Source organism: Salvia splendens, chromosome 9, assembly GCF_004379255.2.
Source record: "Salvia splendens isolate huo1 chromosome 9, SspV2, whole genome shotgun sequence".
NCBI lineage: Eukaryota > Viridiplantae > Streptophyta > Magnoliopsida > Lamiales > Lamiaceae > Salvia > Salvia splendens.
In genome coordinates this window covers 17,046,046-17,100,178 of record NC_056040.1, presented here as the reverse complement: position 1 = coordinate 17,100,178, position 54,133 = coordinate 17,046,046, and the positions used below count along the sequence as shown (strand labels likewise).

General features: G+C 40.7%; 6 protein-coding genes and 1 pseudogene across 12 annotated transcripts; 6 read left to right on the top strand and 1 right to left on the bottom strand.

Annotated features, from left to right (window-relative positions):
* Positions 1–220: 220 nt before the first annotated feature.
* Positions 221–16,597, top strand: LOC121749235 (annotated as a pseudogene).
* Positions 16,598–18,291: 1,694 nt separating this feature from the next.
* LOC121747318 (alpha-1,3-mannosyl-glycoprotein 2-beta-N-acetylglucosaminyltransferase-like) lies at positions 18,292–24,968 on the top strand. 3 transcript variants are annotated; one of them, XM_042141336.1, is made up of 19 exons: positions 18,292–18,726; positions 19,180–19,230; positions 19,549–19,636; positions 19,795–19,857; positions 20,622–20,656; positions 20,739–20,815; positions 20,892–20,937; positions 21,062–21,124; positions 21,377–21,443; positions 21,532–21,600; positions 21,674–21,743; positions 21,828–21,889; positions 22,362–22,452; positions 22,575–22,668; positions 22,789–22,851; positions 24,056–24,094; positions 24,182–24,352; positions 24,439–24,482; positions 24,716–24,968. In XM_042141336.1, exons 1-19 carry the CDS (start codon positions 18,661–18,663, stop codon positions 24,819–24,821), a joined length of 1,365 nt encoding a protein of 454 aa, XP_041997270.1. In that variant the 5' UTR covers positions 18,292–18,660; the 3' UTR covers positions 24,822–24,968. The 3 variants fall into 3 exon arrangements, 2 of the variants coding, with proteins under 2 accessions (XP_041997270.1, XP_041997271.1); XR_006039180.1 differs by having other exon boundaries at positions 18,295–18,726; positions 24,439–24,611; XM_042141337.1 differs by lacking the exon at positions 24,716–24,968 and having other exon boundaries at positions 18,295–18,726; positions 24,439–24,693.
* Positions 24,969–25,189: 221 nt separating this feature from the next.
* Positions 25,190–27,921, top strand: LOC121747320 (probable serine/threonine-protein kinase PIX13). Its single transcript, XM_042141338.1, has 6 exons — positions 25,190–26,017; positions 26,107–26,423; positions 26,543–26,678; positions 26,766–26,908; positions 26,997–27,120; positions 27,203–27,921. Exons 1-6 carry the CDS (start codon positions 25,948–25,950, stop codon positions 27,646–27,648), a joined length of 1,236 nt encoding a protein of 411 aa, XP_041997272.1. The 5' UTR covers positions 25,190–25,947; the 3' UTR covers positions 27,649–27,921.
* A 959-nt stretch (positions 27,922–28,880) lies between these two features.
* Positions 28,881–32,944, top strand: LOC121749655 (probable galacturonosyltransferase 3). 2 transcript variants are annotated; one of them, XM_042144240.1, is made up of 9 exons: positions 28,881–29,073; positions 29,573–29,619; positions 29,720–29,780; positions 30,074–30,112; positions 30,186–30,308; positions 30,441–30,566; positions 30,645–30,979; positions 31,072–32,017; positions 32,610–32,944. In XM_042144240.1, the coding sequence occupies exons 1-9, from the start codon at positions 29,023–29,025 to the stop codon at positions 32,883–32,885; spliced, it is 2,004 nt and encodes a 667-aa protein (XP_042000174.1). In that variant the 5' UTR covers positions 28,881–29,022; the 3' UTR covers positions 32,886–32,944. The 2 variants fall into 2 exon arrangements, with proteins under 2 accessions (XP_042000174.1, XP_042000173.1); XM_042144239.1 differs by having other exon boundaries at positions 30,432–30,566.
* Positions 32,945–38,123: 5,179 nt separating this feature from the next.
* Positions 38,124–41,386, top strand: LOC121749733 (U11/U12 small nuclear ribonucleoprotein 65 kDa protein-like). Of its 2 annotated transcripts, none has more exons than XM_042144347.1 (11): positions 38,124–38,418; positions 38,573–38,644; positions 38,775–38,972; positions 39,219–39,300; positions 39,460–39,627; positions 39,706–39,870; positions 39,966–40,136; positions 40,547–40,634; positions 40,824–40,882; positions 40,961–41,026; positions 41,106–41,386. In XM_042144347.1, the coding sequence occupies exons 1-11, from the start codon at positions 38,237–38,239 to the stop codon at positions 41,190–41,192; spliced, it is 1,338 nt and encodes a 445-aa protein (XP_042000281.1). In that variant the 5' UTR covers positions 38,124–38,236; the 3' UTR covers positions 41,193–41,386. The 2 variants fall into 2 exon arrangements, with proteins under 2 accessions (XP_042000281.1, XP_042000282.1); XM_042144348.1 differs by having other exon boundaries at positions 41,101–41,386.
* A 4,063-nt stretch (positions 41,387–45,449) lies between these two features.
* On the top strand, positions 45,450–49,172 carry LOC121749049 (pentatricopeptide repeat-containing protein At2g17140-like). 3 transcript variants are annotated; one of them, XR_006039622.1, is made up of 3 exons: positions 45,450–47,946; positions 48,197–48,432; positions 48,774–49,172. XR_006039622.1 is itself a non-coding variant. In XM_042143668.1 (2 exons), the coding sequence occupies exons 1-2, from the start codon at positions 45,476–45,478 to the stop codon at positions 48,315–48,317; spliced, it is 2,592 nt and encodes an 863-aa protein (XP_041999602.1). In that variant the 5' UTR covers positions 45,450–45,475; the 3' UTR covers positions 48,318–49,172. The 3 variants fall into 3 exon arrangements, 1 of the variants encoding a protein (XP_041999602.1); XR_006039623.1 differs by having other exon boundaries at positions 48,739–49,172; XM_042143668.1 differs by having other exon boundaries at positions 48,197–49,172.
* Positions 49,173–49,301: 129 nt separating this feature from the next.
* Positions 49,302–53,535, bottom strand: LOC121749048 (protein NLP2-like). Its single transcript, XM_042143667.1, has 4 exons — positions 51,814–53,535; positions 51,618–51,671; positions 50,550–51,525; positions 49,302–50,456 (listed from the first exon to the last, which is right to left on the bottom strand). Exons 1-4 carry the CDS (start codon positions 52,693–52,695, stop codon positions 49,591–49,593), a joined length of 2,778 nt encoding a protein of 925 aa, XP_041999601.1. The 5' UTR covers positions 52,696–53,535; the 3' UTR covers positions 49,302–49,590.
* Positions 53,536–54,133: the final 598 nt, after the last annotated feature.

Below are 54,133 nucleotides of genomic sequence, written 5' to 3'. Positions count from 1 at the left end.
GGGGCGGGCCAAAATAGAAAACTAGGACGGGAGGGAGTACTATTTTCATCTTTCCTTCTGCTTTCCTACCTACTCCTCACAAACCGACAACACACATTTGGCACCACGGCCGCTACTTCATTTAAAATTGAGCACACAAGCTTTCAATTTAGTAGCGGTCCACAAATGGCCTCTGCGTATATACATTATTGAATAAGTTGGATGAATTTGCAAGTTACCAATGGAGGAAACAATGAAGGATTTGGAGGGGAAGAAAGTATGCGTGACTGGCACTTCAGGCTTTGTAGCTTCGTGGCTGGTGAAGCGCCTTCTTCTTTCAGGTTATCGAGTGATCGGCACCGTCAGAGATCCAGGTATACCTATTGATGAATCCGCGAATTTCTGATGTTTGTAAATGCTGGTAGAAGATAAAGACTACGACACAAAGAATTTACGTGGTTCGATTTACTGAAGTAAATCTACGTCCACGGGAAGAAGGGAGGGCAAGATTGTATTGCTTGATCTGGGATTACAGCTTACAACACAGACTTGCTATATGCTATTTTATCTCTAGAGAGCTTAACCTTTTTCTATCTGATCTAAGTTCTATTTATACATTGAACTAAGATCGTGGCTTGCCTCACCACTAAGTCGTGGATGTCGTGTAGGTCATGGCCTAAGATCGTGGATGTAGCGTAGGTCATGGCCTACGATCATGGCCTGAGTTGACACCACGTGGTAGTGGGTGTGTTGGAAGTTGTGGAAATCCTGTATGGGTCCACTAACTCCTTGTTCGGTCGAATACTGAGACCGAACTGCTTTGGTTGCCGATCTGAGAGTAGAGCTTGATGCCGACCTGAGAGCAGAGCTTGATTAGTTGGCTTTTACCGAGCTGTAGGCTGAGGCCGAACTCTTTGTTCGGTCGAATACTGAGACCGAACTGCTTTGGTTGCCGATCTGAGAGTAGAGCTTGATGCGTTGGCTTTTACCGAGCTGTAGGCTGAGGCCGAACTCTTTGGTAATGCCGAACTCATACTCTTCCTTGGGCTTTGGGCTGATGGGCCGTCATTGCTGTTGGGCTTGTTTAGTACGCACCCCATCACTACCCCCCCCGAAGGGCGAAGTGAATCACTTCGGCGAAGTGAGTCACTTCGGCATTCTGGATAAAGGCAAGGGGGAGGCTGATGTCAGGGGACGTGCCTTGCATTAAATGCGACAGTAAAATCCGGCCGTTGAATCCTGAAAAGGTGGGATTCGAAACGGTGCGACGATTTTGAAATATTCGCCGAATCTGATAAATACCTCCTTTCTTCATCATTGAAGCACTTTTGCGATTGCTTCTTCTGCACTCTCTCTTTTTTGCGAAAATTCTCTCTCCGCTTTCAAGAATTTCTTCAGACTTTCTTCACCTTCAAAAAGTAAGAAAAATGTCTTCTTCTTCTTCTTCGGAGTCGGGTAGCGGTAGGATAGGCGGTAAGGGGTCTTCTGGCCGGAAAGAGTCCGGGGAGAAGACCGTAGAGTATTTCCATAGTATTTTGAGTAAGGATACTGTGATATCCCTACCCGAAAAATACTTTTTTCCTGGGGGGAAGGCGGTGGTACCTGACGGTGATCATAGGGCTGACTCCCCGCCGGAGGGTTACGCCACCGTGTACGAGGCCTGCTTAGAATGCGGGCTTCGTTTCCCCCTCCCTTCTGCCTTTATAGATTTACTAGATTTTTTTCAGCTTCCTTTAGGCCAGGTGACTCCGAACTCTTGGAGGCACTTGTCGGCCTTCGCTGCCGAACTCCGTAAGTTAGGAAGGGATTTGTCTTTGAAGGCGATCCTTAAATTCTTTCAATTTAAGAGGAAGGGGTCTTGGTTTTACTTGATCCCTGTACAGCCCTTTAGGGCCTTTTGTAAAACGAAGTGGCCGAAGTGGCAAAACCGCTTCTTCTACTATGATAGGACCGCGGCTCCTAGTTTTCCCTGGAGAGGGCCGAAGTCCGTTATCCGTCATCCTCGGCCTGAACCGTTGGACGAGCTCGATGACGAGCTCAACAAGATTCCCATAGTTAGGAAACAATACACGGAGTCTGAGCTCGTCAAGGGCGACGTCGTGTTCGACATCTCGTCTTCGGACGAAGAGGCCGAGGGTGAGGATTTCTCTTTATCTTTATGCTCTACTGCTTTAACGAAGAAAACTAACCTGGCTTTCTTGCTTTTTGGCAGTGTACATGTTGAATAAGGCTATCCGAAAGTCCTCCGAGCTTGTGGAGCCGGAGAGGCAGAGAGCCCCTCGCTCGGCGTCTGAAGCCGAGAAGAATCCGAAGAGGCAAAAGACCTCTTCTTCGGATCCGAAAGAGCCGGAGCCGTGTTCGGCTAAAGGGAAGGGGAAATTTCATGAGTCCCCAAGAGTGCCGGGGAAAGACCTGGTCATCTCCGAGGTGGTTGCAGACATCCCGGAACACGTCCCTGAGCCTTTTCAATGGCCGACGAATTTTGTGGAGGTAAGCTTTTTGACTTGGCTTCTTTTCCACATTTTTTGATGGCCATTCTGTTGAGTTTTTTCCTTGTTCATCTTCAGAGAGCCAAGCTCGTCTCCGTGGAGCTCTCCAAAGCATCCCACGACTACGAGGAGATGCAGAAGAAGTTGCATCTTGCTCGTAGTCTGGCCGAACAGGCTGAGGCCAAATTTGAGAGGGCCCGAGCTGCTAGGATCTCGGCTCAGGATGAAGCCCGGTCAGCCAAAAACCAGCTCATCATCCTGCAAGAGCAGACGAAGCACCGGGAGGCTCAGAAGGAGGCTGCCGCCGTGGCTGCCCAGGGGGAGGCTCTCCGTGTTTACACGGAGAAACTCTTTTTGAGCAGCCAGTTCTCGGCCTTTGTCGGTAGTCTGGTAAGGCTAATTACCGATAAGGGCGAGCAGGGGGCCGACGTCGTGCTGCCTCTGTACAGCCGAGAGATAGCTGCTCGGCTTCAGAATCTGCCGCTCCTTGAGGAGCTCGCTTCATCCTCGGTCCTGCTTTCTGCAGACCGAGTCCGGAGTTGTCGAGCTGATCGGGACGAGAACCTGGAGGCTATCTTTGCCTCCGTGGGACCCGTTTCACCCGCTTCGACTTACAACGGAGAGGGTGAGGCCGAGCCGCTGGAGCTGGAGGCCGAAGTCGAGCGGGCCGGGCATCCGGAGAAGGAAGCCGATCAGGAGGCGGAGGCGAGGCCGGCAGGATGCGATGCCGAGGCTGAGGTAGCTCAGGAGAAAGAAGCTGAACCAGACCGAGGATCCGGAGACGAAGCTGGCGGAGTATGATTTCGTCTCCCTTCTCTTAGTCTAGTTTCTTCCTTGTAAAATGGCCTTGAAGCCCTCCTAGTGTAAAAAATTTTCCTTGTGAATGAAAAATTCTCTACACTTGTCTTCGTATAGCTTTTCGTACTCGCCTTTATTTGTATTTTACTATCTGCTCGGTACAGCTGCCGAACTAATATAGCTGCTTTGTACTCAAGGAGATGGAGATACTTCACTGGAAACGGCTGTACTCTTCGGCTTTAGACGAAGCTGAGAAAAGAGCTATAGCCGATCAGACGAAGAATGACGAGCTTCTGGCTCGTTTAGTGAAGCTGGAGGCCGATAATAAGGACTTAGAGTCCGATAAGAAGGATCTGGAGGCCGAGCTGAATACGACCATTGCTGAGAGGACTGCGTACGAGGATTACATCCGTGTGCGCGGGGGAGTGACCATATCAGATGTTCAGAGTCGAGTTGACGAACTGTGGGAGGAATATCATGTACTCCGGAGGAACAATGCGCTGGAGAGCTCGGCTTGCCAACAAGTTGTGAAATCATTACGGCGCTGGGCTTCTCGGTACGACATCATTCTTTCCCGGCGTCCCGCAATCGAGAGATTCCTTAGGCATTTCCCGCCAACAGATGCTCGCACTCCAGATCAAGCCTCTGGTTCCCTTGTTCAAAATCCTACTCCAAGTCAACAACGAACTCCGGAACAGCCGGAAACGTCAAGACGAGAACGGGCTCAGGAGCAACCGGAATCGTCAAGACAGGGACGGACTGAAATTCGCCGAGGAGTTGTGACTATGAGCGAGCAAGATCAGCAGATGCTTATTGCAGAGACTCTTCATCGCCGAGGGGTTAGAGCTTCTGGGGCTCGCGGAAGAGGTGTTGGGTCGAGGATAGCATCTCGTCGACCTGCTTATTCTTCATCTGCTCGGAACAACCGAACTCGGCTTCCAGAGGATTTTGCAGATAGGTGGCTTAACTTCAGCAACCCTGGACAGTAGAATAGTCCTTTGTAATAGCGTAACGCCATTTTGTAGGGTAGCTGAGTTGTATGCCGAACAAGATTTGAAAAATGAAATTTTGTTTTCGCTTCTAACACTGTATTTACAGCTTAGCGAAAAAATTTCATCGTACTTGTCCTCGGTCTTATGAAGTAAACTTCTTTGACCGGACTTGGTCCTTGGTCTTGTGAAGTAAACTTCTTTGACCGGACTCGTCTTTGGTCTGATGAAATAAACATCTTTGACCGGACTCGTCTTTGGTCTGATGAAATAAACATCTTTGACCGGACTTGGTTTGTGTTCTAATTTGGCGATTTTTGTCGCCGGGATCGAACTTTCCCTTGTCCTAATTCGGCGAGTTTTATCGCGTGGATCGGACTTTCCCAGTTAACCGAAGTGGTCTTATGCAGTAAACCTCTTTGACCAGACATGGTCGTCCCCGGTCTTATGAGGTAAACTTCTTTGACCGAACTTGGTCGTCCTAATTCGGCGAGGTTTATCGCGTGGATCGGACTTTCCCTTATTGCAGTTCGTTTCAGACGAAGTGCTTATTTCTTAAGCCGAATTGTGGTCTTGTATCTTCCTGAGAAGCTTGGACTCACAATCGTTGGCTTATTGCAGTTCGTTTCAGACGAAGTGCTTGTTAAGCTGAATTGTGGTCTTGTATCCTCCTTAGAAGCTTGGACTCACAATCGTTGGCTTATTGCAGTTCGTTTCAGACGGACTGCTTGTTAAGCTGAATTGTGGTCTTATATCCTCCTTAGAAGCTTGGACTCACAATAGTCTTTAATAATCAATCTAAAAAGGGGATCAGTCTTTAAAGAACGATATACCTTGGTACCATTTGTAAGAGACGACAAGCACATAGAGACAAAACACATAGAGAAAAAAATGAAAAAGATGAAGGAAAAAAACTTTAAACTTTTTATAAAACGACAAGTAAATGCTGGTAGAAGATAAAGACTACGACACAAAGAATTTACGTGGTTCGATTTACTGAAGTAAATCTACGTCCACGGGAAGAAGGGAGGGCAAGATTGTATTGCTTGATCTGGGATTACAGCTTACAACACAGACTTGCTATATGCTATTTTATCTCTAGAGAGCTTAACCTTTTTCTATCTGATCTAAGTTCTATTTATACATTGAACTAAGATCGTGGCTTGCCTCACCACTAAGTCGTGGATGTCGTGTAGGTCATGGCCTAAGATCGTGGATGTAGCGTAGGTCATGGCCTACGATCGTGGCCTGAGTTGACACCACGTGGTAGTGGGTGTGTTGGAAGTTGTGGAAATCCTGTATGGGTCCACTAACTCCTTGTTCGGTCGAATACTGAGACCGAACTGCTTTGGTTGCCGATCTGAGAGTAGAGCTTGATGCCGACCTGAGAGCAGAGCTTGATTAGTTGGCTTTTACCGAGCTGTAGGCTGAGGCCGAACTCTTTGTTCGGTCGAATACTGAGACCGAACTGCTTTGGTTGCCGATCTGAGAGTAGAGCTTGATGCGTTGGCTTTTACCGAGCTGTAGGCTGAGGCCGAACTCTTTGGTAATGCCGAACTCATACTCTTCCTTGGGCTTTGGGCTGATGGGCCGTCATTGCTGTTGGGCTTGTTTAGTACGCACCCCATCACCTATACATTTATATATGCGTAAAATTAATCAAATCAAATCATTAATGACCTGATGAATCGCAATTCGCAGATGACGAGAACAGAGTAGGCCATCTCCGAAGGCTGGAGGGAGCGCGAGAGAGACTGGAGCTAGTTCAGGCCGATCTGCTCAAGGAGGGAAGCTTCGACGACGCCGTTTTCGGATGCCAGGGCGTTTTCCATCTCGCCTCGCCCGTGCTCGGCACCCCTAAGTCCGATGTCAAGGCAAGGCCGCAGTAGCTAATCATAATTGAGCCTGTTAATTGAATTGAATTGAATCGAATTGAATTTAATCAGGTTGAGATACTGTGATACGTTTATTATTTATATATATTTCATATCTTCCATTATTATTTAGTTGCATTATTTAGTTAGATATTTAGGGAGTGCATATTTTTTCATATCTTTTGTCTTGCTCGTTAAGTTAGTATCCGTTATTATAAATAGTGGACATTGTTATTCATTTCATTCCTTCAAGAAATATCAAATTATCTTATTTTCCCAATTTTATCGTCTTCTTTAATTTTCTGCAAACCCTAGTTTTGGAGCTGATCCCAGGGAAGGCCCGTGACGTCCACCTTTATCCTTCCATCATCGATCTCTCGTCGACGTCGAAACTTAGGGGAGAACACCCTTAACAATTGGTGCTTTCATTGTCGTACTCATGGCTCGTTACACCACCGAGGATATCGTTTCCCTATGTGACCGGATGACGACTTTCTGCAATAGATTAAACATGAGATTGGACGCGATGGACGAACTTGAGCAGCCCGTATATCAACCCCCGCACCATCCGATCAGAGAGTTAGATCACCGGCCATCATATTCATATCCACAGGATAGGCGACTCCACCCACAACACCATCCCTACCAAGCCCGTCAGCCCACTTCCTGGGACCCGCCATGGCTGCGCCGGGAAACTATTATTTATATATCTTTCATATCTTGCATTATTATTTAGTTGCATTATTTAGTTAGATATTTAGGGAGTGCATATCTTTTTCATATCTTTTGTCTTGCTCGTTAAGTTAGTATCCACTATTATAAATAGTGGACTTTGTTATTCATTTCATTCATTCATTCAAGAAATATCAAATTATCTTATTTTCCTTTTATCGTGTTTTACTTTCTTTTGCAATCCTAAATCTTGGTTTGATCGATGGGCAAAGCTCCCACGACTACCGTTTATCGTGTTAAGGGAACTTCACCCTTAACAATTGGTGCTTTCATTGAGAGATCTCACCCCCAATTCCTATAGTCATGTCCTACAACTACGCCGCCCACCACCGTACACAACCACCGCCCAATGCGGAGTTTCCCTACTGGCTAGTGCAGCCACACAGCTTCCACAGCGCCGTCCAGCCATGGCAGCAGACGTACCAATTCGGTGTGCCCTTGTGGGAGGAACCAATGCTGCACAACCAGCCCCCACGCCCGAACACCCAACCTTGGCAGCAACCACCCGATCCACCGGCTTGGCAACTCAACCCACAGCCGCAACAGTCAGCTTCACAAGAGCAGGATTGTCAGTTGTTCGGAGGTCGTACGGAACCCGTGTGTTCCCTGCCGGCGGTAACGGACCCGGTGCTGTCGTCGGTCGTCGAATCAATGCCCCTGGACCAAATTAAAGTAATGTTCGAACATATGATGGCAGGTATGGCGAGATTGGAGTCGCGTATGGACGAGATTGACGGACAGCGGCACGCATACCACGAACAGCCATCCTACTGGCCGGTTACAGCTGCTGCCCTGCAGCCACCCTTCACCTACACCGATCCATATAGTCAGCCGCCGTCCTACACTGATCCCTATAGTCAGCCGCAGTACTACACCGATCCCCACACGCAGCTGAGTCCAACACCGCCCTCAACCGGCGGGCCGCCAACACCCCCACAACACTCACCGTCCAGCTGGTGTCCACCGACAGCCACGCCGCTGCCCACTGCTGTTATCCCGATCTCAACCCCTGCCAATGGGTTTGCTGAAATCCAACATTTGCCGCGTCCGCCGCAGCATGCCCAATTTCAGATTTTCGCTGAATCTATCTCTATTTCCAGTGACGTAGAGATGCCGATCATGGAAGAGGTTCGGACAGAAGATTTGCCTCCGATTGAGGTGATAGACGAGGAGGATGGCTCCATTGAGGATGGATTTGATTATTCCACCGAGAAGATTCTTGATTCTTCTACTGGTTTTTGTGGAGTTGAAAAGGCTGCGAAGGAGACGAAACCCAGTGATTTGGGTAATTCCATGAGGTACACCGCGTCAATGGAATTATTGAGTGATTCATCACATGTTAAGAATGTTGCAAATATGAATCATCGATTAACATCACTCGATGTCGATGCCCGTTTGATTCATCCGCAAAATGACACTCTATGCTTGAGCATTCATGGACGCATTCACAAGATTTTAGAACTGAATTATCATGTCCATAAGGGTCTTCCCTTTGTGATTTTTGATGGATATGATGCAGGGAGACGCTCAACTATTCGGTGTATGTTTGACCCAGGAGGATTCCTCGATGCTCATCGTTGCTTCATGGTTCCCACCTTGAGGACAAGGTGGATTTTAACCGCGGGGGAGTTGATACGTTTATTATTTATATATCTTTCATATCTTGCATTATTATTTAATTGCATTATTTAGTTAGATATTTATGGAGTGCATATTTTTTCATATCTTTAGTCTTGCTCGTTAAGTTAGTATCCACTATTATAAATAGTGGACATTGTTATTCATTTCATTCATTCAAGAAAAATATCAAATTATCTTATTTTTCCAATTTTATCGTCTTTTTTAATTTTCTGCAAACCCTAGTTTTGGAGCTGATCCCGAGGAAAGCCCGTGACGTCCACCTTTATCCTTCCGTCGTTGATCTCTCGTCGACGTTGAAACCTTGTTAGGGGAGAACACCCTTAACATACTGCAACCGGGATACTGCAACCGGCAATCGACGGGACGCTGAACGTGTTGCGCTTGTGCAAGCGGAATCCATCGCTGCGGCGCATGGTTCTGACGTCGTCGTCGTCGATGGTGCGGATCCGACCGGATCTCGACGGCGCGGCGCCTCTGGATGAGTCGTCGTGGAGCATCGAGGAGCTGTGCGAGAAGCTGCAGATCTGGTACACGTTGTCGAAAACGCTGGCAGAGAAGGCGGCATGGAGATTCTGCGAGTAGAACGACATCGATCTGGTGACGGTGATGCCATCGTTTGTGATCGGGCCGAGATTTCCCACTGCGTTGAGCTCCATGGCGAGTGATGTGGTTGGATTGCTGAAGGGGGTGAGGGAGAGATTCGAGTGGCATGGAAGGATGAGATATGTTCACATCGATGATGTTGCGTTGAGTCAAATTTTGGTCTATGAGAATCAAAGCGCACGAGACCGTTATCTCTGCAGCTCCACTGTCATCGGTTGATGAACTGGTCGCGATTCTCTCGTCGCGTTATCCGTCCCTACCAATTCCCAAACCGTATCTCTCAAATTTATGAGAACCTGCATTAAATTAATGGTTATTCATTGATTTCAGATTGCACAAACATGAGAGCATCCTTAACCCTGGCCCTAAACCCTAAGCCCGGATTCAGGCACAAGTCCCATCCACGTCATCATTCCCCTAAATTTGACTCCCAGGCCACAACTGCTCTAACCCTGCAGGCCCCAACCCGGGCCACAACTAATAAATGACACTATTCACAACTTTAATCTATTTTACTCGTAAAATTAAAAAAATGCTGGAAATTTAAAACACGGAAAAGTTGTTCTTCGATCGGAAATTGAAAATTACAACATAAAAATTTAAAAATACAAAAAAAACATTAAAACATAACGTCAATGTTGGAAAACGTTGGTGCGTGTCCAAATCTCTTCAATTAGATCGGCTTGGAGGCGAGTGTGTAGTTCGTCTTGGCGCATCGCAGCTGAACGGGCCATGACATTGCGTATGTCGGGAGGAAGGCCCTGCACGGGCGGGGCGGTGACAGTGTAGTCACTCCCGGTGCTGGAGAGCGGATCGTCGCTCCACAAAGTGACATTTTGTTCCTCGTCCTCAACGATCATGTTATGCATTATGATACATGCATACATGATGTCGGCGATTAGTGGACGCTGCCAACCACGGGCCGCCAACCACTGGCCGCTCCCTTCACAATAGCTCACCGTGCTTGGAGGACTCTGAATGCACGTTCCACATCTTTCCGAGCCACCTCTTGACTTTCAGCAAACAATGCCCTTCGACATGTGATAGTCTTCACGAACACGGGCCATCGAGGGTAGATCCCATCTGCCAGATAGTACCCCATACTATACCGACGGTGGTTGGCCGTGAACTTTAAGTTCGGCGCTCGCCCGGCACACAAGTCATTGAACAATGGAGACTCGTTCAACACATTGAGGTCGTTGTTCAACCCCACGACACCAAAGTAGGCATGTCAGATCCACAATTGTTGGTTGGCAACGGCCTCCAACATAATCGTGGGATGTGTGCCTTGTGCCCGCTAGTGTATTGTCCTTGTAATTGATGCATACTGATTGCTGAGAAATGTTGAAGAAACGAAGTGAAACAAGCTTACTGCTCCAAAGCTTCAGGAGCCGTAGGATCGGGCGTTCCATATTTGAGATTAAATCTCAGCCGTCGATTCAACTAGCCGTTGGATTGCAACAGAGTTTGAATAGTTTGTTTAGCTTTATGCAGTTATGTTTGTTGAGCTCTTTCTTTCGGTTTTCATATAAAATGTAAAAGGATTAGAGTCAGTTGTGGTTAATAGCTTGTTTTGATAGTTTCTCAAGAAAGCAATACAATTCTTTTCGCCTCAAAACGTGTTCATCTTTTCGATTGTGTTTCTCGACTAATTCCAACAAGTGGTGCCGTCCGTGGGAACTCCGGTAAGAGTATCGATCGAAATAGGATTAAGGCGAAGCAGAGATGGCTTCAAGATTCGAAGCAGAAAAGTTCACTGGCAAGAACGACTTCAGCCTATGGAGAATGAAGATGAACGCGATGTTGATCCAGCAAGGTTTGTCGGAGGCTTTGACGCCGGCGAGCAAGGCAGATGAAGACCAAGTGCTCGATGAAAAGGCCAAGGTGAAGCATGCAGAGATCTTTGCAAAGGCGCATAGCACGGTTGTGTTATGCCTCGGCGACAAAGTGTTGCGAGAAGTTGCAAAGGAGACAACTGCGGCTGGGATTCTTGAGAAGCTCGAGAACTTATACATGACTAAGTCCCTCGCGAATTGACTCTTTATGAAGCAGAGACTATACTCATATCGTTTCTCGGAAGAGAAGAACATAATTGAGCAGTTGGAGGACTTTGATAAGGCGGTAGATGATCTGGAAAACATTGATGTTTCAATCGGTGATGAAGACAAGGCTATATTGTTGTTAAATGCCCTACCAAAGTCCTATGACCAATTGAGGGATGCCATACTTTTTGGAAGGGAAGGTACGATCACATTTCTTGAAGTTCAGACCGCACTTAGAGCCAAAGAATTACACGAGAAAGGCAACAAGGTGGCAGAAATCATTCCAGAGAGCTTGAACATTAAGAAGTTCAAAACCAAAAGGAACTTCAAGAAAGGTGGTGAAGGCTCCAAGGCATCTTCAAGTGATCAAAAGGAGACACGATCTTGTCATTGGTGCAAGAAACCGGGTCACCTAAAGAAAGACTGTTTTGTTTGGAAGAAGAGGCAGGCTGCTGAGGCTGGACAGGGGAAAACACTACTGACTTCGTGGAAGAAAGGCAAAGAATTACACGAGAAAGGCAACACTACTGACTTCGTGGAAAAACACTACTGACTTCGTGGAAGGTACGATCACCTTTCTTGAAGTTCAGACCGCACTTAGAGCCAAAGAATTACACGAGAAAGGCAACAAGGTGGCAGAAATCATTCCAGAGAGCTTGAACGTTAAGAAGTTCAAAACCAAAAGGAACTTCAAGAAAGGTAGTGAAGGCTCCAAGGCATCTTCAAGTGATCAAAAGGAGACACGATCTTGTCATTGGTGCAAGAAACCGGGTCACCTAAAGAAAGACTGTTTTGCTTGGAAGAAGAGGCAGGCTGCTGAGGCTGGACAGGGGAAAAACACTACTGACTTCGTGGAAGAAAATGATGATTCTCCCGAGGTCTTGAATGTAATGGCGTATGAGGATGGTAGTTCTTGGATTCTTGATTCAGGATGTAGCTTTCACACATGCCCATGTGTGAAGTTCTTCACTGAGCTAAGAGAATCAACTGGCACGGTGGTGCTTGGAAACAATCAAGTGTGGCAAGTTGAGGGCATTGGAAATGTGAGACTCAGATTAGATGATGGCTCTGAAAAGGTATTAAGTGATGTTAGATTGATTCCAACAGTGAAAAGGAATCAGATATCACTAGGAATGCTTGATAAAAAAGGATGCAATTTTGAGTCTTCAGGGGGAGTGATGAAGATCAAAAGGGGCACTGCTGTGGTCATGCATGGGGAAAGAAAAAGGGAGTCTTTATTATCTTTGTGGAGCTGCAGTTAGAATCAATGAAGGCCAATTGAACAATGTTATATCAGACTCTGTAAAAACATGACACTTGAGAATGGGACATACAGCAGATGGAAGCATCAAGGAGTTGATCAAGAAAGGGGTGATCCATGGAGTGGACATCAAGACCAGCGAGCCATGTGAAGAGTGCATTCTTGGCAAATCTAAGAAACTCCCATATCCAAAAGGTAAACACTCTTCACAAGCACCCCTTGAATATGCTCATAGTGACTTATGGCGGCCTGCTCCTGTGAATTCAATTGGAGGAGGGAGATATTATATGACCATAATAGATTACTATTCCAGAAAGATGTGGCTGTATATTTTGAAAGAAAAATCAGAGGCTTTTGCTAGGTTCAAGGAATGGTGCATTATGGTTGAGAGAGAGAAGGGCAGTACATTGAAATGTCTAAGAACAGATAATGGACTTGAGTTCTTGTCCAATGAATTTGATAGATCTGCCAATAGAGAGGGATTAAAAGGCATAGAACGGTTCCCTTAAACCCCCAACAAAATGGGGTGGCAGAGAGAGCCAACCGAACTATTTTGGAAAGGGTCGGATGCATTTTACTCAGTTTTGGGATGGAGAAAAGGTTCTGGGCTGAGGCTGCTACCACTGCTGTCAAATTGATGAACAAGTGTCTTCTTCAGCAATTAAAGGTGATACTCCTGACTTCAAATGGTATGGCAGATATGGAGATTACTCAGACCTTAAGATTTTTGGCTGCCAAGCCTATGCTCATCTCAAGCAAAGTAAGCTGGATGCTAGAGCTTTGAAATGTGTGCTTCTGGGATACCAATCTGGTGTAAAGGGGTACAGACTTTGGTGCATTGAACCTAGAAATCACAAGATCCTTGTGAGCAGAGATGTAGTTTTCAATGAATCTGTGATGCCTCTCAACAAAGGACAAGATGGTGAAAAGTCTGTCATATCTAGGGAATATGCTGCCAGTTCTGAGGTGGAGCCAGATGTGTTAGTTCCAGGTGAAGCTGATGGAAGTGATGATGAGATCATACAGGGAAAATCAGATACAGACCCTGAAGATCTCAGCCAATATCAGTTGGCTCGAGATAGAGCCAGAAGGAAAAATGTCAAGGTTCCTGCCAGATATGCAGATTTAGAGATGGAGTTTGGGGAACCAGCTACCTACAAGGCTGCTATGGAATGCAAAAAGAGAAGTGAATGGATGAAATCTATGATAGATGAGATAGATTCTCTACTAAAGAATGGTACATGGGTGATGGTTGACAGAGTTGAGGGAAGAAGAGTTGTGAGCTGCAAGTGGATCTTCAAAAAGAAATTAGAATATGTTGATAATGTGAAGATCAGATACAAGGCTATGCTTGTAGCAAGGGGCTTCACACAGGAATATGGAGTTGATTACAGTGAAGTCTTCTCATCTGTGGTGAAGCACACCTCTATAAGAACTCTCTTGGTTGTGGTTGCAAAGCTAGACTGGGAACTGGAGCAGCTCGATGTTAAAACAACTTTTCTGCATGCGGATTTGGTAGAAACAATCTACATGCAGCAACCAGAGGGTTTTGCTAAAGCTGGAGATGAGAATAAGGCCTGTCTATTGAAGAAAAACATCTATGGCCTAAAGCAAGCTAGTAGGCAATGGCACATCAAGTTTGATGATCATATTCTGAGGAATGGCTTCACTAGATCAAAGTATGATGAATGCGTTTATATCAAAAAGAAAGAAGGTCTTGTGGTAGCTTACTTACTCATATATGTTGATGATATGCTAGTTGCTGGTTCTTGCAAGAAAGTGATTCAGGAAATAAAAGATGATCTAAGGTCTGCATTTAACATGAAGGATCTGGGAAATGCCAAGAGAATTTTGGGCATGAATATAGTCAGGAACCGATCTAAGAAGGAGATATGGTTAAATCAGTCAGACTATATATCAAGGCTGGTAAAAAGGTTCAAAATGCAAGACTCAAGGCCAACAGCAACCCCTCTGGCTCAGCACTTAAGGTTGTCTCTTGAGCAGAGGCCAAAAACTGAGCAAGAGAAGCTTGAAATGCAAAAAATCCCTTATGCTAATATTGTGGACAGTGTAATGTATGCAATGATAAGATAAAGGCCAGACGTGGCTCAAGCTATCAGTGTCACTAGCAGATTCATGAGTGATCATGGTAAAGAACACTGGCTAGCTCTGAAATGGATTCTGAAATACTTAAATGGAGCTGGGAATATTGGAATTCTGTTCAGAGGGAGTGAGGTGGTAAAGGGAGATGCATTGGTGGGATATTGTGACAGTGTCTATGTAGGGAACATTGATAATAGGAAGTCCCAATCAGGCTACATCTTCACCTTATATGGAGGTGCAGTGAGCTGGAAATCAAGCTTACAGAGTGTGGTTGCCTTGTCTACGACGGAGGCAGAATATATGGCTTTGACAGCAGCTGTGAAAGAATCATTTTGGCTCAAGGGGATAGCAGCAGATTTTGGTGTGGTCCAAGATGCAGTGGCTATTGGCTGTGACAATAACAACGCAATAAGCTTAGCCAAGAACCATATTTTCATGAAAGAAGCAAGCATATAGATGTGCGCTTGCACTTCATTAGAGAGGAAATAGAAAGAGGAAGGGTGAAAGTGTTCAAAGTAGACACTTTGGAGAATCCGGCCGATATGCTTACCAAGACATTGCCAAAGGAAAAGTTTGAGCTATGTTTGAAGTTGGTTGGAATGTGTAAGAAAGATTGACTACTCAGCAAATAGTATTCAAGGTGGAGGATTGTAATTGATGCATACTGATTGCTGAGAAATGTTGAAGAAACGAAGTGAAACAAGCTTACTGCTCCAAAGCTTCAGGAGCCGTAGGATCGGGCGCGCCATATCTGAGATTAAATCTCAGCCGTCGATTCAACTAGCCGTTGGATTGCAACAGAGTTTGAATAGTTTGTTTAGTTTATGCAGTTATGTTTGTTGAGCTCTTTCTTTCAGTTTTCATATAAAATGTGAAAGGATTAGAGTCAGTTGTGCTTAATAGCGTTTTGATAGTTTCTCAAGAAAGCAATACAATTCTTTTCGCCTCAAAACGTGTTCATCTTTTCGATTGTGTTTCTCGACTAATTCCAACAGTCCTCTCTAAGCCGTTGGACAATTCTTCCACTGCCAGTGCATACAGTTGATGTTGTCAAGCATCCCCAGGAAGCCGTGGGTCTGCTCGTGCAAGTTCACCAACTTCCTAACGTCGTCGGTCGTTGGCTTTCTCAAGTACGTATCCTTGAATGCTTCGATGACTGCCCGACAGAATTTAGCTAGGCAATCCCGTCCAGTATGCTCGCATACATGGAGATACTCATCGAACATATCTACTGTAGTTCCGTAAGCGAGTTGACGTATGGAAGACGTGCATTTCTGCAAAGTTGATATACTTTGCCGGCCCACAGCATCGGTGGTTTGGCAGAAATACGAGTCACGAGCTACAACAGCGTTGACAATGCGCAAGACCAAAGGCCTTCGCATCCGGAACCGGCGACGGAATATCTGATCACTCCATCACGGATCGCTAGAGAAATAATCTGTGAAAAGCCGCAAAGCAGCTTGTTCACGGTCTCGGTGAATATACATCCGGGTACGTGGTACCCGGACTTGTTGTTCGTTCCAAGCTTGAATAGCAGCTTGGTAGCGTTCGACTTCGTTGTTGATTTCTTCTTGGATTGCCGGTACCGTCTCTTCTAACATTCGGGACATTTGAGCATCGAATAATTTTTGACGATGTGGCATTTTTTCGAATTTTAGGAAGAGAAATGAAGTTGAATGAATATGAAAATGGATGGAGTGGTATTTATAAATAAATTTTCAAATTAAAAAAAAATTAAGTTGCGGCTCGGCCCGGCCCGAACACGAATTAACGCTGGGCCAGACCGCATTGCGGCCCGTCCTGAACCAATTAACCCTAGGTCGGGCCAGACCCCGGGAGCGTCCTCAGGCCGCAACTGCGGCCCCGGGACCGGCCCAGGCCGCATCTTCCTCTCCTCCAACGCAACGCCCAAGCCGGGACTCGCTCATTGCGGCCCGGCCCAAAGCGTTAAGGATGCTCTGAGAGGCCACATTATGCTTTGGACGTCTCGAAGCTGAAGGGATTGGGAATGACATTCAGATCTATTGAAGAAATGTTTGATGATTGTGTTGAGTCTTTAACCATGCAGGGTCTTCTCTCTCCATAGAGATATTAGTATCTACTTATATTCCTATCATGTGCTACGTACTTAATTAAATCAAATCATTATATAAATAAATTGACCTATAACGGTTCATAATTTTTAGTTTTTGTGATAAAAACTACTTGGGCCTCTTTCAATCATTTGGAATTTCCATCACAAATTGTAGACCCCATTAATCAAATTCTGTATCGTGAAATCATTTCAATTAATCATCTTATGGGATATTTCGGATTTGGATCTCATGCTGTGTTATTGTATCATGAAGTCATTTCAATTAATCATCTCATGGGATATTTCGGATTTGGATCCCCTTCTGTGGCTGATAGCACAACGGGGATGTTGTTACACCCATTCCATTATTTTAATTTAAAATTATAATATTAAAATATTAATATATTTTATTATATAATAATATATTGTATGTGCATATATTGGCATAGCCCCTGCTGGGCATAGCAGGGGATCCTTGCTCGGATATTTCCTAACTTGAACTTTCAAGCAAGTGGCGGATCCAGGATCCGGAAACGGAGAGGGCGGAATAAATAGTATTAGCTTGATTTTGCGCGTGCGTGGCTATTTTTTTTTGTTGTTCGGGGCGACGTTAGAGACAAATGGAGGGGGCGGACGTATAATTTTATGTCCAGATAAAAAGAAATTAGTCGCACGGAGGGGGCGATCACCCCCTCATGCCCCCTAGACCCACTAGTGTTTCAAGTCAACTGACACTCATCAAGTTAAATTATAGAGATCATTAAATGATCGATTTAAGTTCAATGAATTTTAAAGATTGAATTATTGAAAAAATAAAAAAAGTTTGGTAGTTCTCTATTTTAAAAATTCGTATTCTAAATTTTTAAAAAATAAATACGTATTTAATCCCGATTGTAATTATTCCCAAGATGTCCTAGTTCAATCAGTTATGCATATTATTGATGTAACAAACACATGTATTAATTTGATGATGTGACTAAATCTATGCTTCTGACATGCAATATTAAATGATGTCAATATGATTTATGAAATTTTAAAAATAAAAAAATAACTTGTCTTCCATCATTCATGCCAAACGCCAAAATCCTGGTTTTGAAGAAGTAATTGATGTCCCAAATTCAAGCTAAAACAAGTAATTTGATTAAGGTCTCCTCTAACAAGCCATGGAGCTAGTCGAATCATCGCTCTCCATGTGAAAATCCAATCTTCTTTTTGGATTATCGTCGTGCGAATTTGTTGCATCGTTCTTGCTTGAAACCCCTCACTTTGGTGCGTAACGATTACAACATTTGGCTTCTCCACTTTGCCGCCCAAGATTGTATAATAAGGGAGACGAGAGTTGAGGAAGATATGAGGTTTTTTCTAAAGAAAAAATATTTATTTTACCAAAACAATTACTTTTTGTATTTCAACATATGACGTCATTTAAATCAAGAATCGTTTCATCAAAGTAATGAATTATCATCAACCAAATCATTTGCAATTATCCCCAAATCAGGTCATATGCAATCGTTTAAGTCGACAACAATGTTAAGCATCATAGTTTCCTATACTAATTATCAAAATAGCGAGATAGATCATAATTTTACCAAACTAGATGATTTTTTCGGTAATACAACTCTTACAACTATTAAATTGAGTATTAAATTAGTAGAAATGCAGATGACCAAAATTTATTTAATTTAATATCGAGTACTACATGTATTTAAAAAAATTATTTCTTGTAATCGAATGGATTAAACAAGTGCAAAAATGTTTGAGAGTGATCTTCAAATTCATTGATTGGGAAACCATGGCATACAAACTTCAACAAGAGGGGAGGGGAAAAATACATGCAACATTGTGTGATTTGCAGTAAAAATATTGAATATTCAAGCTAGGGCGGATGGAATCACCTTCCGTGAAATAGCATATTTTGATTTTCAGTTGGAATTTTTTTAACTAACAAGTTTTCAGATCCAAATTTCCCAAGTCGTTGCAGTGGTGGACTTGGGGCAGTTGCGCGTCGTTTCTTCCGTTGGAAGCTATTGATTTTGTCGACAACCAACACAGAGAGAGGATTCAATTAATCGAGAATGAGGAGGTGCTCTTGCGACTACCGGTACCTCCTCCTCGTCGCCGTGCCGTTCATCTACATCCAGGTTTAACCCTACTTACTTGCATTTCGCTGCTTCATAATTTTCCCCCTCAATGAATTAAATATATTTCTGTAATACATCAATTAGAATTTCTTAATTGTGGGTGATCCTAATCGGACAGCCAGCATATATGGACTCGTGATATCGTTGAGCAAAATTATGGAATCTCATCTTTTTAGTGATTGACTTAGCTTATCATAACTGGATTTTCTTACTGATGGCTACTGCAGATGGAGTGAAGTTGTGATTTTGCTGTGCAACTATCTGAATTATGTTATGAATTGTCATGAGCCATTTTCTTCCTCAGCACATACAATCTGAATGATTTTGTTAATTCTGTTTTTCTCCTTTTCACTTTTTCGTTTTTGGCTGGGCTGATTATACTGGGAATGCCTTGTGATGCTTCTTTTGATAAAATGAGGGTCCTACTGACTGATTTATTTTCTTGATGTGCAGATGCGCCTTTTTGCCACACAATCAGAGTATGCGGATCGCCTAAATGATGCTGTATGTCACCTTCATTTTAATTCGGTGAATAAAATAGAGACTTAAGTATGTCTTATTAGATAGACACTCATGCTAACATTAACATATGTAAGCATTAACATATGTAACCTTCTATTACATTCTGGTTGTGGTCTGGCCACAGTATTAGTTTCTGGAACTTTTCAGCATTTTTTTTGTTTCGAGTAACTAAGCAAAGTTCAGAACTCTCAAATCCAAGTTCTGTCTGTATGGAGAACTTGAAAATGATTCTCCTAATTATACATCTCACTTTGCAAACAAGAAGTGTGTGATAAAAGCCTCATGATTTTCTTATTCCAGATCGAGGCAGAAAATCAGTGTACAAGACAGACACGATTACTGATTGATCAGATTAGCTCACAACAAGGACGACTTCTTTCTCTTGAAGGTGCACTATCATTCTACTTCAAATTTCGATGTGTGGAATCATCTCCTTTGATTTTTTTAGATGAGATTTTCTCAACCTAGAGGGGTTTAGTATCTCGTTTAAGACTGCAGTTTAAAGGATATCTTGCTGATTTTACTATTATGAGTTCTGAATTTCAGAAGAAAAGAAACGCCAAGATCTGGAGTGCAGCCAGTTGAGAGCTCTTGTTCAAGATCTGCAACGTATGTTTGTTTAACCATTCTTTTATCTCATAAGAAACTGTTTTCAATACTTTTATGCAACAAGCTATTAATCATGTATCCTAGTGACCTAGTCCCTATTGCTCTTGGTATGACTAATTTGAAAAGTAGAGTACTCATACAGTCTTACATTACATGCAAGAAGAATAGACATAAAGACAATACTTCTCAATGTGGAACTTAGCAATTGCCTAGAACTACAATTGTTATTCAATTAAGGGCACTGGCAAGGCTACAATGAAAGACTCTTGGTACATAGAATGCTTGTTGATTACTAATTGCTAGGATTATAACACTAAGAGAATGCTGTTTTGCATACAAAAGTCCAGTACCCTCTTTTGTATTTGTTCCAGTTTTTTTTTTTTTTTAAATTTATTATTAATTTTTTTAATCTAAATTCATGTAGCACCACACGCATCACTTTGTGGCATTGTTTCTCTAGCAACTGATCCTTGTTGAAGTTTCACTTTGTCTTGCTAATGGGGTTACACAACTTACACTTACTAAAAATATGTCGCTGTTATTGTATGTGCGGTTTTTGCCTCTGGGAGTACATTTGTTATCATTATTTTACAACAATTAATCTATTTATGCTTCATATTTGTTTGCGCAAATGCTAGTTATTACACATTCGTCCCCTTTTCTTCTCTTCTTTTGTAGTCTATTTTTGCTGTGGGCTAAGCCTGTTTTCCCTGGTTGATGGCTGGATGTAGTATGATAATGACACTATCTCTGTTATACTGCAGGGAAGGGTGTTGAGAAACTGGTTGGTGATGTACAGGTTTGTTGAGTTGAATATATAATTTCTTGTCCCTCATGCTATCCCATTAACCTTTTCACTGAACATGCTCCTGAATGATCAGGCTCCAGTAGCAGCTGTCGTAGTTATGGCCTGTAACCGTGCTGATTACCTTGACAGGACTATTAAGTCAATTTTGACGTATGATTCATTTCGCTCCATTTTTTTGGTGCTCTAACTGCTAGCACTCAACTGACTGTATTTCTCATCCTTATAGGTACCAAAGTCCTGTTGCATCAAAATATCCCCTCTTCATATCACAGGTACCTAAAAATAACACTTTTAATCGTATTAGTACACATCATTTCTCATGTATTCAGTACATAATTCAGAATAAGGAGGTATAAATTGCATATAAATTATTCTTCTCTTTTTCATGTTGAGCAGGATGGGCCAGATCCAAAGGTTAAAAGTACAGCATTGAGTTATGATCACCTAACCTACATGCAGGTACTTGATTTCCATCTCATTTCGTCACAAACAGCATCATGCTTTACTAGCTGTGTTTGAAGCCAGCCAATTTCATAAGGCATTATCCAATTTTCCCCAACATTTGCATTTTAATTGAAACACATATACAATGGAAATCTAGCTATTTTTCCAAGACATCAATTACAAGATGGCCGGACTTAGTTATCTCAAGTCAAAGTCTGTCTTATTTACTGAACTATGATAACACTACCATAATACTCATATCTACAGCATCTGGATTATGAACCTGTGCATACAGAAAGACCTGGGGAGATGATAGCATACTACAAGATTGCACGTAAAGTTTTCAAATTTGTTGTTCATAATCATCTGTTATGTTTGAACAAATTGCTATTGCCTTAATACTTTAATCTATTGTCTTACAGGGCATTATAAGTGGGCACTAGATCAATTGTTCTACAAACATGAATTTAGCCGGGTGATCATCCTTGAAGGTGTCTATGAATTAATGTTTCCGATCCTTTCTAGTTTATTTGTTTTACTCTCTGAGCATATCTCAACATGCAGATGATATGGAAATTGCTCCTGATTTCTTTGACTTTTTTGAGGCTGGGGCTTCCCTCATGGACCGTGACAAGTGAGGTTTTTGGACTCTCATGATATCTGATCAGTATATAATTATGTTCATCTCCAGTTTCTGGCTAAAGCTGCATATTTGCAGGTCCATCATGGCAATTTCTTCATGGAATGACAATGGACAAAAACAGTTTGTACATGACCCTTGTAAGTTAGTTCCTTATAAAGATTCTTCAAAACTCCTAAGAAAATTGTCTGCGTACAAGTTAGTAGATTCCTTTGAACTTGGGTAGATAGAGTGAACTGGTGATGCAAAATCGAGAGTAATAGGGATGAAAAGATTGGTTGGACTTGGAATATACTCTCCAAACATCATGGTTGAGAAATATGATTGGAAATTCTAAATCTGAATATTGATTTAGCTGTTGAATGCCTAGAAGAATGACACTGATAAAAATCTAATAATAGTTCTTATTTCTGAACAAATCCTAATACGTATTTTGCCTACTTGACTCTTGTATTACCATGACTCTTTTGTATCACATCTATTTAATTTTTCCAAGTTGATAATTTACATCATGCACTCTGTGGATGGCAATAATTTTGTGCGATCCATTGCACGATTTTAGTGGTCTATCTACCCTAGGAGTTCATTTTCATATTCACATACCTCTTGCAGATGTGCTTTACCGCTCAGATTTTTTCCCTGGCCTTGGGTGGATGCTTACAAGATCCACATGGGATGAACTTTCTCCTAAATGGCCAAAGGCATATCCTTCAAGTGTTGTATTTGTATATTCATATTATTAAATACTAAATTGATATTTATAAATCTAAAAGTATGGTTTATTTACGTACTGCAATCTTGAGAATTTTCTTGACCAAAAATTACTTATTGGGATGATTGGCTGAGACTGCAAGAAAATCACAAAGGACGACAGTTCATTCGCCCAGAAGTATGCAGGACATATAATTTTGGAGAGCATGTACGTATTGAATCAATCTCCAGATTGCTTTATGAAATAAGTTTTAGTGTTTAAATCAAGTAGTGTGCTTGAAATTGTTTCCCTCAGAACGTGCATTCATGAGGATGTTTTTTCTCACAGGGTTCCAGTATGGGTCAGTTCTTCAAAAAATATCTCGAACCAATAAAATTGAATGACGTCCAGGTATGCAACTGTAGAACAGTAATATATAGATGTATGCGGAAAAGTAAATAGACATAGTAGAGAAGAGTAGTAGGTATAGATGTAGGTGTAGGTGTTGGTGTATTTGACTCAACACATGCCACATATATATAGTACAAGAGATTAAGCTAGGCTATGTCACATCACCGATGTGGGACAGAATACTAATATTCTTAACACTCCCCCTCAAGCTGGAACATCTATATTGGCCAGCTTGGTACAAAGTTCTCAAAAATGTTTTTCCTCAAACATCGGCAGCACTAGTAGTAGCCGAAACTATAGGGTAGTAGTAGTTGCAGCTGTTGCATAAGTAGACCTGCAAGGCAGAGTAGTAGTAGTTGTAGCAGAGTAGCAGCTATAGGGCAGTAGTAGCAGATGCAGAGCAGTAGTAGCTACTGTAGCAGAGTAGAAGATGCATGGTAGTTAGTGTCAGTTGTAGCAGAGTAGCAGCTGGACAGTAGTTGCAACTGTAGCAGATGCAGGTAGTAGTATCAGCTGTAGCAGAGTAGCAGCTGTAGGGCAGTTGTTGCAACTGTAGCAGTAGTAGCAGATGCAGGCATTGACAGTTGCAGCAGAGTAGCCACTGTAGAGCAGAAGTAGTAGATGCAGCGGCGTCAGAAACCCTAGTTTGGGCAGATAAGAGCAGTTGTGCAATATAGTAATGGTAGAAACCGAAATTTGGGCAGAGTAGAGCAGCAACACCGTAAACCCTAGTTTGGGCATAATAGCGCAGTAGAGCAGAACAAAACATAATTTCGGGTAGAGTACAGTAGTGACGGAAGTGCAGAGTGGGGATAGTAGAGCGGGCAGCGGCAGAAACCCTTATTTAGTTCCTTTTTTGTTTTGGAAACCCTAATTTTCTAGAGACGGATTCGAATCCGCTCTGATACCATGTAGAACAGTAAAATATAGAGGTATACGGAAAAGTAAATAGACATAGTAGAGAAGAGTAGTAGGTATAGATGTAGGTGTAGGTGTAGGTGTTGGTGTTGGTGTATTTGGTGTGTATTATTACTCAACACAGGCCACATATATATAGTACAAGAGACTAAGCTAGGCTATGTCACATCGCCGATGTGGGACAACAGAATACTAATATTCTTAACAACAACCATTTGGCCTTTATTCATCACCTCTTCTTGTGCTTGCCGTTTTCTGAAAACATCGCTTGTCATCTGTATGGAAGGTTGACTGGAAGTCAATGGACCTGAGCTACCTGGAGGAGGTAAATTCTTGTAGGATGATTGTGAAGTGTCATAACATACAGAAAATCAATTGCTTAGAATTATTCTAAATCTAAAAGCTTTTATAGGACAAGTATGTGGAGCACTTTGCTGATTTGGTAAAAAAAGCGACTCCTATTCAAGAAACCAATGCTTTTCTGAAGGCATCTAACATAAAAGGAGATGTCCGTATTTTGTACCGAGACCAGCAAAACTTTGAGCAGATTGCAAGTCAGTTTGGTATATTTGAAGAATGGAAGGTAATTGTTGTTATAGTGACTTGTGTCCCAATGCCTGGAGGGAATTCATCCTTTTCAATCTCCTGATGGTTTATTACATTATGCAGGATGGTGTCCCAAGAGCAGCATATAAAGGAGTAGTAGTTTTCAGGTATCAAACACCGAAACGTGTGTTCCTTGTCGGTCCAGATTCTTTAGGACAACTGGGAATCAGATAGACTCTCAGTGATGAGATGCATATTCATTCCAATAACTTGATGAGATTTTGACTGAACCATAGGTGGTTTTGCTTCTAGCAAGTTTTATACTGCATTTTGCCCCATGTATTATACTAATACAATTATAGTGATTTGTTTTAATTACTCGTAGCCCTATTGAAAACAGGAAGAAGAAGAAGAAGAAGAAGAAGAAGAAGAGGAGTTTTGTGAAATTTCAAGTATCCTTCTATATCATATTATCACAAATACAAACTCAAAATATTTTTGGGTGACGCAATTTGGTGTGGATTGAACCTTGGAACTAAGGTCTTAAGATTGACGAATCTCATTTCATATAGTATCTATTTAATATAGATAAGTCTACTGTCTACATAGGGTTTTATTTGACCAATTTGAAAGCATTGACTTTTCTTTATATACTCCATCCGTCTTATGTTACTTGCACTTTTCATTTTAGGCCGTAAATTTAAGATTAATTTTTTAGTGTAATTAAATTAAAATTTTAAGTGTAATGAGACATCACTTAATAAAGGAGCTCTTAACTTAAATTAACATATTAATTAAATACATTAATTCTAACTTAAACTATAAATAGTGTAAGGAGTTTGTGACGAGCTGAACAGTGCAAGTAATATGGGACGGAAGGAGTATAGCTCATATAACAAACTCAAGTTAATTTTGTATTATGAAGCATCCTCTCAAAAGTGGCAAAAGGGCTTCTCAAAATAGTGGAGTTTGGGGCCAAGAATGCACTGACAATTATAAAGAAACACTAGTACACTTTACATGATATTTCCAACAAATTTCTTAGATTACGTTTCTAGCATCTAAATCATTTAACTATTATTATTTCGATATCCTATTATACTAGTACGTATTTAACAAACCTTTCTCACAATACTAAAAATCTAAATTATACTATTTATATTAGAGAGAGAGAGTGTGTGTGACTGTGAGCATTGGGCATTGAAATTTCTACGTTAACGCTGTTTTTTGACTTGACTTTCGTTGTTCATATCCACATCGTTCTCTTAAATATTATTCCACTATACTGTAACTAAATTCCACGACTCTCCTCTCTCCTTCTCATAGCTTTTGTGATTAAAGGTCCACTTCTTTATTATAGAAGAAAACAGGTAGTGGGATCTGTCTTCGAAATTCTTAGTGAGTATTGTTAATTTGTTACACAACATTCATTTGTGCTTTAGTCAACACAGAGTAAGGAAAAGGATCATCAAACGAAAAAGGGAGCCTCTGTAACCAGGAAAATCACATCTACTGAAGAAGAAAAAGGCATAAGGGACGTGATGCGAGTGAGATAACTCCTAAACGATCGTCTGATTTTCGAGATAATTCAGTTTCTATACCTCACAATTCCAATTTTCGAGATCAAGCAGCATGGGAATTTGCTTCAGTTCTGCCTCCGTTGATCAAAGCCCGCCGCAATCTACCAACCAATTCAGCTCAGGTATCCCCCACACGATCTCGTTAATTTGATTTGTGTAATTATTGTTTATGATGAATGGACGATAAATTGTTTTTTTTTTTTTGCCGCAGTGGCGACGTCGGAGGCGACGACGAGGAGCACGATGACGTCTTCGAGCGGCGGCAGCAGCAGCACAATTTCCGCCGGAAGTTGCGGTGGGAGTTTTAGTCCGGCGGGGAAGATGCTTGCGCAGCCGAATTTGAGGGTTTTCACCTTGGCAGAACTCAAGGCGGCGACTCGGAATTTCAGAAGTGATTCAGTGCTTGGAGAAGGAGGTTTTGGGAAAGTTTACAAGGGGTGGCTCGAAGACAGAGCCACTGGCAAAACAACCATAATTGCTGTCAAAAAGTTGAATTCTGAAAGTATGCAAGGGTTTCAAGAGTGGCAGGTACAATTCAATTGAATTGCTTTCTCCTCTTATATGCTCAATTAGCTTAGCTTTAAGCCTTTAACTACATAGTATTATGATGGTGATTGAGATTGAAAATGGATGATGTGTGTGTGCAGTCTGAGGTGAACTTCCTTGGAAGACTTTCACATCCCAATCTGGTGAAGTTGTTGGGGTATGGTTTGGAGGACACAGAGCTGCTTCTTGTGTATGAATTTATGGCGAAAGGCAGCTTGGAGAACCATCTCTTTGGAAGTAATATTCTCTCTTGAATGCAATAATATAATTTAGTGATGAGTTTAATGGCTACTGATTTTATATATATGTATGTATCTTGGTTAGGGGGCGCGTCTGTGCAGCCGCTTCCATGGGACATTAGGCTCAAGATATTGATCGGAGCAGCTTGTGGTCTGGCCTTCCTGCACGCCTCTGATAGAAAAGTTATCTACAGGGACTTCAAGGCCTCAAACATATTGCTTGATGGAGTAAGCTCAACTTTTCAAAATATATTTCAAACATCTATCTCATTTTGATTCTGTATATATTAACCTTGAGTTATTGATCTTCACTCAGTCATACCATGCCAAGATATCTGACTTTGGCCTAGCAAAGAATGGTCCAACAGCTAGTAGATCCCATGTGACCACACAGGTTATGGGGACATATGGTTATGCAGCTCCGGAATATGTTGCCACTGGTAAACACCTGCCTACTTCTGCTTGTTGAATCAAAACCATTTGAAATGAAATGAGTTGGTTACAAATACTATTGCATTGCAGGGCACTTGTATGTGAAGAGCGATGTGTATTGTTATGGCGTGGTGTTGGTAGAAATGCTGACAGGGCTGCGCGCGCTTGACGCCAACCGGCCTTCTGGGCAACACAGCCTGGGTGATTGGATCAAGCCACATCTATCAGATAGGAGGAAGTTGAAGCGCATCATTGATGCCCGGCTAGAAGGCTATCCCAGCAAATCAGTACACCACGTAGCTCAGCTTGCCTTGCATTGCCTTGAAAGTGAGCCTAAAAACAGACCATCCATGCAGGAGATAGTTGAGAGACTGGAAAAAATCGGTTCTTCTAGTGAGAGGCCTAGAGAACGTAGAGCGCAGTCCGGCAGTCCTCATGCAGTGAGTCGCCGTGGCCATCAACCACTACAGCATCGTTCTCCACTTCATCCTAAACCAGAGGCCACAGAATCCTATCCTCTGCCACAGCGCTCATAAAAGTAACTATATAGTATATGTGTTCTGTGTGTTCTGTCATCTTCTTATTGTTTCTGTGATGGGTAAGAGTAGGCATAAGTGTGCCATTTTTGTGGTTGATGTAAAGTTGTGTAAAAAATGTTGAGATGTTCGTGCTATGTGTTCAAATGTATGCTATTTATACGTGGAGAGACTTGATTATGTTAAGGAGATTTAAAGAGATTTTAGCTATATATTACTTGATGGTTGTATTTGAAATTTCTCTAATTTTTAAAACTTTTATTTGTTTTTTTATCTCGTTTTACCGCAATGGATGCATTCAATCATTCATAACCTAATATCTCTTGTCAAATCCATCCATCCATCCATCGACAGATAAAGATAAAAGTGGAAATTATTGTAACTCAAGATAAAAATACAACACAATTTAATTGGTAAAATGTTTCTCTATACGCTAATTATATTCAAAGAATAAGAACCATTATTGATGTAAAAATAATGGTCCTTAAACTATTGAGCTTTAATTCTGAATAAGGCTAGCCAAACCCCCACCCAAAGCGCGTCCTTTTCTTTTTCTTCTAGGGACATTGGCCTTATAATAAATTTTGGTTTAATTTTGATATTTTCGGCGGATTTTAAAATTTATTTAAAATAATTTTGTATTTGTAATTTTACAATCTGATTCAAATAAAATATTTTCGGCAAAAATTTATTCTACATGAACATCTCTAAAATATTTACTCCCTCCGTCCACAAAAAATAGTTCCATTTGTGGATGATGCAAAAATTGATAAAGTAAAAGAGAGAGGGAGAAAAAAACAGGTGAAGTAAGAGAGAGAGGGTGAAAAGATGGATAAAGTATGAGAGAGGAGAAAAAATTGGTAAAATATGAGATACTATAAGCTTTTCACTTTTAGAAATGAGACTATTTTTTGTGTATATTCTAAAATGACAAAATGAGATTATTTTTCGTGAACGGATGAAATAGAATATTTTAGATTGCTTTTTAAGTTTATGTCAAAGAGGATAAAGTCACGTAAAAAGCCATATTAATTTACTCGGTGATAAAAATGTCGCATACCTTATAGAGTAATTCACTTGGCATAAAAAATAATAGTACACGAAACATAAAATTTGTACTAATATTATAGACTCATTTCAAAGTTCTTAAAATATAGAACTAGGCCAAAGCCATTTTAGGGCCAATATCACTTTTAATTTTATGTTTAAAATCAGAAAATAAAATTCTAAATCCAGTGTTCGTTTCTACCCAGTTCACACTTATGAAGCCCAAAATTGTGTAAAATTGAGTAAAATTAAGAGGAGGAAGAAGAAGAATTAGAAGAAGAAGAAGTTGAGCTGATCGAATTCTACGGTGGTTACTCCTCTCGTAAGATGAGAGGCGGTTTAACATCACCATCTCTTTCCGCGATCTTCCTTTTCCTCGTAAGTCCTATCTCTCTTAATTTATCCTGATTCAAATCTTATTGAGTACGCGCATGTATCCGATGTCAATGCTTTCCACGAGAATGTTGCTCTCTTCTGTTGATTCCTTATTGTCCAGTGCATTCAGATCGGACTAGTAATCTCACTACCACATTATTTGTTTGTGTGTGTGGTGGTGCCATACGGCAAGTACAAGGCCTTTGCTTCCTCAATCTATTCGAAAACCTCATTTCGCAGCTCTACTTCCTACTAATCTTTGATTACTTGTTTTTCCAATCCGGAATCCCCGTCAGTTGCTGCAATATGTTTCATCTATTAGCTATGATTAATTTATTCCCCGCTTACTTTAGCTTGATCGATGTGTATTTCTATTGTTTTAGTTTTAAGCTTCCGTTTTAAAGCGATTAGACTGATTTTTTGTGGGATATCAAGTATCTGTTTGAAGGAGTTTCAAGGAATTAATAGAACTATTTTGATCTCATATCACATATTAATACAGGGTATCAACATTGTCTTGTCAGTCAGAGCAGAGGTTTCACCTACGCTGTAAGAGTTTAAGCAGTTAGTATTGTTGCTTCTGTTATAACAAGATTCATCACATGGATCTATTGCACCTCATGTTTCCATCTTTATTATGATTTTCCAGTCGAAGAGAAAACAGACTATATGCCCCATTATATGACTGCCCAAACTGCATTGAAAGAAAGGTAATGATTTCATTCCCGAGCTGTCTAAGTAGTAATCTTCCTTAACATGAAATTTTGGTTGCCATTTGTTATTTGTGCCTTTCTACTTGTCCATGGATGAGAAACTAAGAACATTTGTTGATTTGATAGGATGCTCATACGTCTGAACAATTAGAATAATGCCTATATGTACAAGTGTCTTTACTCTCTAAGCCGATTATTTTGCTACTGAAAACTGAGTGTTTGATTTTATTGGAAAATCTATGCCAAAAAACTGATGCTTCATTTGCTTGCACCAAACAATGGCTTGGCAGGATCGAGGAAATATCAGTTCTACTGATCATCCTTGGAAGGTAAGACCTTTTTTTCTCTTTTTTAATGTAAGCAATTTGAATGTAATTAAGTTTGATTGATCATTTCATGCAGGATTTTGACATAATTGTAACATACAGCAACCCTTCTGGTGCTGTTCAAGTTAGGAGTGTTAGATCTAGAGACCTATCTTCTTCATGGGTATGGAGAAACCCTAGAAAGGAGAAACACAATAGAGTAAGGAGTTTGCTGGTGATTTTTATCCAGCTATATCTTCATTTTATGTTCTCTCAATTCAGTTCCCAGAAGTCCATTTTGATCCTGATTGTAGGTCACTGACCTCTCCACTAATTCTCGTAGATAGTACAGGACCCATTTCAAACTAAACTGAGCTATAGAAAAAATGGGGACAGTTGGAGTGACAATCACCAATTTCAAGGTGAAACCTCACAAGCACAAGCATACCCGGTGCATCCTGTGAAACTTAAGAGACAGGTGCAATTTCTATATATGCACTTACAGCTTATACATTGCTTTTGACGGTTTGATAAGTAATTTCTTCTCCTTCTTCAGATGCTACGAAGGGAAAGGAGGGAGAGGAGAACTGCAGATCTGATAAATCAAGACAGAGAGATAGAAAACCAAACGCAAGAAGAAGCCATTAAACGAGCTAGGGAGCTTGACACCAATATCAAGGGGAAATACAGCATATGGAGGAAAGAGTATGAAAATCCCAACGCTGACTCAACAGTAAAACTTATACGAGACCAGATCATAATGGCCAAGGCTTATGCAACAATTGCTATGGCTAAGAATGAGACTGTGCTTTATAATTCTCTGATTGAACAGTCCAGAGAAAGTCAACTTGCAATAGGAGAAGCAACAAATGATGTTGAACTTCATCCAAGGTTTTGTGACATCAAGTGTTTGTTGATAAAAATTTCAGGTGCTAGCTTCGATCTGATATACAATTTTTTTGCTCCTTTTTCTTTCTTGTCAGTGCTCTTGATCAAGCGAAAGCCATGGGACACATTCTAGCTACAGCAAAGGACCAGTTATATGATTGTGTTCTGATAGCAAGAAAGTTGAGAGTAATACTTCAATCTAGTGAGGCTAATGTCAATTCGTTCAAGAAGAAGAGCACATTTCTGATACAGCTTGCTGCAAAAACTGTTCCCAGACCATTGCATTGCATTCCCTTAGTTCTCACCACAGATTATCACCTAAGTAATTATGATAAAAAAGTTTTTCCTAACAAAGAAAAACTTGAAGATCCATCTTTGTACCATTATGCCATCTTTTCTGATAATGTACTTGCAACATCTGTGGTCGTGAACTCAACAACACTACACGCAAAAGAACCTGGAAGGCATGTGTTTCATATAGTCACAGATAAGCTGAACTTTGCAGCTATGAAAATGTGGTTTCTAGTTAATGCTCCTGCAGGTGCAACAATTGAAGTTAAGAATGTTGATGACTTCACTTGGCTGAATTCCTCATACTGTCCTGTCCTCCGTCAGCTTGAATCTGCACGGATGATAGAATACTATTTCAAGGCACATCAATCATCATCTCTCACTGGTGGTGCTGACAATCTCAAATATAGGAACCCAAAGTACTTGTCAATGCTTAATCATCTTAGATTTTACCTTCCTGAGGTTTACCCAAAGCTGGATAAGTTATTGTTCCTGGATGATGACATTGTTGTTCAGAAGGACCTGACACCTTTATGGTCTGTTAATCTGAATGGGATGGTGAATGGTGCTGTGGAAACCTGCAAAGAGAGCTTCCATAGGTTTGACAAGTATCTGAACTTTACAAATCCAAAGATAGCTGATAATTTTGATGCAAACGCTTGCGGCTGGGCATTTGGCATGAATATCTTTGATTTGATCGAATGGAGGAAACGTGACATTACTGGAATATATCATCACTGGCAAGAAATGGTATGGTTGCATCTCACTCTAACCTTTCCCTTTATGTGGTGCTTTTTTATTGTTAAATATGTTCAAATGTGTAGCTAAATTTTTGAAACTACTTTACTGGAAAGGGCCAATTTCTCCTTGTCACATTGTTCTCATTAAAATGAACTGGATGTGCACAGGATAGCATGCAATTTTCTACTGTCTAGTAGACCAGTACATGTATTCTTCTTTTTGTTTTTAGCAGAGTAATTTTAGGCTTCTACGTATCAAGGGTGAATGGAATTTTTCTTTTTGGTAGATCAGCAACTAGGAAATTCTTAGAATGCTTACATTTCAGTGATCCAGCATAAACCACATTACTAATCTAGTACAATCCCATAGGTAAGACTTTCCTTCAACAAACAACGTGGTAACATCATTGCCATCATTATCATCTTGATTGTGTCGTGCACTGTATTGACTTGGCCACAGGTGGTGATATCATAATAATGGTTGTAAATCCTTGAAACTCAATCATGTCCTAGCTCTTAGAGCAAAGGTGGTATACATAATCTGTACTTGGACCAAAAATGATGTATAGCATCTCATTTACTTGATTTATGTTTGATTACAGAATGAGGACAGGACTCTTTGGAAACTTGGGACGCTGCCACCGGGGCTGATAACTTTCTACAACTTGACCCACCCTCTGGATCGGAGCTGGCATGTTCTGGGGTTGGGCTATGACCCAGCTCTTAACCAGACAGAGATAGAGAATGCTGGTGTTGTACATTATAATGGAAACTATAAACCATGGTTGGATCTTGCCATAGCCAAGTACAGATCATACTGGTCCAAATATGTCATGTATGATAACTTCTATTTACAAGTGTGCAACCTGAATCAATAATGAGGGATGTTTATTTTTCGTCATGTATAAAATGGTTGGCTTAAGCTTTTCATGTTTTACTTGGTTGTGGTTGTCATTTCCTTTCCATAAGTTGCAATGTTGCTCCAAATGAGATGACTGGGATTCAGCATTTGTTTTCACCTACTACTAAACATCACACCCTCGACACAAAATGGTAGACTAGTTGATATAGCTGGGATCCTTTCTGGCTATATATATCAATGAATGGATGGTGACGGCAATACTGAGACTACTAGTTAAGACCAAGATTGAATAACCAATCTTTGCCAAACATGTTATAAGGAGGGTGTTTGGTACTCAAGATTGTCAAAAGGGCAACAAGCATGTGCTTTGTCCTCTCGACCTGTCTTGCCTGCGCCAAAAACAATGTTTAATCTGGGGAGAAGGTCGCGATCCGCCTAGATGAAGCTAATTTCCACTTTTCTCCCATTCTATATGTTGCAACACTTAGCCCAATGCCGCATTTGCCACACTGGCGCTCTCAACAGTTTGGCCCCTCTTCGGCACATGTATCCGACCCACTCTGCTGATTAAATGACATCTCTTGAATAGTCAATAAACCAGTCATTATAAAAGCATCGGCAGTGGGACGGATGTCCCGGCGAACATCCCGACGGACTTCCCAAAAACACCTCCTGCCACGTCATAAGGACATCCCACTGCACAATGGCGGACATCCCCAAGGACATCCACAATAATAAAAATTCACAAATTCGCCAAATTAAACAATTTACGGAATTAAAATTTCAACACGAATACGGACGGAGAAAGTGCAATGATAATCTCATTATATAAAAAAAGTTCATTTCAACAAAAAAAATACTAAACAAATTACATTATAAATATCAACGACGATCCCTCCGAGTCCATAACTCTTCAATTATATCGTTCTGGAGTTGAATATGGGCTTGTCGTTGGCCCATGTCGGCAAATGCACAGATCCGATCGGCCTCTTCATGGGGTATCCCCATACGTACATTAGCGGTGGTCACGCCGTGGCTTGAACCGGCAGCATCAACATCATCATTGGCCCAATCAGTCAGTGTTGGACCTTCATCTTCGACAATCATGTTATGCATAATAATACATGCGTACATGACATCAGCGATGCTGTTAATATACCACATCCGTGATGGACCCTTCACTGCCGCCCATCGAGCCTGGAGCATACTAAATGCCCGCTCCACATCCTTGTGCGCTGCCTCCTGACGACCTGCGAAATAGATCTTTTTCTCTTCTGTTGTGCATCTGATCGTCTTCACAAAGACGGGCCACATAGGGTATATTACATCCGCCAAATAATAGCCCATATTGTGTTGGTTGTCGTTGACGACGAAACAGACGACCGAACCAACGCCCATGCACTGCTCGTTGAAAAGGGGCGACTACTGGAGGACGTTGACGTCGTTGTTCGACACCGGCTACTCCAAAATACGCATGCCAAATCCACAGCCGGTATTCAGCTACCGCTTCAGGGATCATCGTGGGATTCTTGCCCTTGAAACCGGTAGTGTACAACCCTTTCCAGGCGGCGGGGCAGTTCTTCCACTCTCGATGCATACAATCTATGCTGCACAATATTCTCGGAAACCCGTGCTAACTCCTGTGCATATCCATTAGAGCCTGGCAATCTTCGGGGGTAGGCTTCCAAAGATACCTATCCCTGAATATCTCCCTAACGCCCTCACAAAAATACTGCAGACATTCGCGGGCAGTCGTCTCGCCGATGAGGAGGTACTCATCGAACATGTCGGTCGCACCTCCGTATGCCAGCTGCCTGATTGTGGCAGTGTACTTCTGTATGGGCGTGCGGCCGGGTTTACCAACCACATCCTCCCTCATCCTGAAATACTCGTAACGACGCTCTAAAGCATCCACGATACGCAGAAATAGCGAACAACGCATCCTAAAACGTCGCCGGAAAAGTTTCTTCCCAAACCGCGGCTCTGGAGCGAAGTAGTCCTCATACAACCGATAGGTCGAGGTACCGCCGGTTGCTGCTGCTGCTACAAGGCCGCTTGTATCAAGCGATTTATCTCCCTGAACGTAACGGCTCTCACCTCTTCGTTAATTCGCCGGCGCCAGTCATCAGCACCACCACCACTACCACCCGCACCACTACCACTACCACTAGCCATTTTGGATATACTAAAAGAAACGTAGAGAGAGAGAAACTCGTTAAAACAAGTGGTGCGAATGAAATGAAGTTCAACGAGCCGTATATATAGAGTTTTTTTTTAAATTAAAAATTGGGACGTCCGTCGTGGCATCGCAATGGCGGAAGGACGTCGTCGGAAAGCCGTGGAACTCCGCTGTCTGCAAGCGACGTCTGCGTCCGCCGGGTTGACGCCTAATGGCGGACGTCCGACGGGACGCCCACCGCTGCGGATGCTATAAGAGCATCCCCATCCATGCTTTTGCCAAAGAGCATGGAAGTTGGCCCGGACCCACTTTTATTCATTTTTTACTCTCTGCTATTTGGCAAGAGTACAACACCAACATCCATGCTCTTCCGCAAGGACATGCTCAATGGCCCACCATTCTATTATTCAATTTAAAAAAAATATTTTCACAATATTAAAATGCATTAAAAATACCCGGAATACTATTACAAATTACTAAAAAATTAAAAATTGCTTAATTAAAATCCTAAAAATTAAAAATTACATAATTAAAGTCCTAAAAATTAAAAATTAGATAATTAAATTCATAAAATTAAAAAAACTACTACTCGTGACTGAATTTCGCTCAAATGTGTTTGATTAGGTCTTCTTGTAGCTCAATGTGGGTTCTGGTATCGCGCATTGTGTGTCTTGTTTCGATTCTCTCGCGCATCGTCGTATGCATACCTCGGCGTGGGGGAGACCTCGCGGTTTAGGGTAAGCGTTGACCGCTTCAAGGATAACCGTTGGGCTGCCGCCTTGGTGGCCGCTTAAGTGTTGCCCCCTCCAAGCATTCGGGCAATTCTTCCACTTCCAATGCATGCAGTCAATGTTGTCAAGCATACCGGAAAAACCGTGGACTGTTTCGTGAAGATGAAGCAGCCGTTGACAATCTTCAGTGGTGGGTGCCTGATGGAATTCCTCACCTAAAGCAGAACGAACGCCGTCGTAAAAAATTTTGAGGCATAAGATTCCAATTGACTCACCCATAGGCAAATACTCGTCGAAGAGGTCAGCCGTTTGCTCAGTAGCAAGTTGTCGGAGGGGCACAAGTACACTTCTGCAACGCCGAGAGACTTTGCCGACCGGTTGCGTCTCTACATGATTGAAAATATTCAACACGGGCAGACAATGTGTTGACTATACGCATAAACAACCGTTTTGACATGCGAAAACGGACCCGGAAGTCATCTTTGGGAAATCGCGGCTAGTCGGAAAAATAGTCGGCAACGAGCCTGTCGTGGGCTCCCTCCCGGTCACGAGGGATGTAGCGGCGGCGATATAGGCTTCATAGGCGGCACGATATTGTTCATAGTATTCTTGTTCTTCGCGCTCCGCTTCCGCATTGATATCGTTGAAATCCATTTTTGAATTTAGAGATGGTTTGAGTGAGAGAGGAAAATGTAGATGAGTTGTATAAAAAAATATGAATGAGAGATAATTTGATGTGAACAATGGATAATGAATGTGTATATTTATAGACAATTTTGGGATTAAAAAAATTTAAAAAAAATTCAAAAAAACGGTAATAAAACGGCTATATTTTTGGATTTTAAGTTTTGGTACTCCCTCCGCCCCACAAAGATTGTCTCACTTTGACCTGGGCACGAGTTTTAAGAAATGTAATGAAAAGTGAGTTGAAAAGGTTAGTGGAATGTGAGTCATACTTTTATATATTAGTTTTTATAATAAAATGTGAGTAGCAATTAGTTAGTGGAATATGAGATCTACTACAAAAAAGGTCAAAGTGAAATGGGACAAACTTTGTGGGACGGACGGAAATGAAAAAATGAAACAATCTTTGTGGGACGGAGGGAGTATTATTTTCGATTTAAAAAAAAAATCCAACGGCTAAGCCGTTGGCGAATAAAAACGGGTCACGTCGCCCTGCTCAGCGGCACGGGCGTGCTCGATGCATCGAACAGCGTCGTGCCGTCGGCAACGCGGCACAGACGCTGTCCTCCGCATCGAGCACTGATGCGGATGCTCTAAAGATCTCACTAAGATTTGAATGCAATTTTTGTGCATATAATTTTCTTGTAATTTTTGTACTTTCGGATTGAATGCAATTTTTATGGGATGAATTATATTTTCAAATTCATATGTACTAAAATTTCTTCTTCAAGTTTTGATGTAATCTCTTATTGTTATCATTGTGTTAAGAGCATCCACATCCGTGCTCTTGGTAAAAGCACGGATGTGGGCCCGGATCCACTTTTACTCCCTGCTCTTAGGCAAGAGCACAACACCACATCCGTGCTCTTCCGCAAGGACATGCTCAAGGGTCCCACCATTCTATTATTCAATTTAAATAAAAACATTTCCATAATATTAAAATGCATTAAAAATACCCAAAATACTATTACTAATTACTAAAAAAATTAAAAATTACATAATTAAAATCCTAAAAATTAAAAATATCATAATTAAAGTCTTAAAAATTAAAAATTACATAATTTAAATCCTAAAATTAAAAATTATATAATTAAATTCATAAAATTAAAAAAACCCACTACTCGTGGCCGAATTTCGCTCAAATGGATGATGAATGTGTGTATTTATAGATGATTTTGGGATTAATGTTTTTTAAAAATATAAAAAAAAAATTTAAAAAAATGGTAATAAAATCTGTATATTTTCGGGAATCCGAAAATATATATATTTTTTAATTTTGATATTATTTTCGATTTTTTTAAAAAAAGAAAAAGAAAATGCCAACGGCCAATAGAAATGTGCCATGTCGCCCTGCTCGCTGGCACATACGTGCTTTTAGCTAAGAGCACGTCCGTGCCAGCGGCAAGAGTGCAGCGGCGGATAGGGGTGTCCTTGACAGCGTCACGGACGGACCCCTGCTCACCGCGGTGGATGCTTTGATTTTCGGTTGTTTCATTGTGAATTACACTTTCAATAGTATAATCTTTTTTTTAATCTTAATTTTAAATATTGATTTTATCGCAATTCTAATCTTAGTTTTTATTTAGAAAACTAATCGATCAAAGGTAAAAAGGTAAAACTGAAATGGGATGAAATTACCGTGCTTTATACAATCATACACTAGTACAAAGAAATTGGTACTAGCCTCAAATCGGCTACCATCTTCACACCGGAAAGAATTTGACGGAGATATAATCCAAGCCTCCACTTTCTGCTGCACCACTTTCTTCAATCATGCAGGAGGCACCGCCGCCGCCGATTACACATCAATTAATCAGGAATTCCCTCGAAGAATCACAGCCGTCGACTGTTACCCTGCTGGTTCGGCATCTCCCGGAGGCCATTCCCCACGACACTCTTACCCGCCTCTTTTCCCACTACGGCGCCTCCTCTGTCCGCCCCTTTTCTCATGGACGGTTAGTTATTCTCTTCACTTCACCATCAACTCTCTTAGGTTTTACTAATGGCTTCTATCGCAATTTTAAATTTCTTTGATTAGCTTGAAAACTTACTCTTTTAGCTTTTTATTTATTTTTCAACTCAAAACTGATGCTACATCCTGGCGTGTAGGGTGAAAAATTGCGCTTTTGTTGATTTTAAGGATGAATTCTCAGCATACCAAGCACAGAAGCAGCTACATGGGTATTTATTTCATTTATTCATAATCGTCAAGTCTTTGGGAGTGTTTGTGCTACTGCATTACTAATTTCATATGATTGATTCATAATGCCGATTGTGCCCTATTGCCTGAACGAGAATTGGTTGGACTCAGGTTGCGATTTCTCGGTAAAGTCATGTCTGTAGAGAGAGCTAATAAAGGTGAGTGGACTAAGCAACATGATAATGAAAGAGAGGTTAGGAAGGATGCTGCCTCTGTGGTGAAAGATGTTTCTTCCGGGAGTAGTACACTTGCTAGCGAACCAATTGCACAAAAACTTGGCATCGAATATCCATTTCCGCCCCATCTTGAGTATGTTTTACTCTCTTTGCTTAAATTGCTTTTTGTATTGATTCGGCACTCTTTCTTCAAGTTCTAGCTAAATTCTGTTTTCTTATTTTAGGACTAGTTAGTCTGCCTCTGTTTGCATGCCTCTAATTTCTGGAAGCTGTTTGGTTGCTTGAGTAGATTGATGCAGATGGAGTCTTTACTGAATATGTCATCCATGTTCTTTGTATCAACCTACTCACTAGTTCAAACAACCGATTTGTAATACAGATATGCATATCCACCACCTGATGGTAACATCCTCACAAACATTGTAAATGCTCTTATTGCAGTTCCACGATTTTACACCCAGGTTGGTGAACGTTGTGCCCCTTTACTCTTCTTCTTCTTCTTCTTCTTCTTCTTCTTCTTCTTCTTCTTCTTCTTCTTCTTCTTCTTCTTCTTACTCTCTCTCGCCACCAGATATTTGTAACATTTTCTTTTCTATATACTCCCATACTCCTACATACAGGTTTTACATTTGATGAACAAAATGAATATTCCCGCTCCATTCCGGAAGGCATTACCTACTCCACCTCTTCCAGAATTTCCATCAGCACCACCACCTCCTCCACCACCCATGGACTCTAACATGGAATATATGTCCAGTAGTGAGTCAGAAATGGAGTCTTCAGATGAGGTGATACTCTGGCTATTTCTTTTATCTTGTATGTTTGTGTTGTTACTACAAGGTCATAACTGCAAGTTCATGGTTTAGGAAGTCAGACAAGAGGCTAGACCTAAGCGAAAGCGTGCCAAGAAACAAGCAATTGTTGGACCTGCTGTTGACAAGGATGTGGCTCACGAGGCTGTTGGATTGAAACAAGTTGCATTAGTTCCGAAAGAGAAGCCCATAATAAAAAAGAAGAACCCTGTATTGCAGGTTGCAACTTGCAACCATTGATCTCTGGTATTATGTATTTGAGACTTATTTCCCATTGAAAGACTTGTAATATAGTGGTTTTAACATGCTTGCAGATAAGAATAGCACAAAAACAAAACCAACCTGAATTACAGGATAATGACTCTGCAAAGGAGTTGCAAGAACCAATCCCTGAATCTTCTGCTCGGGAAACTTTTGCAACTACAGAGGAACTAAATAATGGAAAATTGCCTCCAGAGGAAATCTTATCGCTCCCTAAATTTAAGGTATTATATAGCACTGCTTTATTACTTTCCTACTACAGTCTCTCTTCTCCGGAACTGTACAGGGAATCAAATCTATTTAAATGACGAATCCTAAAATCTAATAATCTATTAGAAAATGGCTACCTGAATGCAATATGCAAAGAACTTTTTATGTAATCGGGAAAATGGTTTGATTTGTTTGTGGAGACTGGAAAAGGACTGGGAGATTTAAGAGTAGAACAGGGTAAATGCAATCTCTGTGCTATTACTGCCAATGTGTTCATTAAATTGTCGATTTTTTCTCCTTTAAAGTAGGTTATATATGCTTGTGCTTACTACTAGTATTACCAATGTTTGTTCATTTGGTAGTTTAAATTGCATGTGGACGCGCACTAGCTTCATACTTGACATGTATTGACTCCAATGAACAGAATTATACTGCTGGTGATCCTACTCCTGTGCTGTACATCAAGAACTTGGCCAAAGATGTGGTCGTTGATGACTTCTACTTTATATTTGGTTAGTCCGTGTCCTTGCTCCTGTGTTTAGTTCTCTATAGCAGTGACACTATTCTGTTCACAACTGTATTCAAAATGTGAGAGATCAACTAACCCGGGCATTTATCTTGTTCAATGCTACCTTCCCCCTCAAGCAGTTACTGCAGTTTGAACTCACTATGCTATCTATATATTGGTAATAATGTTGCAGGGTCATTTTTCGGGAGCATTGATGCTGCCAAGTTCAATCTTGCTGTGAAGTTAATGCAGGTGAGACATATTAGTGCATACCATATGAGATCTCCCTCTGTGTTTACATGCATCTGAAGTGAAAATGGTTTTGTTTAGGAAGGAAGAATGAGGGGCCAAGCCTTCGTTACATTCCCAACAGTCGAGCTTGCTCGTAATGCCCTGGTATGTTTTCCATCAGTGCCCCCTTGTGTATTTGGTTTTACGAATACTGATATGAGTCATGACCTGGGGGTAAGTGCAGAGCGCAGTAAATGGTTACGTATTTAAAGGAAAGCCGGTGGTGATTCAATTTGGGAGGAGCCCTACCGCTGCTGCTAAACTCAACTAGTTTTCGTGTCTGGAATTGCAAAGGCCAAGAGATTTTGTAGTTGATAGTTTGAATTGAGCATAGTTTTTTGTTTCTAGCATATATCTATCTATATAGCAGATTGATTGTCTGCCATGAAAGTTTGGAGGTGCATATTTGTTGATCTGCTATACTCCCTCAATCTCCACTTTAATGCGTTGGTTTGTTTATGGATATGAACTAAGACTCCCTAAAGACAAAAAAGTGTTGAATACAAATTAATTAGACAGTCATGAAAATTCATGACCTAGGATGTTGGCCAACAGGCATGAGAAAGACATGGACATGTGGCACTCTTTCATTGGGCTCCACATAATTATGTGTGTAATTTTTAAATACACACATCAGTTAATTATTTATTTATAATAATAATACTATAAATTATGATTATCAAAATTCTTAAATTCTATTTCTGTACGCAGAGTCTCGTTTTGCTTTTGTATTACACATTTTAAATATTTCCTTTTTTTGTAGCTATACTTTCTATCATAATCTCATATTGCCATGATTGAGGTTCAAGTGGACGGAAAGATGTTTTATAGGGGATAATTACATGTTTCATAGAAAATGTTTCCTTTGTTTCAATTTAGTACAAAAAGTATTAAGTTTACATATTTCATACAAAAAGTTACTTAAGTGTTTTAAATTAATACATTCCTTTAAATATTTTAAACACAGTTAGTTAATTTATAATTTTGTCCAATTTATTATCATAATAAAAGAATAATTAGATATTTAATACAATTAATCACTCTAAAAAATAACATCAATTCATCCAGCAATTGATCGTGGTTTAAAAAAATTCCGTCTTTCAATATATATTCTATTTTTTATTGTATTCTTTGTAGAATACAATATAAAATAAGTCCATATTTCATCTTTACAAAATGACTAGTTTAAGCTTCAAACAGACAATAAGCAAATATTTAATTTTTCAAAAAAGATTCAATATTTTTTTATTTGTATTCTCCATTGTTACATGAGAACGCTGTGACAATAAAATGCAATTCGCTATTTTGATGGTGAAGATTGGTGATTTTTTATCTATGTGTTTTTATTTTATTTTTGTGAGTAATAAAAAGAACTGCGTTTGAAATAATTAATGGAAAGTTTTAATTTAAAACTTTTTGTACAATTCGCTAATTATTACTCCCCCCGTCCCGGATAATTTGTCCCATTTTCTCATTTCGGTACGTCCCACATAATTTGTCTAATTTCACTTTTACCATTTTTGGTAGTGGACCTCATATTCCACTAAATCATTCCTACTCACATTTTACTATAAAACTAATATATAAAAGTAGAACTCACATTCCACTAACTTTTTCAACTCACTTTTCATTACATTTCTTAAAACTCGTGCCCGGTCAAAGTGAGACGAATTATCCTGGACGGAGGGAGTATCTTGGTTAGGGGTGGGTCGGTACGGTATACCGTACCGACCGTGCCATACCGCATACCGTACCGGAAAGTACGGTATGACAAAATTCAATACCGATACCGTACCGAATTTTCGGTATACCGAAATTCCGGTATACCGGAAATTCGGTATGATATTTTTTGATACCGTTACCATACCGTTATTACGGTATACCGTAATAACGGTATGGTAACGGTAACGGTATACCGAAAAATAATTGGTTTCTTGATTTGTTCATTTACTAATTGGTTTCTCGATTGTTCATTATTTTTTGCTATCGGTAATTCGTCCATCACTCTATTCAATTTTATATTTTGGTTAGCATGTTATCAAGTATCATATTATATTTGTTGTTGCCGATGATGTTGATCTTTAAGTATCTTTTAATATATATTTATGGATTATTTTGATTACATATATTCAGAATTTTATCCCATAATCGTGGTTAATGATAAAATGAAGGTACTTATTGATTATTTTGGCTACTTAGACCAATAGTAGTAATAATTGGTCTTATAAATAAAATCTCCAAATAGATTTACAAGTGTAATGAAATAAAGATTCAATTTTTCCCCCTAGACTTTAATTTCAATCTATCATTATAAACATGCATACAAATTCTCAAAAATATTAACAAGGCACGGTCTTCCTTTGATATGAATAAATTTTTAAAATACTAGCAAATAATATTTTTTTAATGTGAAAATACTAAAATTCAACATATATCAAAATTTGGCTCATTTGTTGGTTATGATGAATATATTTTAAAGTTAAGGGTTTATGATTTAGGTTTCAAGGTTTGAGTTTTTAGTGTATAGGGTCGCTATATTGCAATGGAATGAATCTCGACTAGAAAGTGTCTCACCAGTGCAATATTAAATTATTGCAACGTAAACTTGCTCCTACAGTTATAACTCAACGGTTAATTCATATTTTCACAGATTTAAAATGCTTTTTAATTTTAAGTCTGATATTTAAATGTCAAGACAGTTTATTAAAATGTCAACACAAATATGTGTTGAAATTTTAATGTAATCGTATTGACATTTTTAAGAAAAGGTAGCATTTAAACACACTCTTGTGTCTATGTGGGGTTAATGTGATTGAAAAAGTATAATCCAAAGTAAGAGGATGTCGAATATTTTTTTGTTTATCATTTCACAACTTTTATTTCGCAAAATGAAATAAATATGAAGAAATTAAAATGACCCGTGCATCGCACGGGCGCGACACTAGTTAGTAATTTAAATTGGACATTTATTTCTCTTTAAAAATTAAGAATGACTGATCAGTATCCTATTTATTCATCCTTCAATTTAAGTAGTATATAAAATAAGATAACATACAATGAATTAAACACTAATTAAACGATTTGATTCATTTTCAGCTGCACATATTTTTAATTGACATTTTATGAAGTGGGACGAAGAATAAAACAAAATTTTTAATTACTTTGTATATTTGGAATATGACATTACACAAAGAATCATATACTAAATGGTGTGAGTTAATACAAATTCTTTCAAATGTGCTATGTTGAAACATATTCCCGATATCGTATTTCCAATCTTCTTTCGGTGTTATGTGCTATTGTGTTTATTATATTTAATAGGATGAGTTGATAAAAAAATAATTCAGGTTAATTTTGAATTTGTTTGAATAAATTATCATTTGAATGTTTAATTTTATTGTATTAATTGATGTATTAATTTTTTTAATATAATATATATATATATTATATATATGGAGATGATCAAAATAAGTATGTGTTTAAATCCAGAAATGCAGACCAAATCTTGGCCCTAGGATTAGATGATCTAATGGTCAATAATTAACCAAAAACACGGAAGGTCATAATTAAGCAATTTTAGGTCATATTATAATATTTGGGTTTAATGCCCTATATAGGGAGATGATCAAAATAAGTATGTGTTTAAATCCAGAAATGCAGACCAAATCTTGGCCATAGGATTAGATGATCTAATGGTCAATAATTAACCAAAAACACGGAAGGTCATAATTAAGCAATTTTAGGCCATATTATAATATTTGGGTTTAATGTCATGCTAAGATCGTTTTAGGTCATGCTTTGTTAGCATGACCTAAAAATTACCTAATTATGACCTAAAAGTGACCTAATTATGATATTGTTCTGCGTTTCTGTATTTAAATCTAGTTTTGCATAGATCAAAACCCTATATATATATATAATAATCTATCGGTATACCGGTATACCACGGTATACCGGTATACCACGGTATAGAAAAATTGATACCGTTACCGTACCGAAACACTGCGGTACGGTATCATACCGTACCGGAAACTGCGGTATACTGAAAATTGGTATTTTCTGTATTTTTTCGGTACGGTAAGTCCGGTATTAAGGTATTTCGGTATACCGTGGATTCGGTATACCACAGTATAGAAAAATTGATACCGTTACCGTACCGAAACACTGCGGTACGGTATCATACCGTACCGGAAACTGCGGTATACTGAAAAATCGGTATTTTCGGTATTTTTCCGGTACGGGAAGTCCGGTATTACGGTATTTTGGTATACCGTGGATTCGGTATACCGCGGTATAGAAAAATTGATACCGTTACAGTACCGAAACACTGCGGTACGGTATCATACCGTACCGGAAACTGCGGTATACTAAAAAATCGGTATTTTCGGTATTTTTCCGATACGGTAAGTCCGGTATTACGGTATTTCGGTATAATTTCCCACCCCTAATCTTGGTTGCTAGTTCCCTTTTTTTTGTTGCAAATTTGGCTCTTTATTTGTTTGATAAAGTAGGAGTGTGCAGGCCGCAGTTGAGTGAGTGAGTGAGAGCAGAGCAATGGAACAAGCAAAAATGGTGGCCAAAGCTCTCCTCCGAAACTCCGACAATCCGAAGCTGGCATGGCTTCTCTTCAAGCGCACTCTCGACTTCTCCTTTTCCCATCACACATTCTCTCTCATCGTCCCAATTCTTATCCGCGCCCACATGTTCTCTCAACTCGACTCTCTCCACCACCATCTCCTCCTCTTCCCAACGCCGCCGCATCATGCTTTGTACTCCGTCGTCAAGATGTTGGCCGAGGCTGGCCGACTTCACCAAGCCTTTTCTCAATTTCAATCTCTTCGCGCCCGTTTGTCCACGCCACCGCCCTCAATTGTTCTCTACAATTTGTTAATTCGAACTTCTATCCAAGAAAATTGCCCTAATTTTGTGTCCTGGCTTTATAAAGATATAATATTTTCCAAGGTGAAGCTCCAGACTTATACTTTTAATCTCTTGATTGGCGCCTTGTGCGACGCGGGTCGTTTGGAGGATGCCTGCCACTTGTTTGACAAAATGCGTGACAAAGGTTGTCTGCCTAATGAGTACACTTTTGGAATTTTGGCACGTGGTTATTGCTGCGATGGGCTGGTTGATAAAGGTTTGGAGCTTCTGGATTTGATGAGGACGATGGGTTTGGTCCCAACTGCAGTTATATACAACACTCTCATTGCAGGGATGTGTAAAGAAGGTAAAGATGACGAAGCTGAGAGATTGGTGGAGAGGATGACAGAGGATGGTCTGTCTCCAAATGTTGTTACCTTTAACACAAGGATATCTTCTCTATGCAAAGCTGGGAAGATCTTGGAAGCGTCCAGGATATTCAGGGATATGCAAACGAGTGAGTTGGAATTGCCGAAGCCCAATGCTGTGACTCATAACATAATGTTGGATGGCTTCTACCGGGAAACGATGTTAGCAGAAGCAGAAGCTCTAGTTATATCTATGAAAAGAGATACTATTTTCTTGAGTGTGAAGAGTTATAACATATGGCTGTTGGGCTTGGTGAGCAACGGAAAACTGTTTGAGGCTCAAGCAGTTCTAAAAGAAATGGTTGATGATGGAGTTCAACCAAATGCGCACTCTTACAACATTTTGATTAACAGCTTATGTAAAAGTGGCATGCTTGCAGATGCAAGGAGAGTTGTTAGTTTGATGATAACTGGGGGTGTTTCCCCTGATGTAACTACTTATAGTGCATTGCTCCAGGGGTATTGCAGGAAAGGGAAGAATGTCGAGGCCAATAAAATTCTGAATGAGATGACTAGAGCTGGATGTGTGCCAAATGCTTACACTTACAATATACTGCTACACAGTTTGTGGAGAGAAGGAAGAACAGAAGAAGCGGAGAGGTTAATGCAGAAGATGAATGAACAAGAGGATGGATTAGATACTGTGAGCTGCAACATTGTGATTGATGGTTTGTGTAGAAGTGGGAATGTTGATAAAGCAGTTGAAATTGTGAGTGAAATGTGGACTCATGGAAGTGCTGCTCTTGGTAACTTGGGAAACTCATACATAGGCCTAGTAGATGAAAATAGGAAGAAATGCTTGCCTGACTTGATTACATATTCGACAATCATAAATGGATTGTGCAGCGACGGACGGCTAGATGAAGCTAAAAAGAAGTTTACAGAGATGTTGGGGAGAAACTTATATCCTGATTCAGTTGTCTATGATATTTTTTTATTTAACTTATGCAAGAGAGGCAAGATATCATCTGCATTTCAGGTTCTCAAAGACATGGAGAGAAAAGGTTGCAACAAGACCTTGCGAACTTACAATTGCCTATTATTTGGGCTTGGTGTTACAAATCAAATATATGAAATGTTTGGCCAGTTGAATGAGATGAAGGAGAGAGGCGTTTCTCCTAATGTTAGCACTTACAATATTATCCTTCATTCTCTGTGTGAAGGACAAAGAAGCGAAGAAGCTGCTTTCATATTAGATGAGATGCTGCAGAAAGGAGTAACACCTAATTTGAATTCTTACAAATTGTTAATCAAAACCTTCTGCAGGACTGGGGAGTTCAGACCAGCACAGGATGTGTTTGAGATTGCAATCAGTGTATGTGGTCACAAGGAAGTACTTTATACTTTGATGTTCAATGAGTTGCTTCTTGGAGGGGAAATCTTGGAAGCTAAGCAATTATTTGAGGCTTCAATAGAAAGATGCTTTGATTTGAGCAGTTTTTCTTACAAAGATATCATTGACAAACTGTGCATCAATGAGAATTTTGATCATGCCTATGATATTCTTAAGAAAATGGTGCAGCGGGGTTGTAGTTTTGATCCTGCACTTTTCATGCCTGTGATTGATTATTTACTCTGCAAGGGAAATAAACATGAGGCTAATGAACTGACAGAAAGAATGCTTGCAATGGGTTCTGATGTTGAGGTTAAAAATACGGTTAAAAAAGATGACAAACAGTTAAATCATGGCAAAAAACATAAAGACATTGGCAGTGATTGGGAAACTATTCTGCACAGGTATGAATGTCAAAGTAGCCTTCTAACTTCTACGTGTACTCTACTCTGGAGTTCCTTCTATTATTACTCAGCTCTTGGTGGCGTCACTTACTGTTTTCATATTTGACTGTATGATTTATGCGAATAGGGAAAAATGTTAGTTATAGTTATGAGTATACTACCAGGCATGTCGCCGAATGATGCTTACATTCAGTATCTGTTACATTTTTTTGTGGCATCTCCGTCATTTCTTCTACCTTTTTTTTGACAGAGATGAAGGAAGTACAATGGCCTTGAAAACTCTGAAGCGAGTGCAGAAAGGCTGGGGTCACAGTAACTTATCACTAGCCCATAAGAATGACTTTCTTGATGATTTGGATGCTCCTTTTTAAATGTCTTGATACTTGAGATCTGTTATTATTAATCTTGGCTGAACCACAATCGACCATAGAGATGGCCACCATACACTTTTCCCCAATTGCCTCTGCTTGTGGCTTTTTTAACCAGGTATAATCATAGTGGATATTGCATATTGAATTGCATATCTAAGTAGCAAGGGTTTTATTTTGTTCTCTTTACTCAAAAGTAAGTTGGTTTTTCTCTGCTAATAGAAAGTGAATGGAGCAGCTCAAGTTTACTGCAGTTTGAAATCCATGAACTTGCTTTATGTATCTAAAATATTACATTCAGAAACGAATAAGTTATGGATGGTTGATTCATTATCTTGCCTCACGGTCATGAAATTTTATTAAGAGGGCTTAAGAACCTCAATCACATTGTGATGGTATCTAATTTAAAGGGACTTCTCTACAGCACGTGATGATAGTAGAGACTATTGTCTGGAACAGGACAATCATTTTCAGGGGACGATCATTAACCAGCCGTGGTGTTTTAGAGAAGATGACGGATGTCTTAACAAATGCCTTAATATTCATTTGAGGAAATGTTTGCAAATTTTGACATTGTTCGTGCAAAACTTGAAACAGCCTAGAGAGCCATCTTTGCATCAAGCAAGCTTCATCATCGAAAGATCTCCTTCTCCAATATGTAAGTAGGAAGGTAAGCTTGTTGTTTGGAATGGAATCCTGCTGTGGTCCTTCTCTACTTGGGCGGTCCAGCATGACCACCATTCTTCCGTCTCTTCTTAAGCTGTAAAAAAGTAAAAAGATGTTGACAGTTTGATGATGTATCTAATTAAGATAAAAGCAAGGTCCTATTATATGCCAGATTTTTGTTTCTATATTTGATACCAAAGTTGGCCTGTGTTCCCAGAAGCATATATCACTTCGGTATTACTTTGGGTAGTATATATCTTGTTTTTTGGATAACATGGGCTAGTATTTTATGCCTTTTAAAAGTAACATGGAAAGGATAAATAACAGAATTTGCAGAGGCTTCAAATAAATCCATGAGAAACTCTTTGTACATATTATGGTACAGAAGTATCAATTGCACTGCTTAAAAAAGAACCAGAAGGAAATATTGTACGAAGAAACAGTCATGTAACTCTGAGAGATAGTGAATATCTAGCATCACTATCTCACTTAACTAGTCTACAGAATACTAGATGGCCATGAAATAGTTGCCATTCTGTATGCATTCCTACTATTACAGCCTGTTACACCCATCCTTGGTTCTCGTCTCTTATTCATGGTAAGAAAAACTTCAGAAGGGGCCATTACTACCAAATGAGCTTCCAAGACTAGGATGATAATATGCTTGATTTAGAGAGAGTCTAATTGTTCCGCTCTTCAACAATGTGTGTATATCTTTACATTCTTCAAGATCAGCATCGCAGGTTAAGAGCACCCATTCAGAGTCGTCATCCAAATATTTCAGATCAACTCTACTTCCATTGTCAAGGTTGAAACGCCTCAACACCTCTTGCTGCAACTCTCTGAATCCCCAGTGTGGTTGCAGAGTGAGACGAATCTTCTCGTCACCCAAAGAAGCTTTTACTCTAAAATATCCTACCTCTTGAACCTTGCTGCTAGTTTTTGGTACAGGTGGAGCCTCATTTGAGGCATGGTCACTGAAAATCTTCTGGCTGTATGATCGAACAAGAAGCTTTGAGTCCTCTTGGCTCAACTGATGCAATTCTGCATCACTCCATGCTCTTTTCAGCATCCCTTCATTTTGTTCTGCTGATAAAGCATCACCACTGCTGGAGCCGTTGACTGGGAAAGACGACTGCTTCACCCCAGTAGAACAGCAGTAACTTGAACTGGAACTGTGGCTGCCAGAGGAAGTAGTTCCAGGGCTTAAAGTACCCTCGGGTTGATTGTTTACTTGTTGCAGCTCGCCACCCACTGTAGATGTTGGCAAGTGGCTCGTTTCTGGTGCATTTGGAGAGCTGAGTTCTGGAAAGTTGTTGTAGAACGAACTTAGCTGAATGGAACCCTCGGTGCCCTGGACCGAGTCAATCACAAGTTGAAGTTTCCTCAATGAGTGGCCAACTTTCTTGATCTTACGAGAAGGCCATCGGGTAATCCCATGCTGCCTGCATATCCTTTTCAAGGTAGTTGGGCACACTGCATCATCATTATAAAAAACTTTAGTGAGATTGAACAGATTTTGAAGTTTATGATGATGCATAATTATTAGAAATTGCTAGTAAATCATACCTCCAATGTTCTTGGCAGCATCTTTTAGACTCCCAGCAAAATATTGCCTAAGTACTTGCAAACTAATAGTCTTCTCAGTCTTTGTCCTTCTCTTTTCTGTGTTTGTTTTAGCACCAGCTGGAAGAGGTCTGCTCGTAATGAAGAAACTACCACTGCCATCTTTGGATCCCGAGTCCTGCTGATGGTGTTGGTCGTGCTCCAGAAAAGCTGGCGCTTGATGGAACTCTACACCCGGCTTATCCCATTGGGTTGTCACAATGAACTCTCCTGGTTCCTCCTTCTCATAACCCAAAGCAACAGCAACTCCTTTGCCCTTGTGCTGGGGCTCCATCATTTGTGTAATCCAGGGTGAAGGTGCTTCTTTCGAGGGAATATCTTCCAACCTTGGCCGTTTTCCATCGGATAGAGTGCTGCTTGTTTCTCTATCCAATGTTTCCCGGGCTAGCTCCTGATCTGTTACTACACGTAAGCTTTGGCAAGTTCGTTCCACTACAGATGATAATGAGTCGAGCATCTTTCTCTGATCTTCTGGTCCTTTGCAGTTTATGGGCAAGAAGAACTCCAGAACAAAATCAGCATCCCTCGTGTATGTACTCCTGAGCCGTATTGCTACAGCAGCATGCAAATTAAACACCCGGGCGTGATGCGCTAGGGGATATTCTGTTTTGCTAAGCTCTGTGATGTTCGAGGAGAAACATGGCTGATTTGTCAGGAAAGCTTTCCCAGCAATGCCTTCACCTTTGAGTAAGTGATACTCAGAGCAGGCCTCATGGAAGCCTGCAACCTCTTGATCAGCAACATAGCAGGCAGAGTCCAGTGTCGACACACAATGTGTGTAGTTCTCGTCTGAGTGCCGGCAACCTCCTTTTCCTTGTTGAATGCACGGAGCCCATGTCTGTGCCAATGGCAGCTTATGTGTGTCGCATACACATCTCAGCACATTCCCGATCTCCATCAGCACAAATTGGTACGACTCCTGATATGATCACTGATTCTCTATTAGTAATGCATTTCAAATCTAGATGATTGTTTCTAATTTTAAAAACTGGAAAATAGTTCTTCTAATACCTCCATATTGGGTGGACCTTGTTCCAATATATCAGAACTCTTTAAATCAACAGCCTGCCAGAAGAACAGAGAGCAGATTTATTATTATGAATGGTAGATAGGTTCGAAATCATACTTGACACAATTTACATGGTTTCTTGTTTGAACAGATAATAGAAACACAAACTGGAAGGAAGAGATATCAATGCATCAGCACCTCTAGAGCTTTGCAGACAGTCTCAATATCAGGGCGGCAGTTGACCTTGCGACTGGTTGTGACGATTTCAACCACCCCCAAGCACTTGCCACTACCGCGTTCAAAAACTGGAAGTGCGAGTGATCCTCTAACATCACACTTCTGAGCATGACTCTTCCGGGGGTACTCCTCTCGTTTAAAGAACTGAACATCCGGAGTCCAATCAGGAAGCTTCTTCAAGAAGACGCGACCAGGCAACCCAGCGGGCTCCTTGGAGTCCTCATCTGCTGGAAAGTGATAGGTCCGGGAAGCATCCCTATATTCTGCAAGGTTTTTGCTGTTGGGATTGAGTGAGAATGGCTGGTTATTAGTTGTGAGGACTTGCTTGCCTCCTCTCTTAACAGGAACCCAGATTTGAACGAGGACATCACTCTCTCTTATAGATTTCTTGAGGTGATCGACTGCCTGCACCAGTTTCTTCTTCACGGAGACAGACCGGATTCGGTTCCTGGTTGGCGCCACCCACAGCCTCTTGCTCACTTGAGTTTCTTCAAACAGGAAATCAGTGGATTGGCCCAAGGAAACCGAAGGGATGGGGGCTCGATTTCCAGACAAGTCATCCATTCCTGGGAAAGTAAAAGATGGGATGCTTGGTTTTTCAGTTTCTTTCAAGAAAGTAGTAACTGGATTTGTGTTGAAAATAGTGTCTGAAGAAGGGAAGAAGAAAGAAGGGTTCAAATCAGTAGGAGCAGTGGGGCAGGGCTGCCAGAAGTTGGATTCATCAGTAGTCTCTAACCAGAATCCATCATACAAGAGATCATCCATGACAGAGAAATCAAGATTGGTGGTATCTGACAAAGTTTCAACCATGGTCTTAGGCTTGAAGGAACCATCATCTCCCATGATATGTCGTCCTCAATCCTCCATACCAGGAGAAGAAGCTTCTAGAACAGTCCGAAGATTCACGAGCCGAAACAGAGAAGCAGGTTGAATATGCAGAACAAGAAGAGGAACTTCCAAGAAGGATTTCTTTCCCTATTCATCCAAAAACCAACCAGCCCCACGGCCACAAACACCATCAGTAAAAAGTTGTTTGCAACTGCAAACAGAAATGCATTTCAGAGGGCAGCAGCACCTAATTATTTGTACTTATTCATGAGATATGCTTATGCAGAGCAATGAAAAGATGAAATCTTGTTCTTGAAAAGCTCAAAAAGTTGAATCTTTTGAGTTGTAAACGGAGCTATGATGCGAATATAAGCAAATAAAGGAAAAAGATCAAGAACCCACGTTGATTTGAAGAAGCAGCAGAGAAAAGCAAGCAATATGAAGGAGATGAAAATATATAACAAAAGAAAAAGATATACACTCACAGTGACTGTGTGAAGATGTTGAGCAAGAGGAGAAAGATGATTGAAATAATGATTTTGTGGTCTATGGATGAAGAAACATATGTCTGTGTGCTGTAGTATCCTCAAAAAAGAAACTTTCTGCCAAATCTCTCTTTCTTGGCTGAGTTTCTTGTTTTAGCTCAAACAAAAGAAGCCAAAATGCTATGAGAGGTCAGCCGAATGTGGGGAAGAATCTCTTTTATGCAAATGCTACGCCCTTGGATTGGACCCCACGATTACGACTCCCCCCCCCTCTCTCTCTAGGATTATTACCACCAATTTAGAGATGCCCACCGGTTCCGGTTCCGGTTCCGGCGGTTAACTGCCGAACCGGAACCGGAACCGTGTCAATTTTTTCGAACCGGAACCGTCGCATTTGGAACCGCGGTCCGGTTCCGGTTCAAGATTTTTCGAACCGGAACCGTCACCGAACCGCCGGTTCCGAACGGTTCAGAACCTCCGGTTAACCGGCGGTTTCACGGTTCCGGTGAGAAAACCGAGGCGGCAGCGGGGGCAGCTTTTTCAGCCGGTTTTGTCGACCAAAACCGGCGGTTTTTGGACTGGAAACCGGCGGTTTTCGGTTCCGGTGCGCAACACGAGGTAGACGGTTTGTTGACCGAACCGGCGGTTTTGGCGGTGAAATCGGCGGTTCCTACGGTTTTCCGTCAAAACCGCCGGTTTTCCGAAATTCAATTTTTTTTAATTTTGATTTAGAATTCAAATTCAACTATTATTCCCCATTTCATGTTTTTTTTATTTACGTTCTAACGACACTTGTAAATTATATTACATTGTTGTATGTTGTATACTTGTATATGTATTGTAAATTATAATGTATCGTTGTCCGTTACAACTCAAATTCAATAAAATTAATATCATTTTCACCTTATTCGTCTTATTTCAATTTAAATTATCCATTGTCTTGTTCCAATTTATTGTATAAGTCCAAA

What these genes read in the sequence shown, in the direction of transcription:
- LOC121747318 (XM_042141336.1), top strand. Translation starts at nt 18,661, where the DNA reads ATGAGGAGGTGCTCTTGCGACTACCGGTACCTCCTCCTCGTCGCCGTG. An exon ending in CGGATCGCCTAAATGATGCT is followed by an intron (nt 19,231 to 19,548) that starts GTATGTCACCTT and finishes TTCTTATTCCAG; the next exon opens with ATCGAGGCAGAAAATCAGTG. An exon ending in TAAAATTGAATGACGTCCAG is followed by an intron (nt 22,852 to 24,055) that starts GTATGCAACTGT and finishes TCTGTATGGAAG; the next exon opens with GTTGACTGGAAGTCAATGGA.
- LOC121749049 (XM_042143668.1), top strand. Translation starts at nt 45,476, where the DNA reads ATGGAACAAGCAAAAATGGTGGCCAAAGCTCTCCTCCGAAACTCCGAC. An exon ending in TGGGAAACTATTCTGCACAG is followed by an intron (nt 47,947 to 48,196) that starts GTATGAATGTCA and finishes TTTTTTTGACAG; the next exon opens with AGATGAAGGAAGTACAATGG.
- LOC121749733 (XM_042144347.1), top strand. Translation starts at nt 38,237, where the DNA reads ATGCAGGAGGCACCGCCGCCGCCGATTACACATCAATTAATCAGGAAT. An exon ending in TGACTTCTACTTTATATTTG is followed by an intron (nt 40,635 to 40,823) that starts GTTAGTCCGTGT and finishes ATAATGTTGCAG; the next exon opens with GGTCATTTTTCGGGAGCATT. An exon ending in AGCTTGCTCGTAATGCCCTG is followed by an intron (nt 41,027 to 41,105) that starts GTATGTTTTCCA and finishes GGGTAAGTGCAG; the next exon opens with AGCGCAGTAAATGGTTACGT.
- LOC121749048 (XM_042143667.1), bottom strand. Translation starts at nt 52,695, where the DNA reads ATGGGAGATGATGGTTCCTTCAAGCCTAAGACCATGGTTGAAACTTTG. An exon ending in AAGGTCCACCCAATATGGAG is followed by an intron (nt 51,526 to 51,617) that starts GTATTAGAAGAA and finishes TGATCATATCAG; the next exon opens with GAGTCGTACCAATTTGTGCT. An exon ending in TGCTGCCAAGAACATTGGAG is followed by an intron (nt 50,457 to 50,549) that starts GTATGATTTACT and finishes ATGATGATGCAG; the next exon opens with TGTGCCCAACTACCTTGAAA.
- LOC121747320 (XM_042141338.1), top strand. Translation starts at nt 25,948, where the DNA reads ATGGGAATTTGCTTCAGTTCTGCCTCCGTTGATCAAAGCCCGCCGCAA. An exon ending in AAGGGTTTCAAGAGTGGCAG is followed by an intron (nt 26,424 to 26,542) that starts GTACAATTCAAT and finishes GTGTGTGTGCAG; the next exon opens with TCTGAGGTGAACTTCCTTGG. An exon ending in GGAGAACCATCTCTTTGGAA is followed by an intron (nt 26,679 to 26,765) that starts GTAATATTCTCT and finishes TATCTTGGTTAG; the next exon opens with GGGGCGCGTCTGTGCAGCCG.
- LOC121749655 (XM_042144239.1), top strand. Translation starts at nt 29,023, where the DNA reads ATGAGAGGCGGTTTAACATCACCATCTCTTTCCGCGATCTTCCTTTTC. An exon ending in CCGCGATCTTCCTTTTCCTC is followed by an intron (nt 29,074 to 29,572) that starts GTAAGTCCTATC and finishes ATATTAATACAG; the next exon opens with GGTATCAACATTGTCTTGTC. An exon ending in ATCATCACTGGCAAGAAATG is followed by an intron (nt 32,018 to 32,609) that starts GTATGGTTGCAT and finishes GTTTGATTACAG; the next exon opens with AATGAGGACAGGACTCTTTG.